The 72,089-nt window shown below is 41.6% G+C and overlaps 1 non-coding gene across 1 annotated transcript; it reads right to left on the reverse strand.

The window, feature by feature from the left end:
* Positions 1-32,156: 32,156 nt before the first annotated feature.
* On the reverse strand, positions 32,157-32,230 carry Trnai-aau (transfer RNA isoleucine (anticodon AAU)). The gene has a single exon. It is a non-coding gene; the product is annotated as a tRNA-Ile (tRNA).
* Positions 32,231-72,089: the final 39,859 nt, after the last annotated feature.

Below are 72,089 nucleotides of genomic sequence, written 5' to 3' on the forward strand. Positions count from 1 at the left end.
TTCTTAATACAAACTCAACTACTTTTAACAGGTTTGGAACCTAAACATTTTTGACTTTGAAGGTACAGAAAACATTAGCCACCTTCTGTTTGCATTCCCTTCCATGCACAACCGTTGATTCAAACTATCTTCTGCATTACAATGTTCATCATACAAACAATGTTCAACTACATCATCTAATCGAAATGAGTCAATCACTTCTTGAAAATGATTAAATTTTAGCTTGGACCATAGACAAAGAGGCATCCAAGATGGCAATGCCCTTGGCAAATGATCTTACAATTTGAAATTCTTGTCTAAATATGTTTTCAGTTAGACTTAAAAGTCATAAGATTATCTTCAAGGCGTTTCTGAAACAGTAACTTATTAAAAACTTTATTTGCTCCACTACCAAAACATTTCTTTCTTTGCTCAGTTTTACCAATCAGAATCTTGGCTGCATCAGAGTTTCCATTATAATTATATCAGAGTTTTTTAAAAAAATTAGAACATTCTAAAGCAACTGCACCGATATAGGAAAAATTTTGAATAAATGTCCGACCTTAACTGTCTTTCAGTGTCGTCAGAATTATTTAAAAATAACTTCAGAGCTTTGGGACAACCATCATTACTTCTCATGTGACTTTTAATGGGTTCCCAATTTGCAATGATCCTGACAACTACTCGTGCTAAAGAAAGCCATCTAGTTGGTAAATGTAGGAGAATTTCTCTTCACTCTACATCTATAAATTCAAAAAAGGACTTTAAAACTTCCCTTCGCTTTGCATAAACGGATAAATGACGATACAGTTTTAGGAACGGTTTACTTGTTCACCACAGAGATAGAGATAGTAGGGAAAGCCGTGGCGTGCGAGGCGAAATAGGTTGTTTTAACGAACATTGAAAAAGTTAGAAAAATACGCGATGAATTCGAAATGATACGGGACACGGGATCTGACCGAAAAAAATAGCCAAAATACGGGATTTCCCGCGAAATACGGGATAGTTGGCAACCCTCACTACAGCAGACATACAAAGACAGTAAACTACAAAAATTGCAGGACACTGCTCATCCCATGCCTGTAAGATACTCCTGAACTACTGAACTGAAAAAAAGGGGGGGGGGGACCGGAACGAGAGAAGAAATTATAGCCTCGTGTGTGCTGCTATAAAACGAGCCTAGAGAAGAAAATGAAACAATCAATATAATTTTATGTGTTGCCAGAGTTTGATGCCTGTCAGAGATGCGGGAAATATCGTGTGTTGCACTTCGGTATCCACGCAGTCGGCATGTGTCTGAAACGTGACGAATCACGTGCGTTTCTTTCTCCTCCGGAGCGCGCGTCCCGTCTGAAGTGGAGCTTTGCTGAGGTCGGCAGCGAAGTCGCTCCGGCAGAACTGACCTACATGCGCCACCACGTCAGGTCGAGTCGCCCTGATAACCCTCCGCTGGAGTCTTTCTGCAACCATTGTAACCTCCCCACAACAAATTTAAAAAAGACTATATTTGTTAGTAATGGAGCCACAGCTAAGTGTGACCTTCCCACAGAAATTTTAAAAACAATATTTATTAGAAATGGTGCCACAGCTAAGTATAAACTCCCCACAAGAATATTAATGGCAAAGACAATTAAATGAAAGCTCGCTATCTGACTCAAGTACAAGTTCCCATTAAATAATGAAAGATAATCTCATGACAATGAAACTACAGTGATAACCAAAACTCAATTAAACCGAAATGTCGGTGTTTGCCCTGTGCGAATTCAGAATAAATTTCTTACCTTATTAAAACTGCATGTCAAAATTCTGCTCTTATTCTGCGGCACAGCTTGCAATAGATGTATCGCCATAACTAAATTTTTTGAAGTTAACTGAAATTTTTTGTTTAAGGAAATGCAAGGGAATCAAATGATACTTTTGTTAAAAAATTGGTTTCAAAAAATCAAAATTATTATTGGGGGCGATTTTTACAGAAAATTACACTTAATTAACATTGCTAGTTGAGCGCGAGGCTGATTAACAATATACCTTATCCTGTATCTCGACCATTGCGGTGCCGACGCCCGCCGACTGCTCTCCGCTACTGCTACTCACAGACCACTATTCGCAACTGCTCGCGACAGACAACTGAACTGCACTGCGCTTTGAGCGCAACTGCTCTGGTCAGAGATTCTACAATGTCTCAGCATCGCTGCCGCACAACATACGTGTTTCATAACCCTCCACTGGGGGGGCAAAAATTTGGCAGCGATGGTGAGTCATTTGGACTTGCCATCGTAACAAATTTTTCTTTTAATTAATTAACATTTACAAAATATTTGGATGTAATACATGAATTAAATGTTGTGCGCATGCACCAATTACAAAACATTACAGACAAGACAAAATATAAGTACAAAACAAATCAGGAAAAATGTATATACAAATTATTTGACAGATAACAAAGTGTACACACACTGAAAAATTCTTTAGCAGTTTCATAACAGGCAAAAAAAAAAAAAAAAAAAAAAAAATCATGTTGACAAGTGTCATGAGTGCACATGCACTGCAGTGGAGAACATATCAGTAAAAAACGAAATGTATATACAATGAGTAACAAGTGACATAAATCATAAAAGGTATACAGAATGAACACAAATCATATCGTAAATTGGGAAGAGTGCAGAGGCACTGGAGTTCAGTTGAAAACATATTCACATAAGTGCGCATGCACTGAAAAGCTTTTGAACATTTTCATAACAAATAAACACAAGGGTAAATAATCATCAAATCACAAAAAGTATATACAATAGAGATGACAAGAGTGCACACATACTGCACTTCAAAACAAATCGAAAATGTCTTTAGTATTTTGACAACAAATGGCAAAAATCATGTCGACAAGTGACACAAGTGTACTCGCACTGGAGTTCAATAAATCGAAAAAAAAATGTATAGGCCATGAACATAAATGATGTTAGCTAAAAATGTTTTTCACTATTAGGATAGGAAAGGAAAGGATTGCATCATGGTTATAGCACTTTAGTTTGCACATAGCTGCACTGAAAGTCCATATCTTTCCACAGGATCACAACTAAGTGATACAATCTGCAGTTCCGTTCCTACAAGTATTTATCAGCGTATCAAGACAGTGAAACGTCGTAGTATTATTCCATGCTATTATTTGGCAGTACATCAGGTACACCAAACAGTGGGACCATAATAACGTCTTCATCGGTTACAGTGGTGGACAGCATGTCGTGTCAGCACCACGCTCTTAAGAGGCGGCACACAGTGCTCCATAACAAAGTCTTGATTAGTGATTACATAAGTAGTTTCTTCGTCTACAGTGGTGGACAGCATGTCGTGTCAACACCACGCTTTTAAGAGGCGGCACACCAACGTAGAATTAGTGCAAAAACCAAATATAGTGCTCCATGATTAGGAGGATGTATAGGACAAATGGATATTACAATAATTCAGGGTAGTTAGCTCAGAAGTTAAAGGACATTAACTAACAGACAAGCCTTAATAGGTGATCACATAAGTAGTTTGCGGCATATATAGCTCAGTTATTGAACATTTCTGTACCATGAATGTAGTATTACAGAAAAATGTTCATTAATTAATTTAAAGACAAGAGTGGTAATCAATGGCCATCAAGTATTGAGTATTACAAAACATTTTTCCTCATTCAAATGACATATTTACAAGTAATTATTAACACTCAGTGGCCTAGCAACTTTCGATTAGTACAAAATATTTATCATCATTCAGTATTAATATGGGAAGTCATCATTGAAAACACTAACAAAACGTTAAGTTACATTAATTATTGGCACTCAGTGGCCAGCAAGTATTGAATAGTATAAAACATTATTCATCATTCAGTATTCTTCATATCATTAAGAGATCATTATTAAAAATCAGTTAATTACAGTCATAGCCTTAATAATCATGGGCATAATAAGTAATTACATTAATTATGGGCACTCAGTGGCCAGCAAGTATTGAATAGTACAAAACATTAGTAGCATTAATAAGCATGGTCATTATAAGTTACATTAATTATGGGCACTCAGTGGCCAGCAAGTATTAAATAGTATAAAACATTAGTAGCATTAATAAGCATGGGCATAATAAGTACTCTCATTACAATAGATAGTGGCAATTATGTTTAGGTATCATTAAGAAGTCATTATTCAAGTGACATACAATTCAGAGCTAATCAGTGTTATTCAGAATTATCATAAACTAGTGACATTATCTGGGACTGTTAATACATTTTGTTTTTTCTGCTAGCAATGCATTGCTTTGGGTAATTATAAGGGAAAGCAAGAAGAAATAAGAGAAAAAATTGCTTCTAGGTTGTTCCTATAAATGAAAAGATTGTGTAACGTCATTCGTCATGAGTCAGCTGTAGCAAGGTTATCACATTTATAAATGATAGACACAAGTGGGTAAAAAAAAAATGCAAGTACTAGAACAGGTATAATAAGTAACAAGTTTAGTAAGTATCATAAAAAGCTTCTCCTGAAAGAAAAATACAAAATGGATTATTGAGCTGAAAGAAGAAACGCAGACTATGCTGAAAAGTAGTGAACTTCGAATTAACAGGTAGTGAAATGTGTGTAAAAAATGTGTTCCATAGCTGTCCTTTCCAAAACCTTCAGTCATCCTACTACGCAATATAACACCTGCTGTCAAAGTAAACTGCAACAAATACTTAAATAACTACATGGCATAAATACATAACTTCAACATTATCCTCATCTGTAAAGAAAAACTTCATTATTCATATCATCATAACTCCATCATTATCATCACCTGTAAACAAAAACTTCATTATTCATAGTACCATATTCTTCATCATTGTTCATTATCAGCATTCATTATCATCTGCAAAAAATCACTTCATTATTCATCACACAACTATTCCTTATCCCTAGCATATTTCATCACTTAAAACTAAGATGTGTAGTTCTGTCTGACAGCTTGCATCAATCGCTTTGTATTCTGAAAGAAAAAATTAGTTAAGACTGCTATTCTGCGATGTGTATAATATATTCTGGTTAATGCTTGTTAATTCTGATCCATTTACTCGTCCTCATTAGCTTATTGCATCTTCTTTCGTTTATTCCATAGGTGAAATTCCCACTTCTGTTTAATTCATTTCCTGTACGCATCATTTATTTCTGAAATTGATGAACAAAGATTAATGTCTTGCATTTAAATCATATACCCATTAAATAGTGACTGGTTAATGGTGACTCAATTAAGCATACAACATAACATGACAGAAAACGTAATATCTCAAAGCACAGACAGTGTTTAAAGGCAAAAAGTGTACAGAGAATATCGTAATGCAGCAGCAAAAAAGGAAAATGTAAAACAGTCATGATGTTGAGATATCACAAGGCAAAATGTCAAAGTCAAATGGTGTGTGTTATACCTTAACTAGTTCACAGTGCATACAAACAAAACATGAAAACAATCGTACATACATAAGAAAGACAAAATGTGACATTCGTTGTGTTCAGCTTATATGTAGTGTAGTTAATAGATGCGATAATTAAAGACTTCAATGGAGAGAGAATTTGATAAAATTAATGCGTCATTATAGAGAATTGCATAATTATTCATAAAATGCGTAAGTTCATCTGAAAAAATGCACGGTCTAGTGTGTAACGACAAGAAGAGCGACCTGCTAACCTTACCTTGCCGGGCACTTGCCAAGAAAAAATACGATAATCATCAATAGGTAGTCACATAAATGTAATTGCATAAGTGGTCACAAAATGTGTAAGTTCATCTGGAAAATATGCACGGTCTGATGTGTAACGACAAGAAGAGCGACCTGCTAACCTTACCTTGCCGGGCACTTGCCAAGAAAAAATACGATAATCATCAGTAATTAGTCATGTGAATATAATTGCATAAGTGGTCATAAAATGTGTAAATGGCCTCATAGCATGTTACATCGTAAAGTGGTTTCATTCGATAAAGGGTTTAATGTTTAACACATGATGGTTGCCTTTCGATTTTCTGGTTCTCAGAGTTTCGACGTGTACAACATTGGGGTGAGGAATGCTGCGAATCCGATATGGACCTGCGTATAGAAGTTCAAATTTACTGCACTTACCTTTTAATTTGCTGGATAAATAGTGTGTACGTACTAATATCTTCTGTCCAACGTGAAAGTCTCGGCGTCTACAAACCTGTTTTTGCTGTCTTCTCCGGCGCTCTGCGGCACGTTTGATGTTGTTCAGCGCAATGTCAATTATTTCGTGGTGTCGTAATCGACGAGATGTAGGAAATGTTACTAATTCTTTGATTTTGTTTGGTGGTTCAACGTTTTTCAGTATAACAGACGGAGGTAGCATAGTGGATTCATTTGGAATGGAATTAATTACATCTTGAAATGAGTGTACGTGTGTGTCCCAATTAACATGTCTTTTGTGGCAGTATATTCTACACAGTTTGCCAATTTCTTTCATTAGTCGTTCACAAGGGTTCGAAGAAGCGTGGTACTTGGATATATAAATCGGAGAAATGTTTCTAGCTCGTAACATGCGTGTCCATATAGCAGAACGAAATTGTGATCCATTGTCAGAAATTACTTTCATCACATGCCCTACATGAAATAAGAAATGCTTTACAAATGCTTTCGAAACAGTTTTAGCAGTAGCTTTGCGTAACGGAGTGAAAGTAACAAATTTTGAAGTGAGTTCAACAGCGACAAAGATGTAGCAAAAACCTCTATTAGTTCTCGGAATTGGACCAAAAATGTCTACTGCGGCCATATGTCTTAATTTAACAGGTACAATGGGATATAATGGAGGAATGTGTGAAGTGGTGTCAGACTTAGCTTTCTGGCAAATTTTGCATGACGCTAAAACTCGTCGTATACGTTTTTCCATGTTTGAAAAATAACAGTTCTGTCTCAGTATCAGAAAACATTTTCTTGCTCCATAATGTGCGTAGCTTAAATGAGTGTACCAGATTAATTTGTTAACCAGTTCGTCAGGAATGCATAATAACCAATTGTTGCTGTCTGGATGAGAGCGGCGAAACAGAATGTCATTGCGTACAGTGTAGTGGTTTCTAATCGTAACATTATTCTTATCTTGCCAAAGGTGTTTAATTTCTTTCCACACATTGTCTTTACTTTGCTCTTTTGCTATGTCCTGTAATGACGACGAAATAAAATTTTCAAATGCAACTTGCTGAATGTACATGATACTGAAATTTGCTTTGCAGAAGTTGGTTGCTACGTCTTGCTGATTGTTGCAGAGAGAACGAGAAAGTGCGTCTGCTATAACATTTTGTGTGCCGGGAATGTGAACAATCGTAAAATTAAATTCCTGTAAATACAGTTTCCATCTGCTTAATCTGTCGTGAGTAAATTTAGCTGAAAGTAAAAATTGTATAGCTCTGTGATCCGTGTAAACAGTGGTATGTCTGCCATAAAGAAAGTGTCTAAATCTCGTAAAAGCCCATACAACACACAACGTTTCCAATTCTGTGACGGAATAATTTCGTTCAGCAGGTGACAGAATGCGGCTTGCAAATGCGATGTTTTTAATTACTGTAGAACCATCTTCTTCAATTTCCTGAAAAATATGTACGCCTAAAGCTGTGTTGGAACTGTCGGTGGCAATGGAAAAATTTCTAGTAAGATCTGGGTGCGATAAAAGTGGAGCATTCAACAAAGCATGTTTTAGGTTCACGAATTCAGAGTGTGCTTGCTTATCCCATGACCAAATAGTGTTTTTACCTGTTAATTGGCATAATCTAGGCGTGTCTAAAGCAGAGTGATGAATAAATTTACGAAAAAAGTTAATTAAGCCCAAAAAACTGCGTAATTGTTTCTTTGTTGTAGGAACAGTAATGTCACGTAGAGCTTGAAGTTTTTCTGGATCAGGCGCAATGCCTTCTGATGAAATTACGTGTCCAAGAAATTTTATAGAAGTTTTACCAAAATGCGATTTACTGAGGTTAACTGTAAGTCCTTGTGCATGGAAAGTTTGCAATAGTCGTTCTAAAATCAGATTATGTTCAGACCAGTTAGCTTCTGCAATAAGAATGTCATCTACGTACGTCGTGATTCTGTCTTTAAGTTCTGTCGGAAGTATTGTGTTCAAACCGCGAATAAAAGCAGCAGAAGAAATAGTTAAGCCGAACGGTAATTTACAAAATTGATAACAGTCGCCAAAACAGAGAAAAGCTGTGTACTTTCTGCAATTCGGATGAAGTTGTATTTGCCAAAATCCCGATTTCAAATCTAATGTGGAATAAATAGCTGTACCGTGAAATTTCTGTAGAAGTTCCTCTAATGTCTGTGGTCGATCTGTTTCATTAATAATAATGTCATTAATGTGACGTGAATCAAGTACGAGGCGAAGTGAGCCATCTTTTTTCTTAACAATATGCAGCGGGTTTATGTACGGACTAACTGCTGGTTCTATAATTCCTTGGTTGAGCATATCCTGCAATTCTTTTTTAACTTGTTCTCTGTGGATATATGGAATGGGATAATGCTTTGCTTTAAATGTATCGTGCTGTTTGACTTGAAATTCGTACATAAAGCCGGACATAGTACCAGGAATGTTGTCGAAAACTGGAGCTTGCTGTAAAAGAATTTTGTGTATTTGCGTTCGTTCGTCGTCTGTATTTGCACTGCTTTGTTCAACTTTATCGGAAATCATCTGCATTACGTCGTAGTCAGTTTCGTCTGGAGTGTTATAGTTATGTACGTACGTGTCGGTGAACAATGCGGAATTACAGTCTATGTTACGTGTTGCGGAAATGACCTCTGTGCGGTTAATTGTTTGTTCTTCTGCAGATAGTGAATGCTGAAATTCTAAAGCTAATTGCACATTTTCATCTTTTAGCATTAAATAAGAATTTTGAAAATCAACCATTGCGTCGTGTTGTACCAGAAAGTTCATGCCTAAAATAACATCTGTTGTCAATAAGGGAACAATCCAAAAATTTGAATGAAAAGTATGACCTCCAATACAAAATGATAAATGCGTCTGTAATTTAACATCCACTCCTTTACTCGATACTGCTCCTTTCACTTTCGTTTTGCCTAAAGGAAATGTAGGATAAATATTCTCTTTGTTGCACTCGTTGAAAGTTTCCTCATTAATGACTGACATAGGTGATCCGGAATCAATTACTGCTGAAAATTTCGATGAACCAATTTTAATTTCGATAACAGGATGTGAAATGATTTTCTGAATAACTGGTCTTTCTTGTAAAAGAGTGTCTCTGATATCGTCAAAAGTAATTACATTCTCGTGAACAACATTTTGCGTGTCAAAAGTAGTGCTTGTGTTATTGGAAGATGCGTCCTGAACAGTATCTAGTCAAATTCTATCTGACGTGTTACTATTATCAGGAGGATGTTGTGGCATTTCTACTATTTGAACAGTTCTATTACCTCTTCCAGACGTATTACGCTCTGGATGATACCTACTGTCGGGTTCATTCACGAGAATATGTTCTGGCGGATGATTTTGTTGTTGATATGACCGACTGTTGTTAGATGTACGCTGAAAATTGTCCTCATTATTTCTACGTCTGTCGTAATATTCATTCCTATACGGTGCATTGCGATAGGAATTGAAATACTGTGTTTTCTGTACGTAGTTGTTTCTCTGCTGCCGTGCGTTACTGTTTGTTGTACCAGGGACTATACGTTCACGCGGCGAAACATTAAAGCCTGGTTGACCTTGTGCATTCCATTGTTGGTTAGGCATGTTAACCGGTTGACTTTCATGCTGTTGTGGAGGAAAACGTCTATTGTTACCAAAATGTGATTCCTGTTCCTCAAAATTTTGACGATATTGATAATTATAATTTTGTCTGTTATTAAAGCTTTGGTGGTTTTCATTCCTAAAACGTCTGTTACTTTTCCTATTAAAATTACGTGTCTGATCATAATTGCTATACGTCTGTTGGCCTTGGTTGTTATATGAAAAATTTTTGTTTACGAAAGAATAATCTGATTGCTGCACTTCTAAAAGCTGCAGCAGATCCCTGAATGCCGAAATATTTTCTTTTTGTTGACCCGTTAGAAGTGACACTCTTAATGACCTTGGTAGTTTAGAAATGCATAATTGTATCAGTGCAGATTCACTGTATGGTTCACTTAGGTACTGATTTTGCTGCACCATGTGCTCAAAAAATTGCGTCACACTGGGAAAATTTGTGTTTTCATAATTTGGCAAACTAATTAGCTGATCTTTAATTCCGCGCTGTGTCGTCTTCGACCAGTACGCTGACAGAAAAGCATTCTGAAATTCCTCTACTGAATAACATTGTCTCGCGATCGGTCTCATACGAGTTGCCGGTTCGCCTTCCAAAAAACTACAAATAAATTCCAGTTTGTGCGTTACAGGCCAAGTCGGTGGAAAAGCAAAGCTAAATTGTTGGATCCAATCTAGCGGGTGAATCTGTGTTCTGTCGTTTTTAAACACTTTAAATTTTCTTACTGACAGAAAATGTTTGTAATCGAAATTATCATCTCTGTATGATGGAACAGGTTCAGTATTGTAAGAGAATCTATTGAACTGTGTTTGTTCGGAATCTAAGTCCCGTACTCTCTGTAGATTACTCAAATTACACGCGCTGCGTGAGTCTGGCAAATGTTCGAAAAGTGGTGTCTGCTGTGATGTGTTATTAACTGAAATACTTTTCATTTCTGTTACTTCCTGTTGTAAACTAGACAATTTTCTACGTAAAGTGTTATTAGATGAATCAATCTCATTAATTGTCTGCTGTAAATTTTGAAATTCAGGTGTTTGGTTAAATGAAACCGGTGAAGTATCATCTGATTTATTGTCATTAGTACTTTCGATGACGTCAATACGACTGGCCAATTCATCACATTTTTCAGTCAGTATTTTAACCTGATCATCGGTTTTAGTGTCAGTGGCCTTAATCTGTTTTTGCAATTTACGTGTAGTTTCGTTCAGTTTTGTAACATCGGAATCCTGTGTTAGTTCTAATTGTTCGAGTCTGTCGGTCACTGTTTGAAAATCTGTTATGTATGTGTCTGTTTTCGATTTCAGATCAGAAATTTCGTCACGTAATTCTGTGTTTGACTGTTCGATGGTGTTAATTTTGTCGGACACTGTAGCAATATTGTTGTCCACGTATGTTTTCGCTTTCGCAAACATTTTACGTTTGTCTTCCTGTCTCTGTGCAGTGATTGTTTCCATGACTTGACGTTTGACTTTATTTTGATCATCAATAAATTTGCGGAAACGCGTATTACTGTTTTCTATGTGAAGACTAAGACGTTCGTTAATTTGAGTGTTCTGTTGTTCGAATTTCGCGTCAATCTTTTCATCCATTGTGCGCGAAAGTTCTACTGTCATTGCTTTAAACTCGTCGCGTAATTGTGTAGCTTTTTCAGAGCATTGTTTAGCGACTGTACTGATTTCCGCTCTAAGTGTTTCTGTTGCAGCTGTTTGCAATTCCCTTAATTCCTGAGCAACAGACTTAATTTCTTCGCTACTTTTTTTTGAACAAGCCTCGATTTCCTCGCGTAACTGTACCTTAGTGTCATGGCACTGCGCGGCAACGGCTCTAATTTGTTCACTTAACTGTCTGGAATTGTTATCTAATTTTTCATTTAGCTTGTCTTGTTTTTCGTTCTGTTGTTTGACCTGTTCACTAAGTTGCTTGAGATTTTCACTACTGTTGTCTAATTTTTCATTTAAGTGTTGTTTGAGATTTTCACTCTGTTGTTTGGACTCTTCTTTATTTTGTTTGGAATCGTTATCTAGTTTTTCTATACGTTCATTAATTCGTAGCAACAATGCCATGATTGGATCCTCAGTAACATTACCTACTCTATTATCTGTACTGTTTAATGGTGGATCTGGAATTGTCGCGCTTTGTGTGACCATTTGGCCATTCTGCAATTTACAAAAAGAATTATCAGTCGGACGTACACTGTCACTCACTATTTCGGAATTAAATAAATCCGTCGTACTTTGTGTATCCTGCTCATTCTCATTAGAGAAACTTGTTTGTACGTTATTTGAATTTTCCAAACCGGGTGTGTTAAGCTGGGCAGCGCTCATTCCAACAGAACGCCCCGCGTCATCAATTGTCGTCAAATTAACAGAGGAGACAATTGAGTTCTCTTGTTCATCATTAAGGTAAAAGTCGTCATTCGCGATTGGAACGCACTGACTGTTAGTGAACGCAGGATTGTCATCATTGCACTGCGTGTCACTAGTACTATTGGTGAAGTTATTTAATTCGGTCATGTCGTTCATGATACCTCGCGATACACTATTCACAGTCTTTCGCGGCATTTTCACAATAGTCACAATTAATCACAAAACAAATAAGCACAATGCAAAATCAACACACAAATACAACAGAGCAACGAATTGCCGTTGACCTGTAGAAAGAAGGTCACAAGATTAGTAAAAGCGTTGCGCCAAATCCTAATTATATCTAAGAAATAAGAGCAGATATCTGACTGTTTTTCAAAAGACTCTCAACGAAATACGATCCTGGACTGGGTGTCGCCAAGTGTAACCTCCCCACAACAAATTTAAAAAAGACTATATTTGTTAGTAATGGAGCCACAGCTAAGTGTGACCTTCCCACAGAAATTTTAAAAACAATATTTATTAGAAATGGTGCCACAGCTAAGTATAAACTCCCCACAAGAATATTAATGGCAAAGACAATTAAATGAAAGCTCGCTATCTGACTCAAGTACAAGTTCCCATTAAATAATGAAAGATAATCTCATGACAATGAAACTACAGTGATAACCAAAACTCAATTAAACCGAAATGTCGGTGTTTGCCCTGTGCGAATTCAGAATAAATTTCTTACCTTATTAAAACTGCATGTCAAAATTCTGCTCTTATTCTGCGGCACAGCTTGCAATAGATGTATCGCCATAACTAAATTTTTTGAAGTTAACTGAAATTTTTTGTTTAAGGAAATGCAAGGGAATCAAATGATACTTTTGTTAAAAAATTGGTTTCAAAAAATCAAAATTATTATTGGGGGCGATTTTTACAGAAAATTACACTTAATTAACATTGCTAGTTGAGCGCGAGGCTGATTAACAATATACCTTATCCTGTATCTCGACCATTGCGGTGCCGACGCCCGCCGACTGCTCTCCGCTACTGCTACTCACAGACCACTATTCGCAACTGCTCGCGACAGACAACTGAACTGCACTGCGCTTTGAGCGCAACTGCTCTGGTCAGAGATTCTACAATGTCTCAGCATCGCTGCCGCACAACATACGTGTTTCACCATGTACGTGTTCAGCTGAACATTCGCGATGGAAGAATACTGCTGATGCAACGATTTATGCGCTTCTGACAAATAGCCGTTATCGTTATCTAAACTTGGCTAATTATGCCACCTCAGCGGCTTTCTTTCTTGAACTGTTTTAGCCTCTAAAGTGTGTTGTCACTCGTTATAGATATCTCCCAACCGGTAAGAACTGGTTCCGTTTGGTAGCGTTAATGTTTACTGTCACGCTCTCTCTGCTACTTAATACGCAATCGCTTTTCTTCTATTGTATTTTTCGAGAGGAAATAAATAACAAGTTGTAGTTAACGTAGCAGGGTAATGGTTCAACGCAAATGAGAATAAACAACTGTCAAACTGCCGAACGAACAAAACGTCATTTGGCATTGTTGACTCGGAGAGCCTTAGTGGTAGTTCAACCACATCACTGGAAAGGTTTTCCTTCGCGCCGGATTGTATTTATAGAGTACCCCATCCTCTGAACATTAGACGAACATTCTTATGTAACGCGGAATCGACCACTAGTTGTCACGAGAGGCGCTCCTGTCAGTGTAAAACAAAGCGAATGAAAGTAGAAAAAAGTGCATCATCTGAACGTTTTCAATTTCCAAAGTCAGCTACCATCCGCAACGGAAAAATTGTAGAGCTTCAACGTTTAAGATTATAGCACCGGAATTCCAATTCAGGTTCCTATCAATAGGGGATTGTATAGCACATTTTTACTTATAGTACAGTCCAAACTGCAGTAAAATAATAAATACTGAGACTTGTTTTGATCAGTCTTTTAGAGAAAAGTTACACGTGACGTCACAAAACTGCGTCAGCTGTTCTCGCCTTCCCGCGTGAACTCTAGCTGTGGGCAGCTGACGTAGCGACGTCAAGACGTGAATGAAGTAAGGAGACTTCTCTCATGTAGGCGATTAATCGAAATCGTTTACGGCATTTGTTATCGTCCTCACAGAACTGAATGTACGAGGGTAATCCCAAAAGTAGGGTCTCCTATTTTTTTATAAGTACAGAACTTTGTTTGTGTGGCAGTTGGTGACGCTGTTATGAAGAGCGCTTCACGCGCTGTGTGTAAACACGCGCACGCCGCGCTGAGGCGCTCAGTCGGCTTGGCAGTCGCTGAAAATGGAGCTCCAGTTGGATGTTACCGCCAAGTGAGAATTGTACGCAGTTATTCGGTTTTTGAACGCAAAGGGCACTGCGCCGATTGAAATCCATTGCCAATTGACGGAAGTGTATGGTGAGTCGTGCATGGATGTCAAAAATGGTCGTAAGTGGTGTAGAGAGTTTGCAGCTGCTCGGACCGAAATTCACGACGAACAAAGGAGCGGGAGACCGTCAGTTTCTGAGGAGACAGTGTTGAAGGTTGAGCAAAGCATGCGTGAAGATCGGCGGATCACCTCGGATGATCTCTGCACATTGGTTCCTGAGGTTTCCCGAAACACCGCTCACAGAATTTTAACGGAAACACTGAACTACCGGAAGGTGTGCACAAGATGGCGGCCACGCATGCTGACTGAGGACCACATGCGGCAAGGAGTTGATGCTCCCCGCGCATTTCTTTACCGCCTTGCAGCCGTACAGGACAACTTTTTGGACTCAATCGTTACGGGTGACGAAGCCTGGGCATACTACTTTACACCTGAGAAGAGGTTCATAAATTTCTGAACAGTATGGCGGCGAGCTGCTATGACATGGGCATACAAAAACTGCCACAGCATCTACAAAAATTCATCGACAGAAATGGTGATTATGTCGAAAAATAGCTAAATGTTCAAGCTGTAAACTGATGTAAACCATTGTAGAAATAAACAGGTCTATGTGCTTATAAAAAAAATAGGAGACCTTACTTTTGGGATTACCCTCGTATTGTACAATGTACTCTAGGCAAGGGAACTGCCCTGTCACATTAATCCGGCCACGTGTCAAAAGCCTGAATAGCCACCTTTTTCAGCGCAATCGTGCAGGAAGAGTGTCAATCAATGAGGTTCTGGAAGCTACCGACAGGTATGTGGAGCCTTGCCGACTCCAGTGTCTCTTGGATGAGCATCCATGGCCCGAACAGCCTGATCAAGGTGGCCCCACAGATTCTCGATTGGCTTTAAATCCGGGAGTATGGAGGCCACGGGAGTACGGTAAACTCGTCCTGGTGCTCTCCGAACCACGCACGTTACACTGCGAGCTGTGTGACACTGTGCATTGTCCTGCTGGTAGATGCCATCATGCCAAGGAAGAACGAACTGCCTGTGGACATGGTCCCCAAGGATAGATGCCAAGGAAGAACGAACTGCCTGTGGACATGGTCCCCAAGGATAGATGCATAATTGTATTGATCCACTGTGCCCTCCAGAATGACGAGATTGGCCAGGGAGTGCCACAAAACATTCTCCACACCATATGCTCCCTCCTGCGACCTCGATCCTTCCAACGATTGTTGCAGGGTGTTCGTTTTCAGACGTTTCACGCCATCTGTCCGGATGGCGCACGAAACGTGATTCATCTGAGAAGATCACCTGTCGCCACTAAGTGGATTGACATCCAGTTGCGGTACTGGCGGGTAAATTCCGGCCTTTGTCGCCGACAAACGGCAATCAGCACGAGTGCATGAACCAGGCGCCTATTGCGGAGTAGCAACGTTCGCTTAAGGCGTGTCCTACGTGAGCGACAGAAGCGAGCGACAGCGCGCGACAGCTTCAGGCGAAAAAACACAACCGCAGGTTTAGTTACGGAGGTGTTCTACATAGAGTAAATATCTCTGGAGTGAGCATTGCGTTCTGCGCATGTTGTCAACATTAAACCAAGATTGTCACGTGACTTCGAGACTTTGCTGTGCATGTGTGCTTTCTGCAGCGTTTGAAGTTTATAATACCAAGAGTTTTTGTTGTGTTTCACCGTTTGTTGATAGTGTAATACCGATGGTGAATTACTGTTGTTGCTACGGATGCAAAGAAAAATATGTGAAAGGAGGGATAGTAACTTTACATGGGTACATTCCATGGCTCGTAAAAAAGCTTACAAACAATCGCTTCCTCTCGTAAATTTGCTAGTGGAACAGGAAAGGGAATGGTTAGTTGTTTCAGCAAATACTATCCTCCATGCATTTATCAGAGTCTTGTCGATTATGTATATAGATTACTCAGTCTACTATTTATTTAATAAACTCGGAGCAAGTACGTAAAATGCGTTAAATAAATACTTCAAAGTGTCACCAGTAAGAAAAATTATGCTTTAGGTCGCAAAAACGAGAAAATAAATATGCAGAAATAGCAGAAAAAAGGGCGAATTAGCAGGCATATAATCGCTAATGTGTGGCAAATTCGGTGTTTTTCGGATACTTGCAAAAGTACAAGCGTACTGTCAAATCGTTTTGCAAGACTATCAGTGTAAAAATGTACGTCAGGCTCTGTGCCGTATCATACCGAAAACTACAAAAAATCGAGTGCATCTGACTGTGACACCTATCGCAAAGAAGCAGGATGTAATATCATTTGCCCTTAAAAGTTACGTAGCTGGTTTATTCCCGGTATCAAATGGATACTGTTAAAATGTCTGCGCAACATATATAAATAATCCACGACACGTACGAAAAGCATCCGTCTGTAATAGGGATGTAGTGACATTCTAAATATACTGGGCGTTATACGGACAAACACACGACGTCCCGAGATCACGAGATCAGGCCGGCAATGTATGTTGACAACACAAAATCTGTTCTGCGCATGTGAATGCTCACTCCAGAGATATTTACTCTATGGTGTCCTACGCGAGCGACATCTGTGTCGCTGCCTGCCACCCGCTGCAACTGGCGACGTTTGAATTCGAACGTGTTTGAATCCTGTCGCTGCAGCATGCGCGTCACAGAGCGACAGTCATGTGTCTTCTTGGAAAAACAGTGGAGCAGACGCGACAGCGGTTATAAATTACTTAGCATCCGATTTTAAGAAAACTATTCAGTGAAAAAATTTGGTTCTTCCGCAACCTATAGCTTGATATCCTTAAATGATAAAGGTCAGAATTTATTTTTGTTATTCGTCATAGTTACTGTGCTGCTCGAAATTGAGTACATAGCTGCACGAAACGTTTAAGAATTTGCAGAGTAAAAATCACATTGTGTAGACTTTCCATATAGTTCATTTAAGGCCGTACATTATTGCATATGAAATGTAACCAATGTATCTAAATTGTATTTAAAGTTCAGACCGTAGTCATATCTCTTTTCGTTCTTGAGATATTGGTTGTTATATCCGCGGACGGGCCGCTCGCGGCACGTCCGAACCGTTCCTGCGCTTCGGGAGTTAAGTGGTCGTAAAAATCGTCGTATCTCATAAAAGATTCAAGATATCGAAACGACGAATTTTGGAAATGACAGCACGCAGAAAGGACTATTTTATCATATTGTTAACAGTCGATACGTTTTTGTAAACGCGTGAGAAAAGCGAAAACAAGACTCCCTATAACTTACACCATGAGGTTTTGTCCAAATTTTCATAGCCAAATAAAGGGAGAGAACCAGGTAAACGGGGTATCAAAGTGACCAGCATGAGGTCTAGTTTGGCATGAAAATATTTAACTGCTTGAAAGTAAGCAGAATAATGAACGAATACTTAATTAATAAGCTAACGAAAAACTGAAATATTTCACGAAAAGCTGCTATAAATGAAGTGTGAAAAATGTCATATGTGCAAGGCCTATCTATTCTGCACATAAAAAGATACATTGGTGCAGTATTTAAATGTCAAAAAGGCTTCCTTCGAATCAAGCACGTTAGGAAGGCAAACGAAGAGTCAGTAAGATCATGCTTCCTGAATAAAACTTGAAATTCAAAAATGGAAGAAATCAGTCAAATACTTTATGAAATGATTTGTGTAAAAGAAATAAGTAGATCAGAGAAACGTTCTACGTGCCTTGAATGATGCTCGAAATCATGACCAGAAAATGTGGTGCACCAAACATTTCCCTAATATTTTTTATTTCATACTTTTACATAAATAATTACACAAAACGTTTGACTTTCTTTTCAAAATTTTGTAAGCTTTACTTTTATAGACTATTTAGAGTAATTGAAACGCTTGGCCTTAACACTGACTGCTGATGAATTACGTTCACAACATCCAATTTATGTAAAATTTCATGGTTCATTGTAATTTATTAGGAATTTAAAGTGTGTGATATACTGGGATAGGTGTGAAGATCACGTTCTTTGGCAAGACCTTAAAAATATACTTAGCGATGCAGTGTAAACAGAATACATAAAATTTAGTATACAGAATCATAACTGAGCCAGTACGAATACATGAAGGGCCGGGAATCGAACCCAGATTATAATCCGAATACGCTACCCCTACACCACAGCTAGCTATCATTCGATGTTATCAATCTGTATACTTGTGTTTGTATTTAGCATAGTTAGTCATGTAATAGTCATTCCTCTGCATTTATTGGCTGTTAAAAGTTCTTGATCATGTAAAAAAAAAAACATTCGTATTTAATTTATTCATGAGACAGTCGAATGCTCCTCTGCTAATTCACGTGTATTCGAAGAACTTACCTGGTGATCTTCGTATTTGCCGATACTTACGAAATTCTCCATGGAAATTCCTCCCTTTGTAAATTTAATACACAGCATTCCTTTTCGCTTTATTTTCTTAAGTAAACCTAATTCTGTAGCCTTACTCTCCAGCTACAGTATTCTATAGGTTAGGGGCGCCGTTTTATAGAAACAGCTGGTTGGCTCTAAGCAGCCATCTTGTAGCGCGACATGGTTGCTCGCACGCAGGACACCCAAGGTTTCCGCCCAATGTTGCTGCTTGTCGCTGGAGTGTCGCTTATCCAGGAGCCGCTCGCTTCTGTCGCTCACGTAGGGCACGGCCTAACGGTCGCTGACGAGATACTGCCCCTTGGCTCAGCTGCTCAATAGCTGCATGTCTATTCGTCCCTACACATCTCTGTACCTGTCGTTCCGCTCTGTCATCCACGGCCCTTAGTGGACCACACTTTTTCTCTTGTAGCGCAAATGTTTATGCGTAATGTGACTTACACGAATCAATGACTCATTATGACTGCGATAGAGAAAAAAGATTATTTCTGACTCGTGATAAAAAAAACTCTGTGGATAGAATGTGGAACTTTATGTGCACAATGAACTTATTTCTGATTTAGGATCATAGCGGAACTGTAATTAGCGGCATTGTTGTAAGCTGCCATTTTGAATACGGAATGTAATTTGATTAATTACGAAAACATTTCATTTCATACAAGAGGATGGCGTAACCTAAAATGTAGCTATGAAGATCATTTATGGAAAAATATGATTTCATGAATGGAAAAGGTACGTTTAATTGTTTGGATATTTTAACTTCTCCCTTATTTGTTGCTTGGAACATTATGTGGTGTGTCCTAACTCTTAGGGGACTTTGTATCCTGGGAAGTCAGCAAAGCCAGCAACACGGTCCGTTTTTTGCTCCATTTTTGGGGGATTAATTTCTGCACTGTAATTGAAATTAATACACAACTTGGACACTGATTCCCGTGCTGCAGAGTGAGTACGTCACAGCACCCTAGGTGGCTTCCCAACGGCGTACGACTGTGCCTCTGCCTGCTTCCAGAGTCGACAATCGCTGGAATTCCGCAGAGCAGAGCCACAGGTAGGGTAGGGTTGCCATAATCTCGGAATCCAAAACCAGGACAAAACTTACGGTCACCGTAGCCGATCGAAGGAAATAAGAGAAATAAGGAGTCCTCATGCCCATAAGCTAAGGGAAATGTGCATTTAATTAATGAACCAGAGTTTAGGAAGGACTGCTTCATTAAGAAAGCATTTATTACAAATAATAAGCATATGCATTACATTATTCAGTACACGAAGTTCTACTGTCATCATTTGAGCTTTTCTTATACCAATCGTATTTCTCAGAACCTTGAATAGATGAAAGGAACTTAATCTGGTTCTCAATCAGTTTATGAAATTCACTGCAACTTACATTTTTCATATTGTACTGTATTTGCATCATTGCATTAACCGATTTTACTGTTAACCTATTCCTTTCTTCTGTCCACTAAGCATTCATGAGGGAAAAGACTCTCTCTACATTGGCGCGACTGGGAATGGATAAATAAAATTCCACAATTTTCAGCAACTCTGAATACTGCTCACTAGAAATACAATTATGAATGAAGAACACCCATTTCTTATGTGACATGATATTCTCAAAACTTTCATCTTTGACCTCCCCCAAAACACACTTTAATTTCAGTACTTGGTGAAAGAGAAGGGACTCATTCAATTTACAGCTTGTGTTTTCATGCATCCACTTGAATGTCTTTTCAACATTTTCCCATGTTGGTACAGTCTTTAGCAAAATCCAGTCAAAATCTTTAATATCAGACAAGGGCTTACTCCATTTTATCAAGTAATCAATAACAGTTTGATAGAAAAGAGAGACTTCCCCTAGAAATGTAGACTGCTGATATTGTGTGAGGTCAGACATTAATTCTTTAACTTTAGACGTAACGAAAACACACTGTTTTCTCTCTCCTAAAATTTGCAGTATATTTTCTAGCACCAGTATTACCTCATTCACTGATATGTCTTCCCTCTCAATGCTGCTAACTGCCCTCTGGAAAGGATTCATTTGTGCATGCAAGAAGAGCAGATCATTTCACCAACAGAATCAGAAAAGAATTTCTTGAGAAGGGAAGGACATGTATCAAGTGAAAGAAAGTAAGACTTAAGCGCCTTAAACATGTGGATGAACCTCTCTATAGAAGGAAACATGGTGAGCCACCTGGTTGTTACATGTCTAAGTAGGTCCTTATGTGTTACATCAACATATTCTGAAAATTCTTTTAGTGATGCTACACGAACAGTAAATATGGAGAAATAATTAAAAAGTTTTATGATAATGCTCTCAATATCATACGAGAGGACATCTGCACCAGTATGAATTGCATTATGCAAAATATGAGCTGGACAACCTACTCCTAAAATTTCCCTATTCAATTTCTTCTGAAGTTTCTTGTACACATTGTTTTCTCCTTTTCTCGCAACACCCCCAAAGTTAGTATTGGTGTTATCTCCACCAAAAGAGGATGTTGTTGTTGTTGTGGTCTTCAGTCCTGAGACTGGTTTGATGCAGCTCTCCATGCTACTCTATCCTGTGCATGCTTTTTCATCTCCCAGTACCTACTGCAACCTACATCCTTCTGAATCTGCTTAGTGTATTCATCTCTTGGTCTCCCTCTACGATTTTTACCCTCCACGCTGCCCTCCAATGCTAAATTGGTGATCCCTTGATGCCTCAGAACATGTCCTACCAACCGATCCCTTCTTCTGGTCAAGTTGTGCCACAAACGTCTCTTCTCCCCAATCCTATTCAATACTTCCTCATTAGTTATGTGATCTACCCATCTAATCTTCAGCATTCTTCTGTAGCACCACATTTCGAAAGCTTCTATTCTCTTCTTGTCCAAACTATTTATCGTCCATGTTTCACTTCCATACATGGCTACACTCCATACAAATACTTTCAGAAATGACTTCCTGACACTTAAATCTATACTCGATGTTAACAAATTTCTCTTCTTCAGAAACGCTTTCCTTGCCATTGCCAGTCTACATTTTATATCCTCTCTACTTCGACCATCATCAGTTATTTTGCTCCCCAAATGGCAAAACTCCTTTACTACTTTAAGTGTCTCATTTCCTAATCTAATTCCCTCAGCATCACCTGACTTCATTAGACTACATTCCATTATCCTTGTTTTGCTTTTGTTGATGTTCATCTTATATCCTCCTTTCAAGACACTGTCCATTCCATTCAACTGCTCTTCCAAGTCCTTTGCTGTCTCTGACAGACTTACAATGTCATCGGCGAACCTCAAAGTTTTATTTCTTCTCCATGGATTTTAATACCTACTCCGAATTTTTCTTTTGTTTCCTTTACTGCTTGCTCAATATACAGATTGAACAACATCGGGGAGAGGCTACAACCCTGTCTTACTCCCTTCCCAACCACTGCTTCCCTTTCATGTCCCTCGACTCTTATAACTGCCATCTGGTTTCTGTACAAATTGTAAATAGCCTTTCATTCCCTGGATTTTACCCCTGCCACCTTTAGAATTTGAAAGAGAGTATTCCAGTCAACATTGTCAAAAGCTTTCTCTAAGTCTACAAATGCTAGAAACGTAGGTTTGCCTTTCCTTATTCTTTCTTTTAAGATAAGTCGTAAGGTCAGTATTGCCTCACGTGTTCCAATATTTCTACGGAATCCAAACTGATCTTCCCCGAGGTTGGCTTCTACTAGTTTTTCCATTCGTCTGTAAAGAATTCGCGTTAGTATTTTGCAGCTGTGACTTATTAAACTGATAGTTCGGTAATTTTCACATCTGTCAACACCTGCTTTCTTTGGGATTGGAATTATTATATTCTTCTTGAAGTCTGAGGGTATTTCGCCTGTTTCATACATCTTGCTCCCAGGTGGTAGAGTTTAGTCAGGACTGGCTCTCCCAAGGCCGTCAGTAGTTCCAATGGAATGTTGTCTACTCCGGGGGCCTTGTTTCGACTCAGGTCTTTCAGTGCTCTGTCAAACTCTTCACGCAGTATCATATCTCCCATTTAATCTTCATCTACATCCTCTTCCATTTCCACAATATTGTCCACAAGTACATCGCCCTTGTATAGACCCTCTATATACTCCTTCCACCTTCCTGCTTTCCCTTCTTTGCTTAGAACTGGGTTTCCATCTGAGCTCTTGTTATTCATACAAGTCATTCTCTTATCTCCAAAGGTCTCTTTAATTTTCCTGTAGGCAGTATCTATCTTACCCCTACTGAGATAGGCCTCTACATCCTTACATTTGTCCTCTAGCCATCCCTGCTTAGCCATTTTGCACTTCCTGTCGATCTCATTGTTGAGACGTTTGTATTCCTTTTTGTCTGCTTCATTTACTGCATTTTTATATTTTCTCCTTTCATCAATTAAATTCAATATTTCTTCTGTTACCCAAGGATTTCTACTAGCCCTCTTCTTTTTACCTACTTGATCCTCTGCTGCCTTCGCTACTTCATCCCTCAAAGCTACCCTTTCTTCTTCTACTGTAGTTCTTTCCCCCATTCCTGTCAATTGTTCCCTTATGCTCTCCCTGAAACTCTGTACAACCACTGGTTCTTTCAGTTTATCCAGGTCCCATTTCCTTAAATCCCCACCTTTTTGCAGTTTCTTTAGTTTTAATCTACAGGTCATAACCAATAGATTGTGGTCAGGGTCCACATCTGCCCCTGGAAATGTCCTACAATTTAAAACCTGGTTCCTAAATATCTGTCTTACCATTATATAATCTATCTCATACCTTTTAGTATCTCCAGGGTTCTTCCAAGTATACAACCTTCTTTCATGATTCTTAAACCAAGTGTTAGCTATGATTATGTTGTGCTCTGTGCAAAATTCTACCAGGTTGCTTCCTCTTTCATTTCTTAGCCCCAATCCATATTCACCTACTATGTTTCCTTCTCTCCCTTTTCCTACTCTCGAATTCCAGTCACCCATGACTTAAATTTTCGTCTCCCTTCACAATCTGAATAATTTCTTTTATTTCATCATACATTTCATCAATTTCTTCGTCATCTGCAGAGCTAGTTGGCATATAAATTTGTAATACTGTAGTAGGTGTGGGCTTCGTATCTATCTTGGCCACAATAATGCGTTCACTATGCTGTTTGTAGTAGCTTACCCGCATTCCTATTTTCCTATTCATTATTAAACCTACTCCTGCGTTACCCCTATTTGATTTTGTGTTTATAACCCTGTAGTCACCTGACCACAAGTCTTGTTCCTCCTGCCACCGAACTTCACTAATTCCCACTATATCTAACTTCAACCTATCCATTTCCCTTTTTAAATTTTCTAACCTACCTGCCCGATTAAGGGATCTGATATTCCACGCTCCGATCCGTAGAACGCCAGTTTTCTTTCTCCTGATAACGACATCCTCTTGAGTAGTCCCCGCCCGGAGATCCGAATGGGGGACTATTTTACCTCCGGAATATTTTACCCAAGAGGACGCCATCATCATTTAATCATACAGTAAAGCTGCATGCCCTCGGGAAAAATTACGGCCGTAGTTTCCCCTTGCTTTCAGCCGTTCGCAGTACCAGCACAGCAAGGCCGTTTTGGTTATTGTTACAAGGCCAGATCAGTCAATCATCCAGACTGTTGCCCTTGCAACTACTGAAAAGGCTGCTGCCCCTCTTCAGGAACCATACGTTTGTCTGGCCTCTCAAAAGATACCCCTCTGTTGTGGTTGCACCTACGGTATGGCTATCTGTATCGCCGAGGCACGTAAGCCTCCCCACCAATGGCAAGGTCCATGGTTCATGGGGCTGCAAAAGCAGATACCTTATCCTTAAGCCCATGTTGTAAAATGGCACTGTATACACACTCAGTTATTGTACTAGAATCCTCACTGTCACATTCATTTAAATTTAACAATCTACTTTGAACACCTTCGTCATTATCAAAATACTGCACAAGAACAGGAAATATTTTCAAATACTCGTGGTTGCTAGCATCAGTGCTAATACTAACACAATTGGCCTTCGATAGACTGTTCCTTGTTCTGTCTTCAATGAACGGTGATATCACTTTATTAACGATTGATTCTGTTTTAGTTTTGCCGCTGGAGAAGTTTACTGCAACTTTCGAGTCACTAAAACGTGAGAGATAATTTTTGATGTGCAAGAACTTGAGTTGTATGAATGATGGTGCCTGACACAGTGAAATGCAAATGCAGCTTCTGCTGCAGCTACTTTATTACCATCTGTCTGTGTTTTGAAAAAGCTGGTGAGCTGTTTGGAAGATGATGAACCCACAGCCGTCTTATGCTTTTTCGATTACACGTGGTCGTTAATATCACGTCTACCTCCATTACTGATTGAAATGTAGGAACTGTGAAGAGGAAAAACGTACAATAGAATAATTTTTCTAGGAAAACAACGATTTCAATGGGTCTGTGTATATTCATAATGTTACTCACCCGCAAATTTTGCAGAAAGCTTCGTATTCAGTTCTTCCTCGCTTTATACTTGGAAACTGTTCAGTATATTCCTCCCTGTACTTAACCTTCCGTCTAGCCGACATTATTAAACCACCAGGCAAATAATAACAACTATTTAATACAATATAACACAACGAAATCGCAAGCACAACAAACCATGCGAACATTCAACAAGCTAATCAAAGAGGATAATACTCTTCATTGCCAGAGATGAGTGACCGCCCACTGTATCGATAACTCGCAATCTCGCAAATCGAAGAGGATGTACCGTACGCCTGAGCCTCACTGCCCATTGTTTCCATATCTCGAAAGCTGTTCTGTTCTGTTTGGATTTTATATAATGTGAAGGCAAAGAGATAACATACTGATGCTTCTTTGACAGCAATTTTTGAAATTACCGGAAGTTGACTTCAAATCCAGCAAATATCGCTGACATTTGCCTTTTCGTCCCGGACGTTTTCATTTACCCTAAAATCGCGGACTGTCCGTGAAATCCGTGGCGTATGGCAACATCGGGTATTGATTTAAGTGTTAGGAAGTCGTTTCTGAAAGTATTTGTATGGAGTTTAGCCATGTATGGAAGTGAAACATGGACGATAAATAGTTTGGACAGGAAGAGAATAGAAGCTTTCAAAATGTGGTGCTACAGAACAATGCTGAAGATTAGATGGGTAGATCACATAACTAATGAGGAGGTGTTGAATAGGATTGGAGAGAAGAGAAGTTTGTGGCACAACTTGACTGGAAGAAGGGATCGGTTGGTAGGACATGTTCTGAGGCATCAAGGGATCACCAATTTAGTATTTGAGGGCAGTGTAGAGGGTAAAAATCGTAGAGGGAGACCAAGAGATAAATACACCAAGCAGATTCAGAAGGATGTAGGTTGCAGTAGGTACTGGGAGATGAAGAAGCTTGCACAGGATAGAGTAGCATGGAGAGCTGCATGAAACCAGTCTCAGTACTGAAGACCACAACAACAAGAACATGCCAACCCTAATTCCAGGTGCTGACTTCGACAACGAGAGGCAGACGGGGTATGATTATGAACTGTAACTATCGAATCATTTTGTTTTGTAGACTTGAAAATTCGGAATAGGAACTCAATTTATACCTGGCAGTGTGGGATATATTTATGTTAAAATATTGTGGAAGCGACTTCTCTCGGCCAAAAGTTTCCATTCAAGTAACTAGATATTATTCAGTCATAATACTTTAACTTCAGTTTAATGGGAAGAGAAGTTAAACGTATACTTGAACCACAGCGGCTAGTGGATATTTTACAAACTTAGCCGTTTTGGAAATGCTTCCACCCTTGCCCCAAAAGCCAACAATCATGCCCTTCTGGACGTTAAATAAACCGCTTTGTTCCCTCATTGCTACTACATCTACATTTATACTCCGCAAGGCACCCAACGGTGTGTGGCGGAGGGCACTTTACGTGCCACTGTCATTACCTCCCTTTCCTGTTCCAGTCGCGTATGGTTCGCGGGAAGAACGACTGCCGGAAAGCCTCCGTGCGCGTCCGAATCTCTCTAATTTTACATTCGTTATCTCCTCGGGAGGTATAAGTAGGGGGAAGCAACATATTCGATACCTCATCCAGAAACGCACCCCTCGAAACCTGGACAGCAAGCTACACCGCGATGCAGAGCGCCTCTCTTGCAGAGTCTGCCACTTGAGTTTGTTAAACATCTCCGTAACGCTATCACGCTTACCAAATAACCCTGTGACGAAACGCGCCGCTCTTTTTTGGATCTTCTCTATCTCCTCTGTCAACCCGACCTGGTACGGATCCCACACTGATGAGCAATACTCAAGTATAGGTCGAACGAGTGTTTTGTAAGCCACCTCCTTTGTTGATGGACTACATTTTCTAAGGACTCTCCCAATGAATCTCAACCTGGCACCCGCCTTACCAACAATTAATTTTATATGATCATTCCACTTCAAATCGTTCCGCACGCATACTCCCAGATATTTTACGGAAGTAACTGCTACCAGTGTTTGTTCCGCTATCATATAATCATACAATAAAGGATCCTTCCTTCTATGTATTCGCAATACATTACATTTGTCTATGTTAAGGGTCAGTTGCCACTCCCTGCACCGAGTGCCTATCCGCTGCAGATCTTCCTGCATTTCGATGCAATTTTCTAATGCTGCAACTTCTCTGTATACTACAGCATCATCCGCGAAAAGCCACATGGAACTTCCGACACTTTCTACTATTGCACTGCCTTCCGCCTGTCCCCCCCCCCCACCCCACCCTCCCTGTGACACGCATTATGTACCCTCCAGTGCCATTGCAGTCAGCCTCAAACGCTGGTTCTCTAAATTTCTTCAGTAGCGATTCACGAAAAGAACGCCTCCTTTCCTCTAGAGACTCCCACCCGAGTTCCTGAAGCATTTCCGTAACACTCGCGTGATGATCAAACCTACCAGTGACAAATCTAGCAGCCCGTCTCTGAATTGCTTCTATGTCCTCTCTCAATCCGACCTGATAGGGATCCCAAACGCTCGAGCAGTACTCAAGAATAGGTCGCATTAGTGTTTTATAAGCGGTCTTCTTTACAGATGAACCACATCTTCCCAAAATTCTACCAATGAACCAAAGACGACTATCCGCCTTCCCCACAACCGTCATTACATGCTTGTCCCACTTCATATCGCTCTGCAATGTTACGCCCAAATATTTAATCGACGTGACTGTGTCAAGCGCTACACTGCTAATGGATTATTCAGACATTACAGGATTCTTTTTCCTATTCATCTGCATTAATTTACATTTATCTATATTTAGAGTTCGCTGCCATTCTTTACACCAATCACAAATCCTGTCCAAGTCATCTTGTATCCTCCTACAGTCACTCAACGACGACACCTTATCGTACACCACAGCATCATCAGCAAACAGCCGCACATTGCTATCCACCCTATCCAAAAATCATTTATGTAGATAGAAAACAACAGCGGACCTACCACACTTCCCTGGGGCACTCCAGATGATACCCTCACCTCCGATGAACGCTCACCATCGAGGACAACGTACTGGGTTCTATTACTTAAGAAGATTAAATTGTATTCGTGAGTAGCTACTGCATATTTCTCATATTCACATAAATAAATTGAATTATAATCAAATAATTTAATTTTAAAACTAAAAATTTAAATACTTTCCTGATTTTTAATGCCTAAAAATCAGAACCGATATTATAACAAAGCAAGAATAACAATTGGGATTGGCTCGATGCGTAGGAGGCCTGTGCCCATAGCGAAGGGACGCTACTTGCTATGAATGCGCCGTTCAGTCGAGTTTCTACTTCCACATGTCTGTAGATGACCGCAGTGTCTGAGCCACACCTTGTTGATTAAATGCGGTGATATATCATTGCATTCTGGTTCTCTCGTAGGTGACTGAAATGAATTATGAAACATACACGTTCAGAAAAAACAGAACACCTTGAACGACTAGAGACAGGACGTTCATATTCGCCGGCCGCGGTGGCCGAGCGGTTCTAGGCGCTTCAGTCCGGAACCGCGCGACTGCTACGGTCGCAGGTTCGAATCCTGCCTCGGGCATGGATGTGTGTGATGTCCTTAGGTTAGTTAGGTTTAAGTAGTTCTAAGTTCTAGGGGACTGATGACCTCAGATGTTAAGTGCCATAGTGCTTATGGGGTGATGTGCAGAAAGGGTATGGCTATGGGTCGCAGGATTCATTCACGTAGGTAACGCTGGTCGCAGTGCCCCGGGACACGCACCAACTGTGAGTTTTCGTTGTCCTCAATAGCACCCCCACACCATAACGTCTTGAGCTAGCGCTGTATGTCTTGTGTGAATGTAGCCACTGTGATGCCGCCCCCCTATCTGCGGCGAACCAAAATGCGCCATCATTTTCAAACAAACAGAAACTGGATTCACCCGAAAACATTTTCTATTGTCATTCCTGTCCCCAGTGACGTCGTTCCATACACCATTGCCGTTTAGCATGTTTCTGCACATTCGTCAAAGGTAGGCGGAGAAGTAAGCGCACGGAACCAGTGCCGTAGTAAACGGGGTCGGACAGTCACTTCTGATAGTGTACGATGTGTTACACTGTTCCAATGGTTGTGCCACAGCCGAGGAGGACGCAGATCTGTCCTGCTATGCCTTTCGGATGAGGTGTCGATCTTCTCTGGAGTGGGGAGGGGGTCTGGGACGGTGCGACCTGAAAACCCATCTCGTCATGTTCTACGGCCTTCCCTGAACCATTCTCCACACACCCATCGCTCTGCCTAAACACACGAGCAACAATTTTCCAGATGGATGCATCACATTCTCTCTTGCCAATAATGCGCTCTCTTTCAGTCTCACCTATTTGACGGTACGGTTCACGCACACCTCTGGATGCATCCTGTACGCCTGCTCAAGTCCCACTGATTCATTACCATCGGTTTATACGACAACGAGAGCCCCAGGCGCATATTACCGATAGATGGTGTTGCGCCGCGATATCCATGTTGACCTCGAACCCGCGGGCTGACATGGCTGAAATGCGAATCATTTCTGCAGAACGTACTAATGTACGTGTCGTGTGAGTATGAACTTCCTATCTCTTTTTTTCTGAAAATGAGTGAATTTTATGGCAGTTGCAGAGTGGATTCGATTGGACGAGGAAAAGGACGTGAGAAGGCTCTGGTCGTGTTGGAGGAACCTTTTAGCAGCTCCCGTTAATCGATTTAGAGACGCCGTGAGCATCCAGATGAAGACAGGCAGGCGAGGATGTGAGCGCCATTTCTGAACGCTGTGCGTCCACGGCTTGCTCCGCGAGCTCTCTCTGTCCTCTTTCCTTTGTTGTCGTTCCCTCACTGTGCCGACAACGGCGGGCACCCTGTGTGTTCTTAGCTCCTACAAAGAGTTTTTCGTGCTTCATTATTTTTTCACGGACACGCTATGAAGGTGCTGCACATCCACCTTGCTGCTCGAAATAGCTGGCTGGTTTTATCATCGAGGCTGCTTCTTTTTAAGCACCTGACGTCAGTTTAGCCTTCTTTTGTCAGCCCACTGCGCTGTCAAAGGACTGCGCAGCTCCTGTGTGGCTGGTGCCTGCTATAAAGTTCTCCCGCAGATCTGCCAAGATAACGCGCGGAGGTTTTTGATAATAATTTGCTCTCCTAAGTGTTTCAGCATGCGATAAAACCTGGAGGTAAAGGTAGAAAGCACAGAAAAGTTGCATGAAGCACAGAGGTTTCTTGTTAACCTCACACAATTTTTACAGTATATGGAATAAAGTGGTAAACCTACCAGAAATGTGCACTGCTTTAAAAAAATTATTTAACTCTTGGCCGGTTTCAGGAACTTTGCATCCCACTGTTAAAGGTAAATAAAAAACAAGTCATACATTAAAGACAAGTTCAGAGGGAGATGGCTGTTGGAAAGTTTTTTGTCGAACTATTCAGCTGCGGACACGACCCGGCATCGTTACGATGAAAAAATATCGCATGCAACGCAGATTTAATTCACTTCTCCTGACAAGTAGCTTTCCCAACTCGAAATTTGGAGTACTCTCTGTGGTCTTCCAATAACTTTATCAATTCACTTTTCGGGCTAATTCTACCCTCAAGGTATTCCTTTAAATGTATAAGTTACGTCGACCGGTGTGAAGCCTGAGACAAATAGTGAATGTGCCAAAATATCTCTTCCTAAGGACTGAAGCTAAAGAAGTCCCGCTAGCTCTTTGAAGAAGAATGACGGAATGAAACGACTGTAACAGTAATGAGACGACCACCCCACCAAGAAAAACATGAGATGTAGGTAGTTCCCACAGTAGGTGAGACATTGCTTCATTATTCATTTCATAACAGTAAACAAACCGGCGCACAATAGCAGCCGGCCGAAGTGGCCGTGCGGTTAAAGGCGCTGCAGACTGGAACCGCGAGACCTATACGGTCGCAGGTTCGAATCCTGCCTCGGGCATGGATGTTTGTGATGTCCTTAGGTTAGTTAGGTTTAACTAGTTCTAGGGGACTAATGACCTCAGCAGTTGAGTCCAATAGTGCTCAGAGCCATTTGAACCACAATAGCAACTGTGTAGTGGATACTGCACTGACGTAGGTTCTACATTGCACTATTATTATTATTATTATCATTTTCTTCTTCCTCTTATTATTATTATTATTATTATTATTATTATAGTGGCAGTGGCCAGGCACAAAAGGTTGGCAGCCTGTTGGTATCTTATTTCTGGCTGTTCTGAAGTAAGTAATCCACCAATAAAATGATTTTACAAACAGTGGGCCTAAGTATAGTTCACCTATTTTAATTTACTTGATTTTAAATTGGGTGCAGGGTGTGGCTGAAGCAAGTGTAGCTAGGGAGAAGAGTGATGCACACGAAGCATGTTTTGTAACAAATCTCTACCCTTAATGTGGCTAGTTGTCTTCCTTTTACGAGAGGTAGTTTTAAGTAATACTCGGAATGCACTGAAAACTGCTTCATCGTTCTATAAAAAAGTCGTTACAAATAAGCCATACCAAATGTCTCATTGACTCGTTAATTCGTGGTTCAACAAAACGCTTACAAAAACTAAATATAATTTATCTTTCATCATTTTAAAAATGAGAGTGTGCAAAGAAAATTCTTTTTCATTCTCAAGTTTATTTAGTTGCTAATGTTGACGATAATAGGTGGGTAGGGGGTTCTAGCTAATATGTGAATGCATTAAGGGATTATGAGCTGAGAAAGGTTCGAAGCCTAATCCATATCTCCTTTATCAGTGTACGTTTCTGAAATAGGGACTTAATACCAGACAGCATGTACATATCAGACTTATCACTTATATGATATTTAAAATAAATTGGCCCGTGGGGGGATCGAACCCACGACCTTCGCGTTATTAGCACGACGCTCTAACCAACTGAGCTAACGGGCCGTTGTGTGACGGTGATCATAAATATATTTATATCTAGATGCCATATGTCGTGCCGATTGCAAAAATTTTTCTAATTTATGAAAGAAAATGGTTAACTATTTATCACGTTCTTGGAGGGCAGCGAAAGAAACACATTGATCTAATCCACTGCGCCGCTTAACATGTTGACTCTTAACGATAGGTATTCAAAAGTCAATAGAATTTCACACGTTGGCAAATCTCTTCGGTAACGATTAGTCTTGGAATGTTATATAGTTTATTAAAGGAACGTTCGAAGAAGTGCTGTGCACAGTATCATATATCGTACTTGAAGAAACAGCTCTACAAAACTAAATTTTCTGTTCGGTAACTTACGTTTGTATGTTTCAGACACCTTACCTGTTAGGTACAGGATTGAAACAACGTGAAACAGCGTTACAGGCTTGTGATGTTGCCGAGAAAAGTAAGATCAGAAAATTTCCATTGTGGGTATTATAGCATAAATAATTCAACTTATTTGCCTCTCTGTTCTAACAATACTTCTCGTAGGCGAAATTTTTCTGTATATGGTAAAGTTTTCGCACTCACCTATGCAGCCCTCTATGATTTGGGTGAGTTCGGCTTTATATTGCGCTAGCCCACAAATTTGTAGCGTTTGTACCAGGATACTGGAACTTAGGAAGGGGTGGGAGCGATTAATTGAGCTTAGTTGCCAATTCGAACACAACATTTATTGTAAAAAGATAAGTGCGAAATTTTTCAGATTTAACAAAAAAAGAAATACTGAGATGCTTATTCCAGAATCATAACTGGATGTCAGCTCTGAATTCAGTTAACTTTCATAGTTTGAAAGCCGTAAAAGATGGCCAATACATTTCTCTATGATCCTGTAGGTGTTGTGGCGTCACACCACCTAAGCCAATTTCTGCAACAGACAGGTTTACATGAGCACACAATGTTCAGTTTGATTACAAGGCACAGTCATGAAAACGATCTATGTACTCAAGCACACAACTCACAGTCGCACTCTGTTTAGTTCTCCACGTGAGCACATACATTTCAAATGAAAATGATCCCTTAAATGAAACAAAATATCTTTTTTTCTAATCCTCAACTGAGGTTTACTTTAGCACAGTCCCATAAATTTACCATGAGAAATAGAAAACAATGGATAGCCTAGCAATCACCTAATGGAATTAAGAGTCAAGTTTTTAACAGCTCTCTAGTTCCAACTCTTAAAGGTGATCGATGTCCAAATACATATTTAGGTGAACACCGTTAAAATAGACAACAATTGTAGCAATGCCGAAGTTCGAGAAGGATTAGATGAAGTTTATCAAGACAGTAACTTTAGTAAGCGTCTTCTCGAATGTCGTCGATAATGGATTGGCCTGTTTAGCTAAATGTCACCACATCACATTACATCGGCTTCAGCACGGCGTGACCTTTTGAAACATGGACTAAAATTCAGCACCAAAATGGAGAGCCCAATGCATCTGCTTTATTGGAGTTTGACTCTTCCAGGAAACACAGTTTTGGAACACCTAAGAGCACAACCTTCTCAAATGCTTCTCTTTACGCGTATTCCACAAGCTGTAAAATAGTATTACTACGGAGCAGCACCGGAGTACAACCATTTCCACCGTATATCCATAGAACAATCTTCCGCCAGGAAACCTGTTGATATTGCAGTTGCCTTAGCATAGAACAAGCCAGCCAGCGCTACAAAACCATGCATCGGATCGGGCGTGAATCACACACTGACGCAATAGCCATATGTCCGCCGACTCTAGACCGTAACTGTCATTTCTCACTTCCTGCTTCGCGCTCGTTACATAAACACCTCGCTCGCCAGGGATATACCTTGAATCGCAGGAGGAGGTAGCGCCAACCTCAAATGGCGTGCAACCACGGCGCACGTCACTGCATGAGTTTAACAAACTCAACAGATACACATAACAGAGACTTTACTCGTCAATAATATGTTCTCCTTGACTATCCACAACAGTCTGCCGACTCTGCGATAGTTTCTCGATTCTGTTACTGTAGAAATCACGTGGTTTTGCGGCAAAGAATTCGTCGAACCATATTCGGAGCGAATTTTCATACAGAAAGGATGAAACTCTATTGGGTAAATTACTTTTTAAAGATGTACTGAAATACACTCCTGGAAATTGAAATAAGAACACCGTGAATTCATTGTCCCAGGAAGGGGAAACTTTATTGACACATTCCTGGGGTCAGATACATCACATGATCACACTGACAGAACCACAGCCACATAGACACAGGCAACAGAGCATGCACAATGTCGGCACTAGTACAGTGTATATCCACCTTTCGCAGCAATGCAGGCTGCTATTCTCCCATGGAGACGATCGTAGAGATGCTGGATGTAGTCCTGTGGAACGGCTTGCCATGGCATTTCCACCTGGCGCCTCAGTTGGACCAGCGTTCGTGCTGGACGTGCAGACCGCGTGAGACGACGCTTCATCCAGTCCCAAACGTGCTCAATGGGGGACAGATCCGGAGATCTTGCTGGCCAGGGTAGTTGACTTACACCTTCTAGAGCACGTTGGGTGGCACGGGATACATGCGGACGTGCATTGTCCTGTTGGAACAGCAAGTTCCCTTGCCGGTCTAGGAATGGTAGAACGATGGGTTCGATGACGGTTTGGATGTACCGTGCACTATTCAGTGTCCCCTCGACGATCACCAGTGGTGTACGGCCAGTGTAGGAGATCGCTCCCCACACCATGATGCCGGGTGTTGGCCCTGTGTGCCTCGGTCGTATGCAGTCCTGATTGTGGCGCTCACCTGCACGGCGCCAAACACGCATACGACCATCATTGGCACCAAGGCAGAAGCGACTCTCATCGCTAAAGACGACACGTCTCCATTCGTCCCTCCATTCACGCCTGTCGCGACACCACTGGAGGCGGGCTGCACGATGTTGGGGCGTGAGCGGAAGACGGCCTAACGGTGTGCGGGACCGTAGCCCAGCTTCATGGAGACGGTTGCGAATGGTCCTCGCCGATACCCCAGGAGCAACAGTGTCCCTAATTTGCTGGGAAGTGGCGGTGCGGTCCCCTACGGCACTGCGTAGGATCCTACGGTCTTGGCGTGCATCCGTGCGTCGCTGCGGTCCGGTCCCAGGTCGACGGGCACGTGCACCTTCCGCCGACCACTGGCGACAACATCGATGTACTGTGGAGACCTCACGCCCCACGTGTTGAGCAATTCGGCGGTACGTCCACCCGGCCTCCCGCATGCCCACTATACGCCCTCGCTCAAAGTCCGTCAACTGCACATACGGTTCACGTCCACGCTGTCGCGGCATGCTGCCAGTGTTAAAGACTGCGATGGAGCTCCGTATGCCACGGCAAACTGGCTGACACTGACGGCGGCGGTGCACAAATGCTGCGCAGCTAGCGCCATTCGACGGCCAACACCGCGGTTCCTGGTGTGTCCGCTGTGCCGTGCGTGTGATTATTGCTTGTACAGCCCTCTCGCAGTGTCCGGAGCAAGTATGGTGGGTCTGACACACCGGTGTCAATGTGTTCTTTTTTCCATTTCCAGGAGTGTATGAGTGTGTGACGTTCCGTCTCTGAAAATGAGTTTTTTTGATTGAGAACCAAAAGAACCGGAATTTCCTGGTCGTTGTGTTGGATTGCGTTTGCAAGAGGTCTCAGTGGTTGACAGTAAATGTCAGCAATGATGGAGGAAGTATTCGTAGTATACCGCTCCGTCGGTGTTCCGCCAGGTGCAAAGCATTTGTTTTGTGGATATGTGCGGGTCTTTATATGAGGGAGTTGCTGCTTTGTTTAGGGTCAACCACCCCTTTCTTTTCCTTATGTTAGCATAAAGACACAACTTCTCGTCACCAGTTACGATACGGGATAGGAATCTTTGGTGTCGTTTACAAGCCAATTGACAGGCAGACAGAGATACACTTATGGCCACTCTTGATTTTTGTGATTTTGGTGTAGAGCATGCGCTATCCATAACACCTGATTTTCGAACCTTCCCCATTGTATGCAAGTGTTGCACGATGGTGGAATGATCATCACATTTTCCAGTTCTGGAATACACATACGAGGATCATTGGGGAGTAATGCGTTCACATGATCTCGATGAAGCACGGAAGGTCTTACTAATGTCAAAATGATCCTCCTTAAAAGGAAAAAGCCATTTTCTTGCCGTGCTCTGTCCAGTGTCATTATCCCCACACACGGCGAAAACGTTTCTGACTGCCTCCGCTGCTGTCATCTCTCTATTGAACTAAATCAAAAGAAAACTGTACATCGGAAATGTTCCGATTTATCGACGTGACACTCCATATTCTAGCGTCCACAGCTCCACTCAGTATCCAAATATCAAAATAACAACATGTGAACTCTAATAGCAACAGTGAACTACAAATGAAAAATTACAATAGACAAAGAAACCCATACCAGCCGGAATACCAACATGCAAAAGAAAAACGCTACACAATTATGCGCCAACTGAATAGCTGAGTGGGAGCCAAAGACATGAAACTATTCTCAACCCGAGGGCTCGTCTCGGCATCACGGGCTGGTAAGTTTCAATTAAGGTATTAGGCCTAAGCCAGCTTAGAACATACATTCTTCTGCCACTCCCATGTAGTTACCGTAAATGAGGAGGTCCGACATGGACCAGTCACGTCTCTCGGGGAGAATTGACAACGGAAATAAAATAGCATTTTGTTTTAGTGCCAGGAGAAATACGCATGTGTAGCAACATGTACGCCGCAGACAGGTCTTACTTTGTCTTACCGTACAGCGAAGGCTGCCTTCAAGTTTTTACGTCAACAATAAAAGAATGATCCAACATTTTGTACAAATCTTTTTGTTGTTTCTCGGAAATTTTGCCTTTAACAAGATTTAATATGCGTTTGAACCAATTTCAGAAACATTTTTTACATTCTGATGTTGGTATGACATGGTTTTGCAACGGTTCGGCTGCTTGAGGTGATGAAATCGCTGGTTATGCACATGGGTGTGTCTTTTTTTATGTAAAGGAAGACGAATAAGTCTTTCGACGATATACACTCCTGGAAATGGAAAAAAGAACACATTGACACCGGTGTGTCAGACCCACCATACTTGCTCCGGACACTGCGAGAGGGCTGTACAAGCAATGATCACACGCACGGCACAGCGGACACACCAGGAACCGCGGTGTTGGCCGTCGAATGGCACTAGCTGCGCAGCATTTGTGCACCGCCGCCGTCAGTGTCAGCCAGTTTGCCGTGGCATACGGAGCTCCATCGCAGTCTTTAACACTGGTAGCATGCCGCGACAGCGTGGACGTGAACCGTACGTGCAGTTGACGGACTTTGAGCGAGGGCGTATAGTGGGCATGCGGGAGGCCGGGTGGACGTACCGCCGAATTGCTCAACACGTGGGGCGTGAGGTCTCCACAGTACATCGATGTTGTCGCCAGTGGTCGGCGGAAGGTGCACGTGCCCGTCGACCTGGGACCGGACCGCAGCGACGCACGGATGCACGCCAAGACCGTAGGATCCTACGCAGTGCCGTAGGGGACCGCACCGCCACTTCCCAGCAAATTAGGGACACTGTTGCTCCTGGGGTATCGGCGAGGACCATTCGCAACCGTCTCCATGAAGCTGGGCTACGGTCCCGCACACCGTTAGGCCGTCTTCCGCTCACGCCCCAACATGGTGCAGCCCGCCTCCAGTGGTGTCGCGACAGGCGTGAATGGAGGGACGAATGGAGACGTGTCGTCTTCAGCGATGAGAGTCGCTTCTGCCTTGGTGCCAATGATGGTCGTATGCGTGTTTGGCGCCGTGCAGGTGAGCGCCACAATCAGGACTGCATACGACCGAGGCACACAGGGCCAACACCCGGCATCATGGTGTGGGGAGCGATCTCCTACACTGGCCGTACACCACTGGTGATCGTCGAGGGGACACTGAATAGTGCACGGTACATCCAAACCGTCATCGAACCCATCGTTCTACCATTCCTAGACCGGCAAGGGAACTTGCTGTTCCAACAGGACAATGCACGTCCGCATGTATCCCGTGCCACCCAACGTGCTCTAGAAGGTGTAAGTCAACTACCCTGGCCAGCAAGATCTCCGGATCTGTCCCCCATTGAGCATGTTTGGGACTGGATGAAGCGTCGTCTCACGCGGTCTGCACGTCCAGCACGAACGCTGGTCCAACTGAGGCGTCAGGTGGAAATGGCATGGCAAGCCGTTCCACAGGACTACATCCAGCATCTCTACGATCGTCTCCATGGGAGAATAGCAGCCTGCATTGCTGCGAAAGGTGGATATACACTGTACTCGTGCCGACATTGTGCATGCTCTGTTGCCTGTGTCTATGTGCCTGTGGTTCTGTCAGTGTGATCATGTGATGTATCTGACCCCAGGAATGTGTCAATAAAGTTTCCCCTTCCTGGGACAATGAATTCACGGTGTTCTTATTTCAATTTCCAGGAGTGTATGAGGCGAGTACAGGCAGTTAGACATTAACTCTATGTTTTTCTCCGTCAAACAAGTAAAACTGCTTTATGTGCTGTGTGGGAGATCGCACAGTCATCACGTAGAATGATGATGCGAAGTTTTCAGAAAGTTCAAACCAATAATCGTGACATGTCCAGTGCAAGCCAAAGAGAAAATCCTCCATTTCCTTGGGTGTGTGGTCCCTTCTGTCTCCTCTCAGTAGATGAGGGAGTAATAGCACCAACACACATTACCTTACTGAACATAATGCTATTCGCAAATATCAAATACCCAAGAACACAGTATGCGGATCAGCCGGCGCGCGGAAACTAAAGTGAAATTAAACCCAAGAACTTGTTCTGTCAAAGCACAGAGGTGCGTTTGAGTGGTCGATTATCGCCACAGACGTGCTTCACGAACGAACTTTCTTTGTTAGTTCCGATTAATGTCTGAACTGCCGACTGCTGCTTAGTGTCCAGGTCATACGAATATATCCACTTTTGGTCCCCTCTTACCATGCTGTACGAGGATTTTGATTCTCAGTCGAATTTTTCGAGCATTTCGTTGTTTGAAGCAATTAACATGAGCCTCCATTTGCGCTTCCGTCAAATTGTACGGAAGCCATCGGCAGCGGATATTTTTCACAGCTAAATGTTTACGTAAAACTGAGTGTAATGTGGTGCTGTATATGCATGAGAACGCCTTATTTCATCGTTAGTTGAACGTTGAACCTCTTCAGTCTTATAGCGCATATTCTCCTGGAGCAACAACCGATTGTTGTCGACTTTCGTGAAATTCATTGCACGACTTTCGTGAAATTCATTGCAGACAGAAGCAAAATCACGGCAAAATTTTGCAAACTAATATTGGAAACAGTATTCTCTAGACTTCCTGGCAGATTAAAACTGTGTTCCGGACCGAGACTCGAACTCGGGACCTTTGCCTTTCGCGGGCAAGTGCTCTACCACTGGAGTATTCTCTAAAGGCCGCAAAGTCCGGTCACTGTGGTTGAGTTGGCCTTTTTTAAAAATCTAAAAAAAAAAAAAAAGTCATTTACCTAAATCCTTCATACAGAATTTCACTTTTCTTACAACACTGTTTCTTTCTCAATGCAACCAACCATAGGGCCCATTTTTGAGCCATCGTGGTTTAACATCAAACAGGGTCGGTTCGATAACGCTTTTCTCAAAAACGACTTATCACTTGGCACACGCCCTCCCTCTTTAAGATTTTCGTTAGGTTCTTGGTAAGATTTTTTATAATAAATCTAAATCTAATAAAAATAAATTTCAGAATTTTATTCGTGGGATCTTTAAAAGCTTTTACTGAAAGCAGAAATAACTAGATCTATCGAATTGTAATAACTTCAACAGAAAAGTGCTATTATTTTATACATTTTGGTTGGAGAAAATCGCAGCTGTTTTCGTAAATTACACTGTAGGAAAGACTGCAACCGGCCACAAATTTTCGTGAAATGATCCGCCATCTTGTTTCTAGTTCAGTTCATTGATCATTATGGATTGGAAAAGAAAATCAAACCTCTGGCCCATAATATGTTAGGAAGACGCAACTGTAGAACTTGCAAGAAGTCAGCACCATCAGTTAACGATGGGCTTAATCTAGGAATAGAATAATAAAATCATTTCAAGTATAATTTAAGAATGTATTATCTTTTAAAGTGAGTGGGAAGTTGGAAAATATAACTTTTTTTTAGATTAATACTCGACTTTTTAATTCAATAATTTCCACATTATCACACTTTTCATTGGAAAAGAGAGAGAGAAAAACAAAATAAGGTCATACAACTTTATACTGACTTGTTAAACCGAAGACACTGTTTAACGAGGTAAATTTATGTTACATGTGAAGAGAACTTAAGTAAGTGGTTAAAATTTAGAAAACTTGCCATAAGCGCAGTTGAAAAGTGATAAATGTGGTGAACGGTTTTATGTATGCTAGTGAAAAGAGAGACAAATTTAATTGTGATACTAAAGAGAAATATTGTATTATTGGGTATATGCACTGCCAAACTTTTCCAGTCAGTGAAAAAATTATATTCAAATTTTGTAGCCTTTAACCTTGCAACATCTATGAAAATACTATCTGAATCCATTTACTTCAAAGTATCGCTTTCAGTGGTTACAGCTGACGACAGTCCACACAATTGTTCTTGAGAAAGTGTTGACCTGAGGTTTACCTTCATCAATTTGAGTTTTGAAAAACTCCCGACAACACAAGGTGCAGGTACAGGTAGACTGAAGAGGATTCGTAAGCTACGAAAGAATCGGGGAAAATGTCAGTAAAATTATGCTTTGCGTAATATAAGAAACTGAACTTTCAATGGGGGACTTGCTTCAAATGCCTCTGAGCACTATGGGACACAACATCTGAGGTCACCAGTCCCCTAGAGCTTAGAACTACTTAAACCTAACTAACCTAATGACATCACACACATCCATGCTCGAGACAGGATTTGAACCTGCGACCGCAGCGGTCGCGCGGTTCGAGGCTGAAGCGCCTAGAGCCGCTCGGCCACACCGGCCGGCGAGAACTTATAGTTAATCGAAAAGTTTACATTTGGAAAACATTTACACTGACCAGGCCATTGGTTGATACTGCGGTCAGCAGCAGCTCGTAACCACACACTCTCTGTTGCTTCATAAATGGGTACTTTGTAACCAATGTTTTCTGAAACGTTTTTGCTTCTATACTTCGAGCCTATCAGTTTTCGCTACTAATTGTTATATCCCCTGAATATAGATTTTGCACGTGGACAGTGATCTCACGCGTCAATAGCGCCATCTAGCAGCTGTTTGTAATAACTTACGTCCTCGCAAAGACCAGTGTGCTCCCTGAGAGAGAGGTTTCCAATCAAGAACGCCCCTCGCGCTCTGAAGGGCTTCTTTCCGGTCGGTCGCCGCCGGCGCATGTCCTGCACATGCCTCATGGAGGTACGGGGACTGCTTCTTACGTAGAACAGTTTCCTACGCACGTACTATGCTTTATAAATGACAAGCACGGTATTAATTTACACTCAAGCGTCAGAAACATTGGTAAAGGCATGCGTATTCAAATACATAGACACGTAAAAAGGCAGAATACGGCGCTGCGGTCGGCAACGCCTATATAAGACAAGTGTCTGGCGCAGTTAGATCTGTTACTGCTGCTACAATGGCAGGTTATCGAGATTTAAGTGTGTTTGAACGTGGTCTTATAGTCGGCGCACGAGCGATGGGACACAGCATCTCCGAGGTAGCGATGAAGTGCGGATTTTCCCGTACGACCATTTCACGACTGTAACGTGAATATCAGGAATCCGGTACAACATCAAGTCCCCGACACCGCTGCGGCCGGTAAAAGATCCTGCAAGAACGGGACCAACGACGACTGAAGAGAATTGTTCAGCGTGACAGAAGTGCAACCCTTCCGCAAATTGCTGCAGATTTCAATGCTGGGCTATCAAGTGTCAGCCAGAGATCCATTCAACGAAACATCATCGATATGGGCTTTCGGAGCGGAAGGCCCACTCGTGTACCCTTGATTACTGCACGACACAAAGCTTTACGCCTCACCTAGGCCCGTGAACACCAACATTGGGTCTTTGATGAGTGGAAACATTCTGCCTGGTCGGACGAGTCTCGTTTCAAATTGTATGGAGCAGATGGTGTAACCTCCCCACAGTAAAATAAGATGAATAATATTCGCATTTAGTGTAACCTCCCAACAGTAAAAGTTCCGAAACCTCCCAACAGTAAAAAATATAACCATAACATTGACATTTAGCGTAACCTACCAACAGATAAATTCCGTAACCTACCAACAATACAATGTGACTAACCTATCAATAAAATTGTCGCTCACTTATAACCTTTCAATAATGACTGTGAATTTAAACTGCTGAATTTTGGACGTCAGCAGTGCTGCGTCATGGCCCTGAAAGATCATTCTGAATAAATTGAAAATTCTTACCTCAATAAAGTCGCCGGATAACGCGTATATATCTGCTCCTATAAGAATTTTTTCTGGCGCAGCTCTGTGCAATGCTGCCCGATAGATTTGTCATGTATAAAAAGAAACAACTGATTTTTCCTTTCAATAATCGGGATGACCAAGGATTGGAGAAATTAGTAAATTCTTTAAATTGAAATGAATGATTGTCAAAAGTTACTTTTTATGAGAAAGATTATTATTAAGAGATTTTTTTAAACATTTACATGGGACTTGATATAACAATACTACATATGCGCGAGGCTGCTTTTACCTTATACAATAATGCTCAGGCTCCGCCATCGCTGCACCACGACCGGCCCAGCCAACACGATACACCAGACTGCTCGCTAGCAACTACTTACTGCTACTGCTACACAGTTCCTACTGCAGTCAACACTGCTCTTTGGTCTCAGATTCTCTTATAGCTTACATATCGCAGGCAGTGCGTGAGCAATCCATCGAAATTACATCTGCTCGAGTGCGCTAGCAACAAATTCCTTAATCATGGACCTCTTACAATGGACGTGTACGGGTATGGACACAACCTCTTGATTCCATGGACCCTGCATGTCAGCACGGGACTGTTCAAATTGGTGGAGACTCTGCAATGGTGTGGGGAGTGTGCAGTTGGAGTGATGTGGGACCCCTGATAACGCTAGATGCCACTCTGATAGGTGACTCGTACGTAAGCATCCTTTCTGATCACCTGCATTCATTCATGTCCGTTGTCCAGTCCGACGGACTTGGGCAGTTCGAGCAGGACAATGCTCCACAGGTCCAGAATTGCTACAGAGTGGCTCCAGGAACACTCTTCTGAGTTTATACACTTCCGCTGGCCACCAAACTCCCCAGATATGAACATTATTGAGCTTATGTGGGATGTATTGCAACGTGCCATTCAGAAGAGATCTCCACCCTCTCGGACTCACGGATTTATGGACAGACGTGCAGGTTCAGTGACGTCAATTCCCTCCAAGACTACTCTAGGCATTAGTCGAGTCCATGATACGTCGTGTTGCGGCACTTCTAAGTGCTCGCGGAGGCCTACACGATATTAGGCAGGTGTTCCAGTTTATTTGGCTCTTCTGTGCACGGTGTGTGAACGTGATTTCGGTTTACAAGACCATAAGACTTTTAACTGACTGTCGGTATCAAGAAGTGAAGAGTATTCGTGAACAACATTGAAAAAGAAGTTACACATGGTGAATGAGGTACACTATTAGTGGCAGCAGCTGCAGTCGTACAAGTACTGCCAGTATTAACCCTACTACCTGATAGTATAATTTAGTCACACCTCCACTTCAGACACCCAAATTATTTTAACTCTAGTTGTCATATTAAAATTGTTATTTCTTAGGTAATCATGCTGTAAAAACGGTACTGTACTTGTGAAACCCTCGTCTTAGCTAAGAGAGAACCATCAGGCTAAATAAATAAGTCATCTATGAGGTAGCAGTAATAATGCAATAACTTTATCTTGGAACGCTTCCATTTGGTCCGTGTTTGCATAGAAAAACAATAATATGGGAATTGAGAGTCCGCCTTGATGTAAAACACTTTGTCATTTGTCTACTTATTTATTCCCCAAACTAGTTTCAGCGACAAATATCGCCATCACCAGTGGGTTCTTTAAATCCAAAACATGCAGAAAATAGCATAGTTATACAAACACTGTAACACATTATTACACACGAACAGTAGAAATGTGATAATGTGTTACAGTGTTTGTATAACGATGCTATTTTCTGCATGTTTTAGATTCAAAGAAGCCACTGATAACAGCGATATTTGTCGCTGAAACTAGTTTGGGTAATAAATAAGTAAACAAATAACGAAGTGTTTTGCATCAAGGCGGACTAACAATTCCCGCATTGTTGTAGTACTAATGCAATTAAAACGTTAAGTGGTAAGTAAATATATTGAGAACGAATCAGAGAAACATTAACACTAAACTCTAAAAACCAGTGCCTGTTTAAGTTTTTAAACTGCATCCACTGGCCCATCGGTACCGAACGCCCGCCATGCCATCCTATGATGGCGACGACATTGGATGGAGGGGCATGGGGTCAGCTCACTGCACTCCCGACCATTTAAATTTCCGTGACCTGAAGCCGCTACCGCTGGTTGGGGTAGCTCCTAGGTTGGCATCACGAGGCTGAGTGTACACAGTTCTAGTTCTTCCACCGAGGAATTATGTCTGACAATACCGGGAATCGAACCCGGGTCCTCGACAAGACAGTCAGCTGCGCTAACCACACATGTATGGAGGGCGACAATACCTATTTAAAAATTTAGATTAAATTCAAAATCCCAGTAAAACAAAATTATTCTGGGTAAAATAATGTTGGGTATTGGGTCGCGTCATTGCAAACTACTAAAACAACTAAATTGCGAACGTTTCTACGTACTCGCTGCGGTTCTCTTCAGGACGTTTCACATATTTGAGAAGAGTACTGACGAATAGCTTGAAAACGGTACTACACATGGAAAGAGATACAGAAACAATGAACGATTGAACTGACAATTGTATCAACAGGATATGTGGAGTAGTTCGGCAACCACAGTAAAATGAATAAATACAGGAAAAATGTGGGAACAGAATGGAACTGAGTGCGAGAAGCATTAGCAAGATAAGAGGGTTAAATGAAGTTCAGAAGAGGAGAAAGTACCGAGCCGTGTTCGATCATTGAATATTAAATCGGGACTGTGGGCCAGAGTTTACAGAAATTACAAGGCACCCCGGGTTAAAAACGGGTAACATTCCAGGCTTGCACCTTGTTACATTTAGGTATCTAGTCATATAACAAGAAGACTGTTAGAATAGAGGTGGGCAGAAAAGGAGCAACTACACGGTGGTCCGTATGTGTGGAACCACCAATGAGGAAGGAGCAGTCAAGTAGTACAAGATGGGAGAGGGAAAACCCATGAGACAAAGTGGCCGCCATTTTGGAAACCGCACTCTTGGATGCAACTCGTAATTTTCAAATGGAAAGCGGATCACTTGACATACAGTGTGGACAAAGTAAAAATGGCGGGGAAAACATTTACAGTAAGACTAACATAGGACCGACCATTGTTAATGTGTATCACAGAAGATGTTGAAATGGTCTCATTTAACGCCTACGCAGCTCTGAGCTCAACTCATCAGACAGAGAGACAGTGTTCTGTTGCAGCTCTTCCAGTGTGCGAGGATTGACTACAGGTGACCCTTCAGTTTGCCCCACAGGGGAAAACAACAGGGGGGGGGGGGGGAACTCTGCCTCTGGTGACTGCCTTTCACGTACTCGTGACAAGGTTCTGAAGGCACCTGCATTGTTGCTCCGTCTTGCTAAAATAATCATCTTCCTTGAGTTGATCCACATATGGATTAAACAGCTTCTGCGCATACCGGTCAGCATTAACACTCGGCAATAAACCAAGATATTTTACTGAGAGCGCCACTTTGCCTTACTGGTCACTAAATACGGGTGCTAACCGCTCTCACTCAAACGTAATGGCATAGCTAAGTACTCGGGACAAAGCATGCGGGAGATGCACATACGTAGACGTGTGACTGCAACCAACTGGTGCATCTAAGTCACGTGTTTCAGCATTTTCTGTGACGGGCAATTCTGTTCAGTAGCAAGGTTCAGTACCGTGTCAGTCTAATAAATATTTGACGGACCATCCTGTGTCAGAGAGACAGATTATTACAGGAGAAAAACAATACTGCCTTGCATTTGAGCACAGCATCTCGCTGTATTAATATGTTGACGGAGGCGATAAACCTATTGGTAGGATGTTCCAACTTCGTCAGAAAACAATGTAAGTGAAGCTGAGAACGCATCCGTTACGATTCCGGGTACGTGGAACAGTGCCTCTGTCAAGCGTTACGCGGGGTAAAATACGAGGGGGTATTAGAAAAAAAAAAAAGGCAGAATAACGCTGCCGTGGGCGAAGCTCGTGTAGCAGGCATTTCCGCCGCTAGGCGAGCATAACACAACTCTTTGCCAGTTCGGTGCCGTCCGTGTTGTCGAACTGGCTTGGTCTGTTCATCTGCAGTGATTGTATTTGCTAGTGCTGTTTTGATCTTGTTTCGTTTTTTTATGATGGCAAATTTAAGAGAACAACGCGTAGCTGTGAAATTTCGTTTTCTACTCGGTAAAAATGCTGCTGAAACTGTTTTAATGTTGAAAACAGCTTACCAAGAGGACGCTATGGGAAAAACTCAAGTGAACGAGCTTAAAATGGCGATTTAAAAATAGCTCGATTTAAAAATGGCGACATGTCGATTGATGACAAACCTCGTTCTGGACGTCCATCAACTGCCCGAATCGACGAAAATATTGAAAAAATTCGAGAGCTTGTGCTCACAGACAGATTTAAGAAATATTAAGAAGATTGCGCAACAGTGTTCGTCAAAAAAGACCCGATTTGTAGCAAACAGGAGTCTGGCTTTTCCACCACGACATTGCGCCTGCACAATTTTTGGCTAAAGATGGCATGGTTCGTCTGCCCCACCCATCTTATTCGTCTAACCTGGCTCCTCGCGACTTTTTCTTATTTCCACGCATGAAAAGGGGCATGAAAAGACACCCATTTGACAGCATTGAAGGAAAAACCGAGGGAGGAACTGTCAATATATCTACAAAATTGTTTTCGAAAAGTGGAAGCTCCGGTAGTTGTAATGGAGAATATTTTTGAAGGGGATAAGGGTGTTTTGTAAACAATTTGAAAATATATAGCTTTTAAAACATAATTCCGGTTTTTTTGTGGTTACCCCGTCGTATGAATGGAGATAAGGCGGCTTCTTGGTGCTTGCAGCATTTCAAAATTGTATCGCATATGTTCTCCGAAGTGCTTGCGTGGTTTTATCATTCTGTATGTACTTCATGTGAGTGAGTTTTCGTGTTCAGCAAACTGCTTCGCAAGCAGGAATACATACATACGAGATGGCGTAGCGATAACTTAATGCAAGGGTACTTCGGCATCATATGTCGATCTGTACACCTGCTGCCCACAAACAGGCTTTTGTCGGAACATAAAAATTGTGTGAAGTGAAAGACTCGCAGACTTTTTCACGATACGTGTTCAACACAGACGTTAGAGGTCCATCTGGGCCGCGATCAACGATTTCACAGATGACTTCATTAAGATTCTTTAGTACGAGGGACATTTCATAAACAATGCACAGGTTGGTTTTACTTTGGGTTTTTTGATGCAACAACAATGAAAATTACGTCAGATGTAGGTGGAAGCTTGAGGAAGAAGCTCTTGTTTTTGTTTTTTCACTGTGCACTCTAAAAAAAACTGTCGATGTGTAAGTGGACCGAGCTGGGGTCTCGTGCACTGTGACTCTTGAACACCAGAGGTCGTACATCAAGATCGCAACTTACCGAGGCAAAAACCCAGGAGAAATCCACAGTGGCCGGCCGGAGTGGCCGTGCGGTTCTAGGCGCTACAGTCTGGAGCCGAGCGACCGCTCCGGTCGCAGATTTGAATCCCGCCTCGGGAATGGATGTGTGTGATGTCCTTAGGTTAGTTAGGTTTAATTAGTTCTAAGTTCTAGGCGACTGATGACCTCAGAAGTTAAGTCGCATAGTGCTCAGAGCCATTTGAACCAGCCAAATACACAGTGCGTGAAGTGAAGTTTGTGGTGCGTTTACACTGTATCTTAGTACAGTTCACGTTTGGTTAATCGTTTTCGTGATGGTCGTGTGAGCGTAGACGATAATCCAAGATCTGGAAGGCCAAAAACGTCAACAGACGAGCAAAGTGTCAAACTTGCGGCAGGTGCTCTTAAAGAAGGTTGCAGTGCGACATGGGAGGAACTCTCTCAAACCGCAGGGATTCCCGCAACATCATTATTCCGTATTATGACACATAATTTGAAGAAGAGAAAAAATTCTGCGAGATGGGTCCCACACTGTTTGTCTGTTAAAGGGAAGTAGAAATGCTTGGACGTCGAAACCTTGCTCAAACAACAATTCGACCGTGATGGTCAAGGATTTTCATGTCGAATTGTTGCTATTGATAAAACGTTGATTAGAGACTCTGAACCAGAGTTGAAATCACAGACTAATAACTGGAGAGCTTCAGATTCTCCACGTTAAAAAAAATCGATGTGCTGAATCAAAGCGCAAGCAAACGATGATTTTTGTTTATGATCACGACGTATTCATCATGACAGAGTCCCCCGGGGAACAACTGTCACATCAAGTTAAAAATTTCAAAAAATAGCAGAAATACATTAACCTACAGTATTCAGAATACAGTATTTCTGGAGACACAGGAACTTTTCTTGTGTTCATGTAGAAGTACAGGAATAAAATGCCAGCAAAATTTAAATAGCCTTAATAAGTGAAGAAAGAAATAACAACTATGTAAATTGTTCAATAATGTCGAACACGGTATTGGATAACAAGTGATGTAAAATATTGAGCAAGTTTGAAACTTACTGTAACTGCTGTATAGTCTGAAGAAACAACTTCGTTCCATTTACTGTATTACAAAAACTAATCAACAGTAGCAAAATGAAAAGACAGCATTCTATACATAAATTATACGAAGGCCTACACTTTCTCCTATGTTTCTCTTCAAAATATTGTATGACTGTGATGTACGGTACCTAACACATTGAAAATATCTGCCGGCCGGGGTGGCCGAGCGATTCTAGGCGCTCCAGTCTGGAACCGCGCGACCGCTGCGGTCGCTGGTTCGAATCCTGCCTCGGGCATGGATGAGTGTGATGTCCTTAGGTTAGTTAGGTGTAAGTAGTTCTAAGTTCTAGGGGACTGATGACCTTAGAAGTTAAGTCCCATTGTTCTCAGAGCCATTTGAACCATTTTGAAAATATCCAACACACACAACCACAAAACGTCGATAACGAATACACTATTGTTCCACTTCTTTACTTTGAAAAATAACACATATTGAGATTTAATTTTGTAGTTTTACACAATAACAGCACAGACAGCGCTGTTTGCTTTTTTAACCAGTTGCTTGAACTTAAAAATACAATATAATAACGTATACCACAGTATCCTGTCGTACTTGAGGTTCTCAGTTATCTTTGTTTCCTTTTTCAGCTTAATATGTGAGTACGCATTTTGCATTTTACGATGCATTCGCTTTAACGCCTCCTTATTGTCATTTGTGTAAATTCCCCTCTGAAAATAAGAAATTTTAGCAAAGGCTGCATGCTCGTTAATCACGTGTTCGCTTTGAATGTCAGCTACAGTTTCGTCTTCACTCGTTGAGGCGTACACGCTAAGGTGGTTGTCCCCATGGGAGAAGTCCTGTATTTCACAAGTTCACAGAGATGGACAAAGTTCCGCCAGAGGGATGTTATCCTCATCTTCATCATCAGCACAATCAGCTGTTGCTGAAAGAGTGTCGTCCTCACCGCGGGATGGTGAAGAAAGGTCTCTGAATCCTGCATGTTTAAAATAATTGGCAGTTGTCTTTTGAGTGACGATTTTCACACAGTTCCGACATCATTAAAATTTCTTCAAGAACGTTAAATACTGTTTCTTTACTTTCTTTTATTATAACTCCCTGATCCTTAGGTTGTAGAAGTGAAGTGACGTTTGGAGGAAGTGCGAAACGAATTTACCAAACGTTTCACCAGCAGGGGAATTTTAGCTGACTTTTTTTAAATATTAGCATTAACATAACTGCATTACATTTGTAGTAAAAGTAACAAATATTTTATAAAATACGTATTTGAACGATGAGCTGTTTTTCTTTTACACCCAAGCATCTACCGGTTTCGGTCTTAGACTATCTTCACGGATGAAGGGTTAAATTAGTTTAAGCCACCATATTGCAGTAGTCATTACTTAAAACGTCCAGTGTATGCCATGAATGTAAATATATGACACAGGACTTTAAAAGCAAACATACAAATACTAAATGTATACAGAGCACTGCACATTTTAAGTAATGGTGGCTTAAACCATTAGCCCTTCATACGTGAATATGGTCCAAGACTGAAACCGGTAGATGTTTGGGTGTAAAAGAAAAACGGCTGATGGTTCAAATATGCATTTTGTACATTACGTAACGGCTGTTGACAGTAACCTTCCAAAAATGTTATAACAAATATTGTTTCCAAAACTGGAAGAGTAAAAGGCCACCTCGTGGTGACATATCTTACCGCATTTTTGAATCGTACCTTTGAATATTTGATTGTACAATACACAAGACATGTTCGAAAGTAACTTGCGACATTCTCAGAACGTTTTAACATTAGCGAAGTCATCTGATTTTATTTCGTTCAACAGCGTTTCTTGATAATTTAAACATGTGCGCCTCTACATCCATTTCTTCACTCAACCATTTCCTTTTTTTCTTTACTTTGTTTTTCGTAACGGTTTTGTTTAATAATAATAGTGCAACAACGGTGTTGGCTGCTCTGATTTTAAACCACGACACTTCATGCGTCCACTTGCCAATCTAATGACGTAACTCTAGTACCAACACGTTTACAATACTTGCAACAAGTTCCGGAAGTTAACTTGCCGAAGCGAGTTGCAGAAGCAAACTTGCACAAGTTTTTGGCCGGCCGCTGTGGCCGAGCGGTTCTAGGCGCTTCAGTCCGAAACCGCGCTGCTCCTGCGGTCGCAGGTTCGAATCCTGCCTCGGGCATGGATGTGTGTGATGTCCTTAGTTTTAAGTAGTTCAAAGTCTAGGGGACTGACGACCTCAGATGTTAAGTCCCATAGTGCTTAGAACCATTTGAACCACAAGCTTTTGTTCTAATGTAACCACCTCAGCAAGCCCTTGTACAAGTTACTTGCTGGTCTAGGCACGCTTCTAGAAGTCTCACGAATGCCTCCGCTCCGCCAGCCTAGCTGAATCAACGACCGACGTTTCAGCGCCCCACCGACGTGTGTTACGCGTTCCTTGGGAGTCCCGCGGAGCTAATAGGATGCGACGGCTTCTGGAACATTCAGTCAAAACACGCTTCTCAGTGTCGGTTCACACAGGACGGCACGTCACGTCAAAACATTCCACAATGTGTTTCAAATGGCGGCATTCGTCACCAGCTGTTCACGCGGAACGGCACAGCACAAAACGTCAACGTAAAAGATTCTACGAAAAACAGTTTTGGCTTCACTAGACGGCGGCTTTGCGCGCTAATATCCAAACTTCGCCTTTTCTCGCCGCACTTAGTTGAATGTTACTACACTGTTTGTGTGACGTTCGTAGACAAATTCTTGTGCAACTTTATTAATTTTTTTACTATGCTTGTTTTATCGACATTTCTTGTTACTTTTTTTTTCATATAACTTATTCAGTTATACCTTGTTTTACAGTATTGTTCACATAACCTCTGGAAAATGGCCCCGGCGGCCAATACCGGTCGTGCTGATCGAAAAATAAAACGTCAGCTGGTGCTGTTATTTGGTTCCCAGTCTGTTTAACTTTCACATTTATTCTCTCATATTCGAAGATTAGCAGACACCATCACCGATTCTTAGTGCAGTGTATGTATGTATCTGTATTCCTCTTTGTCGTTTCACAGGTGTTGGCTTCTAAACGTAGGTTTACAATGGCTTAAACTGTGACGTCAGAGGGGTGGGGGGAAACTGTCAAACTGTGCCGTCAGAGGGGATGGATGGGGTCTGTTTACGCAGGGTGTTTGTTTTAACCTGCCACCACTAAATATCTGAAAACAACGCATCGTACGAAAAAAATGTTCTAGATGAAAATTAAATATTAGTAAAGGGAACATCTGCCTGTGCTACAACTGACCAGCTCCTAACCACCCCTCCTGCGCGGGCGCGGTCAACTTTCTTTTTTAAAATCGGAACCAACCATTTTTATTACATATTCAGATTCTTCGCCAAAAAATACATATGTTTTACTCAAACCGTTGTTTTCCATTCGCGGTAGATGGTGCTGTTATCGACAAATATCAAGTGGGACTGTTTCTGCACTTAAGAACTGAAGCATTTGATTCCACATTTCATTTACGATGTAAATGTAAACCTTTGTGTTCTAACAGTTGATACCGATTTTAAAACTTTGCCTAAGTTCTGGAGATGTGATTGTTTAGTACAAATAATATGGCAAGACATTGACATTTCTGGCGAATAAGCTACTTGTTTGGTAACATAGGTTTCTGTTCCATATGAGGTTACTGTGATGAGTCCCTAAGCAATCTCGTTTCATTTCGGTGGCCGCCTTGCAACCTGACATCAGGATGACTGATTTCGGTGTGTTTCCACCCAACCGCTATAACTCTCGCACTGACTGCTAAGCGGCTACCGGCGCAGTACAGATCACAACCATTGTACCAGGGTAAAATGTCCAGGGCACCTGCCGTGAATATTCAGCAAAATCGAGCACCACAATGGTAAGAGTTAGGGGGACTCACCAATATCAAGCATCCCGATGGAAACAGAAAAGCCGGCCATTGTGACCGAGAGGTTCTAGGCGCTACAGTCTGGAACCGCGCGACCGCTACGTCGCAGGTTCGAATCCTGCCTCTGGCATGGATGTGTGTGATGTCCTTAAGTTAGTTAGGTTTAAGTAGTTCTAAGTTCTAGGGGACTGATGACCTCACCAGTTAAGTCCCATAGTGCTCAGAGCCATTTGAACCATTTTTTTTTTTAACAGAAAACTATTACATCCATGCTTGCTGCATGACGCTAACCGTAGTTTCTAACCAGACATTGAAATGGCTACCCATATTGCACTCTAAAATCAAGTTTGCAACACTGAAGTAAATTTAGAACATCAATATCAACCGTTAGAATACAAAATTTTACATTTACATAATAAATCAAATGTACACTCAAATGCGTTAGTTCTTAATTGCAAAAACCGGCGCTTTTGATATTTGTCAATTACAGTACTCTACTGAAAATGGAAAACAATGGTTTCAGTAAACAGTATCTATTTTTTTGGCGTAGACTCCGAATATGCTATAAAAATATGGAGTTCCCATTCGAAAATACAAAGAAGACTTCCCCTCCCCCACGCAGGGTAGGAGTTGGCAAATTGCAGCAGACATTTTTTTCGTACGAGCGTTGTTTTCAGATATTTAGTGGTGACAAGTTAAAACAAACACCCTGCGTAAACAGACCCCATCCATCCCCTCTGACGGCACAGTTTGACAGTTTCCCCCCACCCCTCTGACGTCACAGTTTAAGCCACTGTAAACCTACGTTTAGAAGCCAACACCTGTGAAACGACAAAGAGGAATACAGATACATACATACACTGCACTAAGAATCTGTGATGGTATCTGCTAAACTTCGAATATGTCAACTTTTTACCTACAAATTTTTTCATACGACGTGTCGTTTTAGAGATTTTTAGTTGTCTCATGTTAAAATAAACAACCTATATATGTAAGGTGTGTGAGTTTTAAATTTTGAGAGGGATGTGAACTGTAATGTCAGAGGAAAGCCAATTATTTTCGAAATTGCTATAATTGCAAACACGGTGTGCATATTCCCAGATCACAGGGGAGGGGTGAAATATGGTAACAACGCAGACTGCACCCGATTAATGATATGGACCTGTAATTTAGCGGATAACTCCTACTGCCTTTCTTGAATGTATGTGTTACCTGTGCAACTTTCCAGTCTTTGGGTACGGATCTTTAGTCGAGCGAGCGATTTTATATGATTGTTAGGTATGGAGCTATTGCATCAGCATACTCTGAAAGGAACCTAATTGGTATTCAGTCTGGGCTGCACTTGCTTTTCTTGTGTTTTAACGTGTTTCACCACTCCGAGGATATCTACTTCTATGTTACTCGTTTTGGCAGCTGTTCTTGATTCGAATATTTACTTCGCCTTCTCTGGTGAAGAAATTTGGGAAGGCGTTGTTTAGTAACTCTGGCTTAGCAGCACTGTCATCTGTAGTGTTTCCACTGCTATGGCGCACAGAGAAGACATGGATAGCGTCTTGCCGCTAGCATAATTTAAATACGACGAGACTCTCATTGGATTATCTACATACATACTCCCCAATGCACCATAGGTGCGTGGCGGCGGGTACCTCGTACCACAACTAGCATCTTCTCTCCCTGTGCCACTCCCAAACAGAACGAGGGAAAAATGACTGCCTATATGCCTCTGTACGAGCCCTAATGTCTCTTATCTTATCTTTGTGGTCTTTCCGCGAAATATAAGTTGGCGGCAGTAAAATTGTACTGCAGTCAGCCTCAAATGCTGGTTCTCTAAATTTCCTCAGTAGCGATTCACGAAAAGAACGCCTCCTTTCCTCCAGAGACTCCCACCCGAGTTCCTGAAGCATTTCCGTAACACTCGCGTGATGATCAAACCTACCAGTAACAAATCTAGCAGCCCGCCTCTGAATTGCTTCTATGTCCACCCTCAATCCGACCTGCGAGACAAAGTTTCGCTGTGGAAACTATTATAAGCATCTCGCATTTAAATCCGCGGTAAATTTCGAGTTTCTGTAAAAGGCCCGAATTTTTCATTTCAGTCTCTTGGATGCGCTAGGGGACACTTTTTCCGAACGAGTCATATTTTCAGACGAACCGACGTTCATCTATCGGATGAAGTAAACCACCACAATGTAAGAATTTGGGGCCACAAAATCTTGACGTCGTTGTCGAACATGAAAGAGTCTCGCCGGAACTGAATGTGTATTAATGTCATACCTGGACATGCTGCAAACTTGGTGAAGATTGCGATTATTTCATGTCTATGCATGACGGCAGCCTGCCTCACTTTCACCTTGAGGTCCGGCGTCCTTTTGACAACACCGTCCCACAACGTTGGTATGGAAGAGGTGGACAAGAAGATCTTGTTCATTGTTTTTGGCCTACCAGATTGACAGACCACACACCTTGCGATTTTTTTCTGTGGGGTTTTATAAAAGCCAGAGTCTTTGTGCCATGAATGGCACATAATCTTCAAGATCTGAAAAATGGAATTGATGAAGCTTTGTATTCGTGTGTGTAATGAAATGGACTACCGTTTTGATGTTTCTCGAGCAACGCGTGGTTCTCACGTTGAGTGTAGAATAGTACCTGTGCGAAAATAAAACTTTGAACTTTCCTCTACACAGTGACATGCGCAATGTTTCACAGTTTTTCTGTAGTAAACAATTGACATTTGTTATTTCATTTTGTCTCCCCGTGTACAGTATATTAAGCTGACATTACATTACACCGTTTTCTCTGTACTGTGAGATTACGAAATCACGTAAACCCCTCACAGGTGCAGCTATCGCCTTTACACTGATGTAACAACTACGCCTTCGACAGTGGAGATGTTTAATGGAAAAGCGCTCTGCACGGGATTAATAAATATGCTGCTGCCGCCTTTAATAGCGTTCTTATGAACTGAAGATGTCATAATGATGAGGATCGTAATACTCGGCACTTTTGGCACGAATTTATTTAATGTTGCACCACGCTTGCGTCGCTGGCACAGGTTCCTGCTTCTCTAGAAAATACGACACCTCAGAGCGAGTCGTTAAAAGGCGATTTGACTGCGGCGAGGTCCGCATTCTGTTCGCCGCTCACTGTCCGCCATTCACCGTGACTAGCAGTAAATAGGCGTGAGGCGCAGCCGCCGAATCCGGAAAGTGCACCGTGGCACGCCCCCGGGCGCAGAAAACAGTCGTCTGCAGTCTGCTGCAGCGGCGTCACCAGTGACGTAAGTAACTTTGGCCTCTCGGGAATCTTCGGCGCACACGCAACCTGTGAGCTTCTGTAGCGCAAATATGTCGCTGATCCTTTAAGCATTTAGTCATAAGGCGCGGTGCCTTATCAAAGATGGCGGACGTTTGCCGGAAGTAAATATGCGAAACTAGAGTTTCTCCCGGGGGTACAAAATGTTCAGACAAGTTGCGCGGATGCATCCGGGTGGCGTCTTCGACAACCGCCGATGTTTTGTCAGGTTATTTTCAGGTGCGGGAATGCAACTGGCTGATGTCTTCACGGTTTCCTAAGAGATCAGCAGGCTGTATCTGCGTGAAGTTGTCTGAACAGAAACAAAGTTAACTTCGGGCGTTCTCCGAAGAAGCGTAATTGTTTCCCTCTTACTTATAGTGTACTCGTACTTAACCAGAAATTATATTCGAGTTCATTGTAAAGATCTGTTCAGAATACTAAGGATCTCAACCACACCATATGAGTATATTTACCAGTTAGTTGTACACATGAATAATAAAATTAATAATTACTGCACAGACAGCTCTCTCCATGACCATAGATCAAGATCCAGACTCAGCGGGTACGATAATATTTTCCCACAGAAGATGCTCACCATACGGCGCCCTCCCACGAGCACTTACACCAGTGTCATCTTTCGCTACTAGTTGTGATACGCACATTATAAAGATCTCATCTTAACGCCCCAAGCGGCCGCTACTAAATTCTGATACGTCCTGTATGGAAAACTTGCAGTTGTGGCGCCCAAAGCGGCCGCTTCTGTCGTTGGGCCTTTAACTGGCCCTAGCTAAACTGAATTTACGTTTACCAAGAAAGAATAAACATAAAACTCAAAGCACCGTTTTCTACCAAGGAATGAAGCTGTACTGTGAGATAAAAGAGATTAGGCTTACTAGAAAAAACTTATTTAAAAAGGCAGTTACAAAATACCTGCTAAGCAATACATTCTATACTGTTAAGGATACTTAGATGACACAGAGTAGGAATTTGGTAATAAATGTAACACAGTGAAAGGTGGCTACACTGAGCCACAGCGCCAGAGATCGCGCTAGAGAGTATTGTTCCGCCGCCTCCACTGGCAGTGATTATTGAGAACTCGTAGTGGGCAGTGCTTTGGGAGAACTCGTGGTAGTCAGTGCTGAGATGTCGTAGTGAGGAGTGTTTGTTGAGATGAGCCAGTAGGCAGTGCTTGCTGAGATGTGATACTGAAAAGTTCTTGTTGAGATGTGATAGTAGCGAGTCAGTGTGGAGAGATTGTAATGTCTAGAGTGCTTTTCATCAATATAAATTAAGGTAACAAACTACTTTTCTTTTCTTTCTCATTATTTCAATGTCCTGAATAATGCGTCATTACAGGTTCAGTCAACAAAGCATCTGGCTTGTGTTCTTGTATTAGAGTGTAATTCTGGTTTTCTTGAGTAATTATGGTATTTCTATTTTCTTTAATTAATTCAGTATAAATGATATTTAAAATTTCTTGTGTTGTTGAAGAAGAACCGTGCCAGATGCGTACGTTGAGTCATACTTCCACACACAGAACAGTTACACTTGTGCTTTGGTTTCGTAGGTTTTATAGTTACTGGGGACTTAATTAATTAATTGTGTTAATGAAAATTTCCATTTCATTCTTTGTTGTTGTTCTTTGCAGTCAGATAGCGTAATAATACTAGTCAGGGCCAACCGTTACGAGACTTCGTAACCGAACAGACAGCTACTGAATCAAAAAATTAAAATTATTTGCATTCTATTTTAATTAAGCCCCCATGCAACAGATTAGTGATAAAAACATTAGTAAAACCTCTATCATTTCACATAGCACTTTCACACCATCTTTCTTTTTTTTTTCTCCTGTCTGGAAAAACTGTCTCCGAAAGGCATGCAGTTTATAGTACTAACATCTTATCATCTTTCAGCGTAACATCTCACTCATTGTAGAGGGATGCTGACTTTTTCTGGCTAGCAGATGGGAAGTTGCAGTAGATAAAATGGTAGTGACATCAGCTCTGCTACGAAACAATTTTTGTATAATGTGTGTAGTGTATGCATGAAATGAGTGAACAGTGTAGCATTAGCCTTTTACAGGCACCTGAACCTATTCTTCGGTGTCTCTCAGCATTTCACGCGATACGACTTCAATAACAAAGTAAATAACATTTTGATCCTACAGCTATTATAAATCAAGACAAAACAGAATTAATGACATTAACAGCTAGTGGGCATTGTTTTGAAACGATGGAGAAAGTTGAAAATTTGTGCCGGACCATATTTCGAACCCAGATCTCCCATATATTGACGCGCTGATCACTCATACATCCTTTATTTTTGTTTTTTTTTATTTTTTTCCATTTGATCTCATTTTGTTTGTAACTGTGCGTTACATTTGTTCGGGGCGGACTTCCTGTGACACCCTTTGAAATTTATTTTTCGATTCCCGGCGGGGTCAGGGATTTTCTCTGCCTCGTGATGACTGGGTGTTGTGTGATGTCCTTAGGTTAGTTAGGTTTAAGTAGTTCTAAGTTCTAGGGGACTGATGACCATTGATGTTAAGTCCCATAGTGCTCAGAGCCATTTGAACCATTTTTGAAATTCATTTTTGATCCATTCACTCACTTTTTTTGTTTATTACAGAGAGCAGCTAACCCTCTGACCGAACACGCCTGAGCTACCGTGCTGGCGTCCATCCGCAACTGCGCGGAGTACCCTAGCACGCTTCCGGTCAGAACCAAATTCTGAAACTATCTACACACTACAGATTTAGTGTCCCTTGCCCTTTACCCTCATTACTTGCAGCATTTCGCCGATGCACGTAACAATTCGAGTGTGGTGTGCATTTGCACTGTCCGGATGGTGCTATGGTCAGCACATGTGTCCAGTAAACAGGAACCTGGGTTCGAATCCTTATCTGGCACAAATTTTCAACTTTCACCATTGATTTAAATGAATGCCCACTAGCAGCTAATCTCGTTAATTCCGTTGTGTATTATATAAGTTACTTTCAAAACAGTAACTTACATTAGGGATAAACCGAATGAAGTAGCATTGTTTTAAGGGGGGGTAGGACGTCAAACGGGCCGACTTGGTGCAGGAGAGGCACCACTGAACATTTTAATTTCCACTGTCTATACTTTTACAAATAAATTCATAAAAGTTTGTCAGCATCACCAGGAAGGATTCAGAATTCACACTCATAGCAGTGGAAGTTCTAAAACATAACGAAGTAATTTTTTGTACGTGTGAAATTTCATCATTTTTTTCACTTACTAATGGCAGCATTTGTTGCTATAGGTACACTTTTTTTGATAAGTAAGAGAGAATTTTGCACAGCATACAAACCATACTTACAGGTTTATGAAATTCTAGAATTTCCCAAATCTATTAAAAACTGTGGTATAAATTCAGGTAATTAACTATAAAATTTGTGTTTTTTCTAAACATGAAGTTTAAAATATAACAATTCATTCGTTTTTTCATAAATTAAATAAATTCTAGAGTTTCATACATACATATGGTATACCATACATACATATGGTATGCATGCTGTGCAAAATTCATCGAAGAATCTCTCTAACGTATGAAGAAAAGTGTACCTATAGCATCAAATGCAGCCATTAGTAAGTGAAAAAAATGATGAAATTTCGCACGTACAAAAAATTTATTTCGTTATGTTTTCGAACGTCCACTGCAATGGGTGTGAATCCTGAATCCTTCCTGGTGATGCTGACAAAGTTTTATGAGTTTTGTTTGTAAAAGTATAGACACTGGAAATTAAATGTCCTGTGGTGCCTCTCAGGCTCCAAGTCGGCCCGTTTGACGTCCTACCCCCCTTAAACAGGGTGGCCTTGTATTCGGGAGATGAAGACTTGAATCTTCATCCAGCAAACCACATTTGTGTTTTTCGTAGTTTCCCTAAGTTACTGTGGCAAAGTCAGGATACTTCCTGCTATAAGGCCACGGACGATTACTGTCCCATCCCTGTCAAAGTAGACTTTATGTAAAGGCCTGAACGTACTAATTAATTTATTTTTGTTGTTCTTAAACCGTAATGCCAAGTTGTATTCAGTATCTTTGTAAAAGCGATCTATGGATGAATAAAGCTGCTACTACTGCTGCTGCTTAACAATGTGATCGCCCCGGTTTGGTCCCTCCTCTACTTATCTACTAGGGATTGTTTCATGCTTAGTATTGTTTGATAATCGATAGAGTGAAGCTGTCTACTAGGAATTGTTTCATCCTTAACCCTCAAACGGAGTGGTGACATCTTAGTATCATAAATGGTGTTGTTGGGTCCAAAATGATACCACTCAATTTTATCCATGAAAATTAATCTACTTTACTTTCATTAGAAATATTTATTTATAAATTCCTTAATTGCCTATGTTACAACACAAAACTTCAGTTAAACTAAAAAAAATCTCTATAAAAATCACAAAAGGGAAACAAGTTTATGCAACACTACTTAACATTGAAATGAAATGCAATATAAAAATTCAAACTAGTTTATTGTATCAGAAATAACACGAAACAGTAATATATTGCTGTGAGATAAATATATAGTGCTTGAAAAATTAGCTGCATGTAATGAATATCAAATATGAATTGATACAGAGCTTTTCACACTCTTTACAGACAACCGAACGACAGGTTTGGCAAACTGGGCGACTACAGCAGGTACAATACTGGTTTGTCTTTTTCTCACTGGCACGTGGACAAGGAGCACATCGTTTCCTCTTTGAATCCAGAGTGGATATTTGTGACTTTGGTAGAGGTTTCTTCAAAAGTCCTGAGATTGTTACTCTTAGTTCTTTTGGTAGTCTGCCATTCATCAGCCTCTCATTGAGAGCCTGATTGCTGCCTGGCAAGTGTCTTGATGAATTCAAACTGGGAAATAGGCATGTGCTTCTTGCAGGACGTTTGTATTAGGTACGAGTTAACTCCGAGTATGTTCAGAACTGCATAAAATACAGCAAGAGGCCATCTGCGTGTTCGTCTGCCTGTGCTGTAGGTAGCACACTTCTGGTCAAGAGTCTACGCCACCTTTTGTGCTATTGTAAAAGGAAATTATTTCTGGTTTTCCTGTTTCTGGATCTGTACTTTTTGAATGATGCATACTGGAAATCAAAATGACAGCTTTCCCTTTTTAGGGACATAAGAAATCAATGTTCTGTCATTTGTGAAGCCATAAAGTGTTGAACCTTCCACACGCCTCTTAGATGGTTGGAATTCGGGTGGGATTTCCTTTTTGTTTTTCCTCAATGTACCAACATAGGTCAACTCCGAAACTAATTCAATAGAGCCAAAGTAGTTGTCAGCTGTAATGTTACGGTTTGTACCGTAAATGGGCTTCGCTAGTCTCAGGACAGATTGAGTAGGTTTCTGAAATTTCTTTTCTTCTGGTGTCAAGCCAACGCCATCACTGTCTTTTCCAATGTATAAATAGGCATTCAGAAGGTAATTTGTTTGAGCATCAGCTAAAATCATTATTTTCAGCCCATATTTCGCTGGTTTACTAGCCATATAAACCCTAAATGCGCATCTCCCACGAAAACCAACCAGCATTTCATCCACGCATGCGCGTGAACATATGTTATAAGATGCCTGAGAATTGTGAACCATTCTGTCTAAAATCCAAGAAATCGCTGCTGCAGGGTCATTTTTCTTCATCTCTGCCAGTTATGTCATCAAATCTTGGGCAGTAAAGCAATATCAGCACTCTCTTCATGGATAGCGTGGTGCGGAAAATGTCTCTTCCAGTGCCGTCTGTTGCAAACATAGACTCCAGATGTTCATGATTAGATTTGAAAATGGCACTGAAGTATAATAATCCAAATAGTGCCATAAGTTCATTGACGTTCATGTCTCGTAGTTCTGTGCGCTGCTGATCAGAAAATTTTGTTCGATATGAAGAAATTTTCACATTGGTATGACTCACAATTTCTTCTAACAAATCTCTGGTAAACAAACACTCCCACGATTCCAATGGACTGCATGAGTCTCCCAATCGGCTTGCAGGGTCTTTCAGTTTAGGAACTTTTATTATCAAGTTGTGGGCTGGTGTTCTCACATTCCTTTGAGGTTCTAGAGTGGACAACTTATACATATTTCTGCCATAGAAACTAGATGATTCCCCTCTATGTTTATTTCCCTCTAATTTATCTGATTCACTAAAGTCACGACTTTGTTCTGAAGCAGTTTCATGTTCACTGTTCTAAGAAGGCTCATTTTCATCGTCCAGATCATTTGCATCACTACCCTCCTCTCCTTCTTCTAGTTCTTCTAGCGTTTTTCTCACAAAGTCTGGAAAACTTGGATCGAGCACTGACATACGTGAATGAGAGCTCGAAGCCATAGTAACACTGAAAATAAATGAAAACACTCACTAAGCCTAAAAATAAAATGACATTTCGTTGATAAATAAACTTTTGACGTAGGGCAAACAGAAACACTTACGGTGTCGTGGGGTCAATAATGGCACCATCCAAACTTTACAGCTGTGCACTGGGAAAGAGAACAGCTCGAAAATGCTGCTAGTTCGTCAGGGGGTTCACTATCAACTGCCGAGAAGGTATGTAGAACCGCCAACAATAGAATGACCAACAGAGGAAATGGCAATTGTGTACAGATTGACTGGTATCAAAAAGGACCCCACAACTCCGTTTGAGGGTTAACATTATTTGAGAATCGATAGAATGGAGTTCATTTAACTTTTGCGGAAAGCTATTGTTGGATTATGGTAACAAAACCATGCCAGCGGATTAGAATTAAACTTTCATGAATGGACGATATTCGCTACTTATGAATTGTTGTTGTTGTTGTGGTCTTCACTCCTGAGACTGGTTTGATGCAGCTCTCCATGCTACTCTATCCTGTGCAAGCTTCTTCATCTCCCAGTACCTACTGCAACCTACATCCTTCTGAATCTGCTTAGTGTATTGATCTCTTGGTCTCCCTCTACGATTTTTACCCTCCACGCTGCCCTCCAATGCTAAATTTGTGATCCCTTGATGCCTCAAAACATGTCCTACCAACCGATCCCTTCTTCTAGTCAAGTTATGCCACAAACTTCTCTTCTCCCCAATCCTATTCAATACCTCCTCATTAGTTACGTGATCTACCCACCTTATCTTGAGCATTCTTCTGTAACACCACATTTCGAAAGCTTCTATTCTCTTCTTGTCCAAACTGGTTATCGTCCATGTTTCACTTCCATACATGGCTACACTCCATACAAATACTTTCAGAAACGACTTCCTGACACTTAAATCTATACTCGATGTTAACAAATTTCTCTTCTTCAGAAACGATTTCCTTGCCATTGCCAGTCTACATTTTATATCCTCTCTACTTCGACCATCATCAGTTATTTTACTACCTAAATAGCAAAACTCCTTTACTACTTTAAGTGTCTCATTTCCTAATCTAATCCCCTCAGCATCACCCGATTTAATTTGACTACATTCCATTATCCTCGTTTTGCTTTTGTTGATGTTCATCTTATATCCTCCTTTCAAGACACTGTCCATTCCGTTCAACTGCTCTTCCAAGTCCTTTGCTGTCTCTGACAGAATTACAATGTCATCGGCGAACCTCAAAGTTTTTACTTCTTCTCCATGAATTTTAATACCTACTCCGATTTTTTCTTTTGTTTCCTTTACTGCTTGCTCAATATACAGATTGAATAACATCGGGGAGAGGCTACAACCCTGTCTCACTCCTTTCCCAACCACTGCTTCCCTTTCATGCCCCTCGACTCTTATAACTGCCATCTGGTTTCTGTACAAATTGTAAATAGCCTTTCGCTCCCTGTATTTTACCCCTGCTACCTTCAGAATTTGAAAGAGAGTATTCCAGTTAACGTTGTCAAAAGCTTTCTCTAAGTCTACAAATGCTAGAAACGTAGGTTTGCCTTTTCTTAATCTTTCTTCTAAGATAAGTCGTAAGGTTAGTATTGCCTCACGTGTTCCAACATTTCTACGGAATCCAAACTGATCTTCTCCGAGGTCCGCTTCTACCAGTTTTTCCATTCGTCTGTAAAGAATTCGCGTTAGTATTTTGCAGCTGTGACTTATTAAACTGATAGTTCGGTAATTTTCACATCTGTCAACACCTGCTTATGAATTAGAGTTCAATATTCTTCGGACACAAGAAAGTAAAATTCAGTACAGTACTTGGCTTTCTTTCGAATACTTCCTCCGACCGAGTGTTCGCAGCCGACCACATCTGCAGACTTCCTCTTTAACGACTGCTGCGCTGGCGCGCGCTCAGGAGCGAGCAACCATTAAACACGTTGTTGACTCCGGACACGCTTAACCGCGCATTGTCACATCCGACAGAGGTTGTATTTGTTCTCGTATCGATCGACACGCATCAGCGGTGACCCCACAGCGGTTATTATCAAAACTTACACTCTACAACAAGTAATGGAATGTTGTCGAATTAAATCAGGTGGCGCTGACAGAATTACATATAATAAGAAATGAGACACTGAGTGTAGTTCATGAGCAAAGTTAGTGACGATGGCCGAAGACTGAGAGGAATTAACATCCAAACTGACTTCAGCAAGAGAAGCATTTCTGAAAGAGAGAAATTTGTTAACATAGAATATAGATTTAAGTGTTGGGAAGTCTTCTCTGAAGGTATTTGCATGGGGTATTGGCTTGTAAGATAAGCAGTTTAGACAAGGAGAATAGAACCATTTCGAAGTGAGGTGCTGTAGAAGGGTTAAAATTAGATGTGTTGATCGGAAGACCAGTGAGCACCTATGGTGTCGGACTGAGGAAAAAACAAATTTGTGGCACAGCTTTACTTCCTTGAGTCAAAATGACGTAGACAAAACAGTAACTAACTAAAACAGTGGCAGCTTACTTCAGTATTGATTAAAGACAGATAACACGTCTAAGCAGAAAAGAAAAAAGATTAGTCGTTTTCCTCTAAACTCAGTGAAATCGACTAAATATCTTTAGGTATCGCTGTGAAGTATTACGAATTGGGACACACATACAAAATCAGTTATAAGGACATAAAATGGATGCCTTATAAAGTTCATTGGAAATTTTTTTATAGTGTGAAATCACTGCAAAGAAGATCGCCTATAAAACGTCGTGCAACATATTTTTGAGTGTTTTGTTTCTTTGCAGGTCAGCTTAAAAGAGGAAATCGTAGGAATTCAGAGTTATGCGCTGTTCGAAATGTAATGCCTTTGGAACAGAGACGATGTTCTTTTCACAAAAGTTAAAGAAGCTTGATTTAATTTGAGCAGGGAGATAAAAGCAACACCGTACTAGCCCGCTACTGCTCGCACTGAAAACAGGATTCATTGTGCGCGTACAGTCCCAGTGGTTTTAGTAAAGCCAACTCTAACCCTGAAAAGTAATAGCAGGTGTTTCACAAGTTCTTTATTAGATACAGTTTCCTCGGGATTTTTGACCCGAATATTTTATGTCTTTCGATCTCCAAAGCTTCGCACTGGAAGATTACGTGTCGTCTGGTTTCGTCACCTTCACCATACGGCCTACACAAAAGGGCCTCCTTCTCTATACCCATCATGTGTAGGTGTTCGTTTAAAGTTGCCATGGCCTCTCATTAGTTCTACCATGAGGTTATTATGTCCCTTGTTCAAGCCCAGGCCTCGGCATCATTAGCTCGCCATGTTTTTGCTTTTGGATCGTAGTGCAATGTTCTTCGCACTCCCTTCTGATCCAGTTTCGTTATTTTGATTCAACCATCGCCTTAGTGACGGTGAGGGCAGCTTCCGTTCCAGTAAACGGAGCCATCGCGCCTGTCCTTGCCAGCTTGCTCGTTGTCATGAGTTCCTGCGTGACCAGGGACACTCAGCAGCTTTACCCTGTTGCATACCCTTAGTCTCACAAGGGCATCAAGGCAGTCTGCTAAGATCTTTGATCTAGCTGCCGCGGCTGATACGAGGTGCATTCAAGTTCTAAGGCCTCCGATTTTTTTTTTTTTTCTAATTAACTACTCACCCGAAATCGATGAAACTGGCGTTACTTCTCGACGTAATCGCCCTGCAGACGTACACATTTTTCACAACGCTGACGCCATAATTCCATGGCAGCGGCGAAGGCTTCTTTAGGAGTCTGTTTTGACCACTGGAAAATCGCTGGGCAATAGCAGCACGGCTGGTGAATGTGCGGCCACGGAGAGTGTCTTTCATTGTTGGAAAAAGCCAGAAGTCACTAGGAGCCAGGTCAGGTGAGTAGGGAGCATGAGGAACCACTTCAAAGTTGTTATCACGAAGAAACTGTTGCGTAACGTTATCTCGATGTGCGGGTGCGTTGTCTCGGTGAAACAGCACACGCGCAGCCCTTCCCGGACGTTTTTGTTGCAGTGCAGGAAGGAATTTGTTCTTCAAAACATTTTCTTAGGATGCACCTGTTACCGCAGTGCCCTTTGAAACGCAATGGGTAAGGATTACGCCCTCGCTGTCCCAGAACATGGACACCATCATTTTTTCAGCACTGGCGGTTACCTGAAATTTTTTTGGTGGCGGTGAATCTGTGTGCTTCCATTGAGCTGACTGGCGCTTTGTTTCCTGGATTGAAAAATGGCATCCACGTCTCATCCATTGTCACAACCGACGAAAAGAAAGTCCCATTCATGGTGTCGTTGCGCGTCAACATTGCTCGGCAACGTGCCACATGGGCAGCCCTGTGGTCGTCCGTCAGCATTCGTGGCACCCACCTGGATGACACTTTTCGCATTTTCAGGTCGTCATGCAGGATTGTGTGCACAGAACCCACAGAAATGCCAACTCTGGAGGCGATCTGTTCAACAGTCATTCGGCGATCCCCCAAAACAATTCTCTCCACTTTCTCGATCGTGTCGTCAGACCGGCTTGTGCGAGCCCGAGGTTGTTTCGGTTTGTTTTCACACGATGTTCTGCCTTCATTAAACTGTCGCACCCACGAACGCACTTTCGACACATCCAGAACTCCATCACTACATGTCTCCTTCAACTGTCGATGAATTTCAATTGGTTTCACACCACGCAAATTCAGAAAACGAATGATTGCACGCTGTTCAAGTACGGAAAACGTCGCCATTTTTAGTATTTAAAACAGTTCTCATTCTCGCCGCTGGCGGTAAAATTCCATCTGCCATATGGTGCTGCCATCTCTGGGACGTATTGACAATGAACGCGGCCTCATTTTAAAACAATGTGCATGTTTCTATCTCTTTCCAGTCCAGAGAAAAAAAATCGGAGGCCTTAGAACTTGAATGCACCTCGTACAGATTTCGGAGCTGCTTGGCTATCTGAACAAACGTAGATATTTCAGCCCGGAATACCGTGGCCAGCTTCCCTAGAGAGACTTCGCTGTCTAATCTAGGCCATACCCCGTACACTCCTGCTTCAGCATCTGTGTGTGTTTCCAACCCGTCAGTAAACCAGACTATGTCTCCCGAATGGTGCCGTCGTTCATTCTTCCACTGGTCTCTTCTCTCAACTGTTACACTGAAACGTTTATTGAAGCAGCTGGAAGGTACTGTACAGCCAGCCACCATTTTGGAGAAGCTTAAAGAACCAATATTTAACACAGACTAGAATGTTATCCCACTACCTCCACCTCCACACAATGAAGAGAGATTAGGTAGCATAGAGCGAAAGCCGGACGTTGTGGCCGAGCGGTTCTAGGCGCTTCAGTCCGGAACCGCGCTGTAGCTACGGTAGCAGGTTCAAATCCTGCCTCGGGCATGTATGTGTGTGATGTCCTTAGCTTAGTTAGGTTTAAGTAGTTCCAAGTCTATGGGACTGATGACCTCAGAAGTTAAGTCCCATAGTGCTCAGAGCCATTTGTACCAGAGAGCGAAATGCAGAAATGGACACCTGTCGGTAAGTAACCCCTGTCATGCTCCGTACAGTGATTTATAGAATACTTATGTAAATAAACAGGCGTATCTCTGATATAGCTAATTAGCAGAAAATATAGCCTTAATGTAAGGGGTAATTAATGGTTAACGGATGTAAGACACTCGTATGACACTTCCCCTGGCAGCCACGTAACTGTTTCCGCTTATTTTTGTCGTTTTATGTAACGTTTTCGTCTTTATTTTTCTCGTCATGTATTTGATATTATCGATCAGGCGTTCACTTGAGTAATATCATCTATGGCAACCTTTCATTTTCAGTTGTGTTTCAGTAACGGACAGAAGAGAGAGGCAGATGATATTTGTCTACTCCTGGGAGTTGTGAAGCTGAGCGGACGTAAAGTATGGTGCGTTCATGTTTTCGCAGCAGATTTGCTGAAATACATCTACATGGATACTCTGCAAATGCCGGCCGAAGTGGCCGTGCGGTTAAAGGCGCTGCAGTCTGGAACCGCAAGATCGCTACGGTCGCAGGTTCGAATCCTGCCTCGGGCATGGATGTTTGTGATGTCCTTAGGTTAGTTAGGTTTAACTAGTTCTAAGTTCTAGGGGACTAATGACCTCAGCAGTTGAGTCCCATAGTGCTCAGAACCATTACTCTGCAAATGGTTCAAATGGCTCTGAGCACAATGGGACTTAACATCTGAGGTCATCAGTCCGCTAGAACTTAGAACTACTTAAACCTAACTAACCTAAGGACATCACACACATCGCCCGCCGGAGTGGCCGTGCGGTTCTGGGCGCTACAGTCTGGAACCGAGCGACCGCTACGGTCGCAGGTTCGAATCCTTCCTCGGGCATGGATGTGTGTGATGTTCTTAGGTTAGTTAGGTTTAATTAGTTCTAAGTTCTAGGCGACTGATGACCTCAGAAGTTAAGTCGCATAGTGCTCAGTGCCATCACACACATCCATGCCCGAACCAGGACTCGAACCTGCAACCGCAGCGGTCGCGCAGTTCCAGACTGAAGCGCCTAGAACCGCTCGGCCACTGCGGCCGGCGATACTCTGAAAATCACATTTAAGTGCCTGGCAGAGGGTTCATCGGACCACCTTCACAATTCTCTAGTATGCTAATCTCGTATAGTGCGCGGAAATAATGAACACCTATGTCTTCCCGTACGAGCTCTGATTTCCCTTGTTTTATCGTGGTGATCCTTCCTCCCCTATGTAGGTCGGTGTCAACAAAATATTTGCGCATTCGGACGAGAAAGTTGGTGATTGGAATTTCGTGAGAACATTCCGTCGCAACGAAAAACGCCTTTCTTTTAATGATGTCCAGCCCAAATCCTGTACTCTCTCCCATACTTCGCGATAATACAAAACGTGCTGCCTTTCTTTGAACTTTTTCGATGTACTCCGATCAGTCCTATCTGGTAAGGATCCCACACCAAGCAGCAGTATTCTAAAAGAGGACGGACAAGCGTAGTGTAGGCAGTCTCCTTAGTAGGTCTGTTACATTTTCTAAGTGTCCTGCCATATATAAATGGTGAGTCTCAGAATCCGTTGGTGTGGACTGCATTATTTACTAACCAAACTGATCGTTTTATGCTTGTGCTGAAGAAGGAAACAGCAAACAGAGAATATTGACGTAAAGCATCCAAAAGATTTCTTCCACCAGTCTCAGTCGCAGAAAAAATATATATATGAGAGGGAGAAATATGTATTCCATGTAACAATGAAATCAAAGAAATCGCTTCGCCGACATAATTATTATCGCAATATTATTCATCTTTTGTGAAGTTTGAAATTTTTGTAGGCAGGGCACCTTGCTTTTTGTGAGTGATCGCTTTAGCCAGTTCCGCCATCAGAGCTACCACCAGACGCGACTGAGACGTCCGTGTCTCAAAGTTACCCTCCTGTTACTTCCGAGCGCTACGGTCATATGTTCCCTTATATACCCAATTGCAGTTTTCTAGTATCGGGAGCGAATCATCAGTGGGAAGTGTGTTTGGACAAAAATAACAGCCTTCAGTGGCATTGACGGTTTGGTAATGGACGCCTCAGATGGCAGAACTGGTTGGAACAACTGTTCAGGGACAGCAGCAAATCCGGTTGCATTTCCAGCCTGGCTCGAATTTTTACTGCGCTTACATCTCCACCTCCAGCGATAACATTTTAGCTTACGCATTATTCGAACACTTTTACGCACTGGTTCAGAGCTTCAATATACAAGCATACCCTAATTAAACACAGGAACACCGTGTTATAAAGAATTGAAGGGCCTAAACCCACTGTCAGATGAAATTAGGAACTGTATTCATTTACAAAATTTTATATAATTTAGTAGATGCGTTTCTCTAAGAGATCAGAGTTTCAGTACGAAACAATTAGCCATTCTGTGTGATGGTCTGACGAGGTAGCCATTTTATGTATTATTGATAACCATTCTTTATATCCAATTTCATTTACAGACATTCAGATTCAGTTTAGAATATTTGGCATCAAACACATCGAAAGTGTTTTGCATAGTTTCTGTTCGTACTCAAAAGTAGAGTAGCAAAAGCTATTCTAGATGAAGAGTATATGGGCACCAGTGAATTCAGCATTTAAAAGCATTTGCTTTCACATTGATAGCGGGAGTTTTTGTCACACACACACACACACACACACACACACACACACATACACACACACACACACACATTACAGTTACCAAGTTCCAGCTTATTGGTATCAACCGTTACTTGTCTTTCCTTCCACGTCCTTGTCCCAACGAACTTAGTCTCTAATGCCATCGATGTCAACTAACTCCCGTTAAAATCTAACCTTCCTCATGTTCGGTCGTTATTTGCTCATTCGTACAGTCTGTCTCTCTCTCTCCCTTAACTCTCCAGCAGCTCCTTCTGTTTCCATCGGACAACTAAATTTCTGTGTTGCACCTCGCCGGTCTTCGTTCAGCAGTGATGTTGTGTCTTCGAGTTTGTCAGGTGCAAAAATCTCACATTGTGTTGTCCGCCACTTTGATTTGTTATGATGCCTAACGACGTAGATCCAGAAATATAAGCACATGTCACTGTAAATTTTGTGTCCACGTACCAAATAATGTTTCACATAGCAGATATATTCCAGTGCGCACGGCGCCACTAGATTCGTTCGTGCTACTTATGACGTGACACATTTATGTTTTACGACTTACACTTAAGAGTACCTCAGAGCACCTCAAGTGAGCAGTTAATGGCGTCAAAATTCTGTACTGAATAAACCTAATCTCAAGGCCAGTTTCATTCATGAATTGAGAATGTTCCTCACTGTTCTTCGAAAAGTGTGAACGATAAATGAGATCCAGTCTACTTCGTAATTCGGAGTAACTAAACTAGCCTTGGTCCTGGTGGCATGAAATCTCGTTCCTCCGATGTGAGAGTCATTGCATCCGACGACTGGAATTTTCACATTCGCAAGTCATTCCAAGGGAGGAAATCAAAGTAATTTTCAGACTTTATATCTTACTGCTTCTTTAACACGTATTTTTCTGTCTGATACTGCGTTTTCGATAAAAGTACGGAAGAGAAGGCGTTCTAAAACTTTTCTATATTAAGCTAACCATTAACCAGCGGCTTACAGAGGTCAACAAGTTATAAAAACTATGTGAGAACCATAAAGTCTAACTGTAAGTAGGCTGTTTAGGTTTTTATGTTGGTAACGCCACGTAGTGCTCTGTATGAAAATCGCTGACTGCACTGTGTGCAGTCTGTGGCTGGTTGGACTCTTTGTTGGAATATTTGCTTGTGTAGTGTTGGGTAATTGGATGTGAACAGCGCGTAGCGTTGGGCAGTTGGAGGTGAGCCGCCAGCAGTGGTGGACGTGGGGAAAGAGATGCGGGAGTTTTGAGTGGACGATCTGGACGTGTGTCCATCAGAAAAATTATATGTCAC

Source organism: Schistocerca nitens, chromosome 1 (genome assembly GCF_023898315.1).
Source record: "Schistocerca nitens isolate TAMUIC-IGC-003100 chromosome 1, iqSchNite1.1, whole genome shotgun sequence".
Lineage (NCBI taxonomy): Eukaryota > Metazoa > Arthropoda > Insecta > Orthoptera > Acrididae > Schistocerca > Schistocerca nitens.